Raw genomic sequence first — 70,155 nt, 5'->3', positions numbered from 1 at the left:
CAATTGAGTAGAGTTGTTGTAACAATAAGTAATAAGTTACACCAAACAATCATCCAGCAGCGATTTGTATTCAGCAATTTAATGTGTCTGTGCCCTTTCTGTGTGGAGTTTGCATGTTTTCACCATGTTTGTGTGGGTTTCAGTTTCCTCCCACAGACCAGAGACATGCAAGTCAGGTGGATTGGGAAATCTAAATTGTCCATAGGTATGAATGTGAGATGATTGTCTATCTGTGTTAACCCTGTGATGGACTGTGTTTCCCTGCCTCCTGCTCAATGCATGCTGGGATAGGCTCCAGCCCCCTGTAACCATGAACAGGAATAAGCAAAATGAATAACTGAATACATGAGGGAATGAATGTCTCTGTGGCAGAACTCACAGTTGACGTAGATGAGCATGTACTTGGTGGAGCTCTGCCTCAGGTTTCCCAGGCTCGCCACGCAGTACAAGGCTCCGGCGTGATGAGGCCGGGGCCGGTGGATAGTGAAGCCCCGCCTGACGTTAAAGGAGATCTCTGCCCCGTCCACCGCCACCTCCGACGGGGGGAACTCGCGGTGCAGCGTCACCTTGGCCTCGGGTGACGTCACCTGGCAGGGGAGGAGCGTCGGCCAGTTGGTTCGCAGCTGAATCACCTCGTAGTAGTCGGATGACGGCACAAACAGCTCTTGTGGGTCTAGTTAGTACAGGGAGCAGATACGGCAAATCAATGATAAGATAACATGACTTCCTGTCTGGTGGTGGTAAAATAAAGCAGAGGCCTGCAGTTCTGAGAAGTGCGTATTCAAGCTGCAATAAAGATCATTTATTGTACCAGGAAAGAAGACAAAGACTTTGACAGCTTTGTCATACTCCTTCCTGCAGTCGGTGTCTTCACAGTACATAGGGTAACAAGTGTACTCCCCTGTGTCTGCACCCGTACTGTTGACTAATGTCAGAACTCCATATCTCTCATGTTGGACAATTCTGTGGAAAATATGAAACAGTCAAACAACATACTGATTTTCCAACAGGCTTTGTCAGCAATCATACTGGGTAATCATGACTAATCATTCTCTGTAATTAATCATCCGGGGTAAGCATGAGTAATCAGTCTGGACGGTCACTGGTAATCATTCTGCGTGAGCCTTATCAACTGAAGAATAAATTGTACAGTGTGTACTGTGTAATAAATATTAACTAATGCATTGCCATAAAGCAATGCTGCCTACCTGAGCCTCCCATCATCATCCTCCTCCAGGTAAGAGGGAACGCCCCACTGGACAGGTTTGCCCTTGCACCTCAGCTCGAGGATGCTTCCTGCCTGCACACTCAGGGTCTCACCCAACTTCTTGAACTTACCCTTGTTCAGCACCTACATTTGTCAGATACAAGAACATACATAAAAGTTACTTACACAGACAGAATCATGTGTCTCAATAAATGGCTGTTTTATCTGAGAGTCAAAGTGGTTTAGCATCCTTCTTTTGAAAATACATAAAAGTTATTCCGGTCACTCTTTGATACATGTAAACTATCAGAAATTATTTTGTACTGGAAGTTGAAACATGCTGCACCTGTGTGAGTAAGGTCTGTCCCTTGGCTGCAGGTGTAGCTTTGACCTTGGGTTTAGCTGTTACAGCTCTGGGCCCTTTGTTTGTTGCTTTCCCTAGTTTGGGTTTAGTGGGCTTGGGCTTCCTCCCTGGAGTGGTCCTGTGTTCTTGAGCATCTTTTTGACAATACCCTGCAGAGTAAAGTACATAATACAGCATCAAAATATCACAAATGCAGATACACTCACAAGATGAGTCATATGAACTGAGCAATAACCACTCACTATGCTTACAAAGATGAATATGGCAAGACTGCTATATATGGCATTGGTGAGGCTTATCATTTCAGTAAAATTTCTCTATCAGATCCCAACTTCTACAGTAAGCCGTATCTTGTATTAGGCCGGCGGAAATCTACCTCCCTTTGTACCTCTAGGAATGCATGTTCAAAGAACCGCTCAGCAAGTCACTTACCTAACTCGAGGATTAGAGCACAAATGAAGAGAGCGCTCAATACCAGCCTCCACTTCGCCCCAAATAATTTCACCAAAAGCATGACCGATCTATGGATTATTATGGCGGTCTGTGGATTATTAGTTCATGTAGTTCAACACAGTTCACAAGAGAACGCACGGCAGAAACCAGAAGAAGAGGGAAAGGGGAGAGAGAAGGCGAGAGAGGAGTGAAGGAGAGAGAGAGAGAGAGAGAGAGAGAGGAGGAGGAGGGCAGCGCTCGCAAAGTGAGGTCAGCTGTTTAACGGAATCACACAAATTCCTCCTCCTGAGAGTGGCATTAGTACCCCAAATTCCTCCTGACTGGCTCAATGGAGCCTTTCAAGCTTGTCCGGACCAATGAGGGCCCAGAGACAGAGGCCCCTCCGTGTGGAATAGCACAGCCTGTTTGCTTAGCTGCTGGACTGGAAGTGCGCTGGCCCTCCAAAGCACACCACATACCCCAGAAAGGGACTGCAGCAGGGCTTTTAAAAAACATTTGGTGGCCAACAAATCAAGTATCCTTCAAATATTAATTGTCTCTTGACAGGTAAAACAAACAGAAGACTACACTTCATCTAGACTCATCAACACAAAACTGATCTTGTAAGCTTTTGGGATTGTCATTTTAAATTATATTATATGAATCTGTTTTGTGAAGCATACAACTCTTTCTTTTGATGTCTTTTTGCAATACATCATATATTAAGGATGCTGTGAAACACTCTCTGACATCCCAACATTCTTGTTCATTGACTGTGAAAAGAAGAGTTCATGGAGTTGGATCGGGTCTGTTATTTCACTTTGGCGCTACTCAAATGTTGCTCTCAAGTGTGCAATGTCTCTACTCACGAATTAACACCAATGAAAGCGTGTTTTTCAAAACAAAAAAGCAAAGAAAATAATGTTTGAAGAGATCCATGACATACTGTACCTCTGGGAGAGACACTGTGGGATGAACAATCCAGACCTTTTCCTTTTGAATGGCTAACTGAGCCATGATTATGAACATGACACAGGTAAGCTCATGTGAAAGGTGCTATTGTTCTCTGTGAACGCTGGGTAGTCAGCAGTTTCTGGGTCTTTATACTGGATCAGGAACTGGGCATTATTATCAAATTGTCAATGGAAAAATGTGTTCCAGACCATCTTGAGAACTTGATTATTTATTTTTAATCAAGAGATACATTTACAAAATATCATTCATGAACATTTGTACATTTTCCATATTTACACTTTAAAACAATAAACCATTAATTAAGCAAATCTCCAAACAGGCTAAAAACAAATAATACAACATTCCACAAAAGGCATTCTCTATCTACATTTTACATCTATATACTGTAAATGTACCTCTGTATTTTGATATGTAAAAAACTAATTCTCATTTCATTTGTAAATCATAATTAGATCTGAATATTTTTTACATTTGTTATGAAAAATGTAAACTTTCTTTTTTATCAAACTGTAATAAAATGCTAATTATCCATAGAAAAGTGCTCAAGCCCTTTTTACACATATTTTTGCTTTGTTGTGAAAAATATCATCATTCCCTGTTCTTTGCTTTACATCTTGAACTTATGTTACACAGTGAAATGTGAAATAACACTTAAGTGAGTTTCTTTTTGTAACTACCAGAGAAAGAAAATGTTTATATATACAATCACAAACTGTATCACCATGTAATACAGTGGCAATGTGGAATAAAAGGCGTCAGGTCGGCCCATCTGTCCATTTGTCTGCACATCAACACATCATGCTGACACTCTCTGAAAACAGCAGAAACCAGAGGTGTGACCAGGTCAACTTTGCTCCAGACCAAAGTCAGTCTGAAGTCTTGAGGCACAAGTCTCAAGTCAAGTCCCAAGTCATTAATGTCAAGTCTTAAGTCAAGTTTCAAATCTAAACGTAGAATGCCAAATCAAGTCAGAACAAATCAAAATATCTAGGACTTTTCAATATCATTTTAATAGTATAAAAACGTGTTAAGTGCTTCATGAGTTTGATTTCTATAATCACTTTCAACTTCAATAAATTCAATAGTTCCATACAAATTCAAAAAACAGAATTTAAATTCAGTCTGGTGGAACAAATCTCATCACTTTCAATCTAAGTCATTTGCACAAACACAAGATCTTTTGTCAAGATTTTAGAAATCTTTTCAAGTCATCAAAGTACAAGTCAAAGTCAAGTCCTAAGTCACCAGAACCCAAGTCAAGTCAAGTCTCAAGTCTTCTCTTCATGCATCAAGTCAAGTCTCAAGCAATTAAAATTATGACTCAGTCTGACTGTAGTCCAAGTCATGTGACTCGAGTCCCCACCTCTGGCAGACACAGATCAGCACCAAGGCCAAGCAGAACAGTAGTTACGCACTTACAGTAGGTTCTTGCTGTAACATCTCAATCTATTTCCCTCCTTTCTGCCCAAGCTCAGAATTTCTCTTCTTTGATGATTTCTTTGTCTGTTTTGCCACTGATGGTTTCGATCTGCATCTGGCTGGACAGGAGACGCTGCTTTTGAACACTGTGACGGATCCCATAGCCAAAATAGATGAGGAACCCTGCAGAGAGAGGTGAAGGGTCATTACAATTCAGAATCAATCCTCTGAACTCTATGTTCTTTCATCTATGACTGCAAATGCATGCAGACTGACTCCAAGGTCTTACCCACTAACATCCAGACAGCGTATCGTAGCCATGTGTCTCCTCCTAACTGGACCATCAGGTAGACATTAATAAATAAACACACTCACTACAGGCAGGGCAGGAAGAAACGGCACCTATGAACAGAGAAAAGGGGGATATTAAAGGCTTTTCCAGTTGATGCTCATAACAAATAACACACTAGATTTCAGTCTGATCGCACAGATTTACACTTAAGATGTGCTCACCATGAAAGAAGCCCTGGTGGCATTCTGTGGGTTTCTCCACATAAAGAAAATGTTGACCACCACAATGAAGGCTAAGATGGCGACGCACACCAGACTCCACACTTCCTTCTGGGACAGAGCGTCTATGGCTTGGGTCAGGATGACACAAAGGGCAATCACACAAGCAACTGGAGAGAGAGAGACAGAGAGAGAGAGAGAGAGAGAGAGAGAGAGAGAGAGAGAGAGAGAGAGAGAGAGAGAGATGAAAAAGATTCATTAGGGATATCTGAATGAGAGAGATTTGTGGACCAGAAAGAAAGGCCAAGAGAGAGAGATTAAGAAACAAATGAGAAGCCATGGATGTGTTGGTATTTCCGCTTCACTTACTAGAGAATACAGTCAAGCTTGTGACTGTTCTTGAGGTGTCTGTAGTGGGAGATGAAGGAGGCTTTAGGCAGCCAAACTTGGTGTTTGATTCTCTGATCTGCAGTTCATCGTCTTCATTTGGACCCACTTGGTACCTTGATTGCAAAGATGAGAAAAATAACATGGGATATGTTCCTTTTGCTTGATCAATATTCAGGGTAAAAGGCCGAAAGTGTGTGAGAAAGAGTCATAAGTACCTCAGTATTAGAATGCATATGGCCACAAGTGTGTAAGCAAACAGAGTTCCAATGGACATCATGTCCACCAAGGCTTTCAGGTCAAACAGCAGAGCCATGATGGCTGAACACAAGAAAGAGGGAATACAGAGTTACTTCAAGGCCATAAACGTCAGCATGCGTGTAAGCTCATGAGTCATGAACCGCTGGAAATGTTAATTCAAGCTAGAGAAATCCTCCAGCAAGACAGCCGTACCTGCCACGATTCCAGATGACAGTGTGGCGATGACAGGACTCCCCCTGGTGCTGACTCTGCTCAGGGGTTTGAAAAGCAGACCGTCTCTCGCCATGGCGAACAGCACGCGGGGCATCGGGAACATGGAGCCCAGCAGACTGCAGGGACAAACACAATCTTTTTATAAACACCAGCACAACTGCTTTTTATTTCAGGAACACAAATGAACAGACAGATAGGCATATGAGCCACAACCAGCAGCTAGTATGGGTTGGTCTGTTGGTCCGGCCCAAAAAAATAAAAAAAGTTGTGCTGGTTTTCATCATCTGTGTCTTTTGACCCTAAACTTGTTGGACTTGGGGGAGAGTTTCCTATTAATTGGTTATGTCACTTAAGCCCCCCTCTTTCCTGATTGGATGTATTGATCCTGAAGTTGCACTGAGATACGTGATATTGCCTGTATTTGTTGACCCAAAAGTCACATTTACATGAGTGACAGCTCAGGAGAGCAATCCCAAAGCTGCCTAGCCAAAGCCTTGAGAGAGTGTCCTATTGATTGGTCATGTCATTTAAGCCCCTCCCCCTTTCCTGATTGGCTGTTCTTTCGATCATCTATATCTATTTATTCTAAAGTTGCATTGAGATTGGCGATGACTCTGACTAAGGAGACAGTTTCCTATTGATTGGTGATGTCATTAATGACCACCCCTGTTTCCTGAATGGCTGTGTTTCATTGTCTCTATTGATCACAAAATTGCATTAATGATAACTATGTTGAACTCAATTTGCAGGACTCAACTGATAAATGTATCCTCACACTGTATATACAAATTTAGAGAGAACACTTATGTGATGGAAATAGGATGCATTGTCTTGAGTAACCAATAAGCTGTATTAGGCTTTCGTATTTGGTTTCATAAAGACAAATCGCTTATCACAAATTACATGCTTGTATTAATATTTTACACCAATCAAACCCCATGACCCCAACTGTAGGAGTTCCTCACCTGGTAGAAAGGGCACACAACGATCCCACAGCCACTGCGTATTTGGCGGGACCCCAGCCAATGTATTCAAAAGCCACTGGCAGGGGGCTTTGGACATTGAGCAAGTAGTAGGGCATCATCAGGGTGAGAGCAGCAGACACAGCAAAGTAGGCCAGGAAACAGATGAGCAGCGAGGCCACGATGCCCAGGGGAATTGACTTTTGGGGGTTCTTCACCTCCTCACCTAGGAAGAAGGATGCACAGAAGTCAGTGATACTTTTAATGTTAATCCCCCTTTGGCGTGGAGTAGAGGTTTGGGTGTTTCCTGAAAAAAAGGCCCTGCCAAGACCCAGCATTAGTTTGACACTTAGCTTGGAGAATAACACAACATTCTCTGTTTAAACACAGCTTTTACATTTTCACACGTGAGGCACAAATAAGATCAGGGTTTATGGTTTTATATAATTATTGCTTAGAGTAATTAAATGACTACATTTCAACCCATTTAGTGGGACATTTTATTACATTTTTACAAGTTATTACATTATCCAGTAGATATTACATTACCATAGCTGTGTAATTGTTTCTTTATCTTATTTTTATTTTGTAGAAAATACTTATGGCTAAAAGCCTACTTAAATCTAATAACCATATACAAGCTAACTGATACTGCATGAAGTCTTTTCCTCTCACTTGTTGTGGCAATGCAATCAAATCCAACGAAGGCATAGAAACACGTTGCAGCTCCGGCCAGAGTGCCATCCATGCCATAGGGGAAGAATCCACCAACTCCATACTCGCTTGTAAGATTGGCTGTAGAGCTCAGGTTTCTGCATGGGAGTGAGCATTATCAGGTTTATTTAAGACAACCATGTCATGTATGGCAGGGCAATACAAACTAGGATTGAGAGGATCCTGCACACACCTAAACACAGATAGGATTATATTGCTGTTAGACATTACTTGAGTTCTGCTGTTGCGTTCAGCACAGCCTCTGTGCTGATCTGCCAGTTGGCGATGTCTCCCTTGATGAAGCCAGAAATGATGACGAACAGCAGCACCAGGATGTTGATTGCGGTGAAGACCTTGTTGACTGTTGTTGACTCTTTCACTCCAAACGCTAGCAGGCCTTCATGGAAAACAAGGTGAATGTTGTTGTTTTTTTTACCTCTTTCCTTTATGGTCACCATGTTCTGTTCTACTGTTCTGTTGCCAGAACTGTCAATAAAGTGACATTACCTGCCAGCAGCATGATGAGACCAGCAGCAAAGAAGTCTGGGTAGGGTGCCAGGCCGGGGAGGCCCATGGCGGTGTGTTTTCCAAAGAACGCAGCCATGACGCCCCCGATGAGGTCATCAAAGGTGCCACTCCATGCCCGTGCAACACTAGATGTCCCTGAGGAGATAATGAGAGAAAGATGCAATAAACTACTCAACCTGAGTCACCATTTAATTATAGTCATAAATAGAAAGACAGTGATGGTGACATTTCTGTACCCGAGTCATTTAAACTTTACAGCTTATGTAATTTTGAACAGCGCTCTTGGTTTCAGGCTTATAACATGGCAGCAATGAATTTAACAAGCTGTGTAACAGCACTGTAAGTGGCAACTGCTAAACTTTCTCTGTTGTGAGAACCATTACAAATCTGCTTTTACAGCAGGTGAAAGGTTACAGGATGTATTAAAGTCTCGTGTTTATGGTTGATCATTTATGGGCCTCAGTGTTCTCAGCGAGCCAAACATGTTACACAAGAGAATCAGTATAGATCAAGTTCAAATCACATCCTATGCAATTTTGGCATTTACAGTCAAAGGCATTAAGATAACCATTTAACACTTTTCAATTAACTTTTGATAAGGAACTACTAAAATCAGATTTGTTCTCTGAAACTGAGATTTATAACCCATTGAATAATTAACTGCTACTTGATAATGTAATAATATGTGCAAGCAATACCCCAGTCTGTGTATCAAAACAAAATCCTGTGTATCATACTTGCCTATGACGTAGGAGAGCAACAGATTCCATCCAGTGATGAATGCCAGCAGCTCTCCGACAGTCACATAGCTGTACAGGTACGCCGAGCCTGTTTTGGGAACCCGAGACCCAAACTCTGCGTAGCACAGCCCGGCAAATATGGAGGCCAGGGCCGCGATGAAGAAGGAGATGATGATGCTGGGTCCGGCGGTGGCTCGGGCCACCTCTCCGGACAGGACGTACACCCCGGCCCCCAGGGTGCTGCCCACCCCCAGGGCCACCAGGTCCAGGGTGGTGAGGCATCGGTTAAACGTGGACTGCTCTCCCTCGGGCTCCAGGGGCTTCCTCCGAGACAGGCTGAACAAAAACGACTTGAAGGCTCCGCACGGCATGCTTGCAGGGTTCACGCAGTGGGACTGGCTGAAAGATGAGGGAATTAAAGAGGAAGCCACAGGTGGGAGTGCAGCGAGCGAGAGAGAGTAAGTGGGAGTGAGAGTGAGGGGAGTGGAGGTGGGTAGGAAGGACGGATCAGCAAACATGTCAGTGAATAATTCACTGGTATGTCAGGTCATCTCCAGTGTAAAGCATTTCCTGTTTACAGCAACATTATTCTCTAATTCTATTTGAATAAGTGAACAGTGCACAAACAAGTGTTTTTACTTAACACTGATTCAAACTCTTATCTTAAAGGAGACCACTAACAAAGAGGCTGGAAAAAAATCATTAAATTTATCAGTTTTGCATATACATAATGGAGTTCACAAGATAAACAGAAACCATGAGCTCTTTTATGGACCACCATATCAGTGCCCCTAGTTCTAATAACAACCCAATAACCTTGAACCTTTTCTCATAACCGATGTTTCTTCACATCTAAACTGAGCACAGAATGGGAATTCATTCACTTACCTGTTCTATGTTATTCCCTGACTCGGAGGTGTGCTTAGGAGAAGACAATTATTCCACTAAACCCCTTATTCTTTTATATGTGCCCTTCTTTATCACCCCTCTGATATGATAGTGCTGATGCCTGTCGTTTTCCTTGACGCCCACAGCACAACACCAACGCCCTGCACCAGGACTGCACTTTACTCAACCTGCAATTACTTAGCACTTACTTAGCAATGACTTAACAATGACTTAACAATCATTCAACCTAATACACTTATTCTTAATTTGAAATATGTTTAGAACGTCCTCATTCCTATTGATAATATTATTCAGTTACAGGATGTGTTCTCACCTCACCACAGAGATATCATGTTCTCATGAGGAGACACTCCTGCCTCTCTGCTTCAGATCTACTTTGAATCACTGCAAGGGAAAAAAAGATACAAAGGAGACCAATTTATCACCGTGGAAAAGATTTTGTCCTTTGCATGAAAGCTCCACATGAATGCCCAGTGTTAAAATATGTTATGCTCTGATTAATATTTCCTTTAAACAGAAAACCGGGAAATGTGTGTTTACATTAACTGTGCTGAGCTACCTGTTTTACATAAACATTATTTTTGCTTTAGGTGTTTGTAGATCTCACCTTAGAAACATGTCAACACATGAACACAAGACAAAATTAATTTGACTCAACATCTGGCACAGCAGGGATCACAGAAACAAAAGGCAACTATTGAGGAAATGGAAGAGGGGCCAATTTTATGTTTGCTTGTTTTCTTTTGTTCATCTGTTGTTTTTTTGTCTCATTCGGTTTTATGATTTTCTGTGTGAAAACATGAAAATAGGTGTTGTTACTTGTTAGGATTACATGCTTTAAATGTTTTGTAAGCACAATGTGAGAGCAATGGCTTTGGTAATCTTTTTTATGATTATGCCTTTAAGATAAACCAAGGAGCAAACTTTGAGGGACACATACCGCTGTGACTTTGGAGTTGTCCTTCACAAAAAGGATTAGAAACCAACAAGTGGAGCATATAGCAACAGTGAAAATTGAGAAAAATAAAATATTCCTCTTTCTGTCAACCAAAGGACCCAAAACCCATGAATGATCATGCTCAATTATTGCAGTTACATAAAGTGCACACATAATGCTGTTGCCTTCAAGACTTTATGCCATATCAAAAAGACCATATTTTAACAGAAAGTTAGACTAAACTAAACCCGCTGCCAGACATGTGTTACTTGTAAACAAGACTGTGAGTAAGAGTTCATTCAGCTGTGACCTTATCACTGGAGTTGGAGTTTGTGTGCTGGCCAATGCCTGCCTGCATTATCGTTGCCCTGTCCTCATCTCTATCTGGAGGTGTGAGCCGGCCAGCCTAATGGCCCTATGAGTTAATGAATCAGAGGAGGACAAAGCAGCTTTCATGGCTTATGCGTGCAGCAGGCTGCACACTTACTCTTTGTGAGGTAGCTTTCCCCTTCTCATCTCCCATCAGGGGATTTCAGCTCACCTAATCCCTCCTGGCATCTACTTCAGCAGGCGGGCAAGTAGGGAGGCAGCCTGTGTGGATGGCCCAAGTACCTTTGACCAAATTTAAAGCTCAGGCTTTCTATCTACAGATCTCAACACCTGAGATACGGTTTCCAGAAAGGCAATGTTGGTAATGCTAAACCAAACAACAGCTACTACACACATGAGGAGCAGCTTTATGACCAGTGAGATAAAGAGGGTCTGACTCACACAGTGGCTCAGTTAATGTCCATGCATGCATGCTGTTACTTGGCTTTTACAGAGACAGTTGAGATGAAACACTGTACAGCAGCACTGTGCACCATGACATTTCACACCTACAAATTCAAGCAAAAAGACATGGATTTGACTTCTTGGTAATGTTATTCAGTAGATACATAAGTTCTTTACCTTCCAGTCCCACGAGGAGTCCGGCTGTGTGTTGTCAAGAGAAGGGAATGTGGCAAATATATCCGCTATGTTTACTCTGATGGAGCAAAAGTGATTTTTACTGCGATATATACAAGACTGGCCTGTGTGACCCTCCCACTCAATGGGATTAGTTACAAAGTAGCCTTTCTCACTCCCGACCAGTTTGGATCATAATGCGCTCATTATGGCATGGAAGGCACAGGGTGAGAATTGTGAACAGCAAATCTCATTCTGAATGTCAGAAATGCTTTTGTGCTCCACTTTTTTTTTGTTTTGTTTTGTTGAGAAGTTGTTGTACAATTTCTGACTTTGTGGGATAGATAAATTGATTTGGAATATAACCCATATTCAGGGTTGGACAGCAATGGAATACATGAAGTAGAATTACAGTAATTGTAATCTGTTACAATTTCCAAGAAAACAAAGTTATAAGTTATTATTGATAAAATAGGTAATTACTTGTTGGATTACTTAGACATTTGTTTATAAGGAAAATACATTTTATGCTGTGAAATCATGGATACAATCATCTTTTTTATTCTTCTTAAAATATTTTTTGATAACAGTAGATGGTGATGACAGTACACAATTTACAGTCTGTAAATTACAATAAATTGTTTAATGTCATAGTCTATGGATTTTGGTGGCATGGTAATAACAAATATAACCAAAAGAACTAATAATTTGAATGATTACATTACTGATACAGACAGGTAATCAGTTTCCTGTAACAGATTACATTTTTGAAGCAACTTTCCCACCCCTGTCTGTATCATCTGACTCAAGGTCTTGTGTTCAAGGTGCAGTGCAATTTCAAGACAGAAGAGGTCAGTATAAAAGTGTTCAGTGTCTCTGCTGGTCCCTCCCTCCTCTGCCTGTGTATACCTCATATGGCCTCTTGCTCTGAACACCAGTGGATGGAAAAATGAAAGGGGTTTCTATTTTCAGGAAAACATGAAGAAAGACAGAAAAAAAAATATCAAACAACTATTTTTTTTCTTTGATTGGACTGGAGCCAATTTTACAGGTTTCTTAGCGCAGTGACTGGAAGTCAGGTGATCTCAGGGAGGCTTTGATAGTATCCAGTAGAGGATGAGTCACACACAGCAAAACTAAAGGCAGGAAGAGCAGGCGTTCAGCTGGAGGCCAACTGGAGTCATGCCTCTGCTATGAGGTGAGGGACTGGACTGTGTGTCAGGCTGCCTGGAAGCCCGCCTTACCATCAGTGGTGGAAGAAGTATTGAGATCTTCTACTTAAGCAAAAGTAGCAATAGAACAATGTAAAGATACTCCATTACAAGTACAAGTCCTGCATTCAAAATCTTACTTAAGTAAAAGTACATAAGTACTGGCAGCAAAATGTACTTAGAGTATCAAAGTAAATGTACTCATTATGCAAAGTGTCCCCATTTAGAGAGTTATATTTTTCATAAATTATTGGAATATTAATACTGATTTATTGACATACATGTACATGTAAGCAGCATTTTAAAGTTGTCAACGTGAAGCTAATCTTAACAATTTAGCTATACTTTTGGGTAGTCTAATCTATAACAATGCTATTTTATAGTTATTTTATAAAGATGATCAAATGTTGTAAATATAAAATATTGATCTGAAGAGTAACTAGTAACTATAGTTGTGAAATAAATGTAATGGAGTAAAAAGTACAATATTTCCCTCTAAAATGTAGTGGAGTATAAGTACAAAGTAGCATAAAATGGAAATACTCAAGTAAAATACAGGTACCTCAAAATTGTACTTAAGTACAGTACTTGAGTAAATGTACTTAGTTACTTTCCACCACTGCTTACCATGCTATTATGGTATTGCTGTAGCTGTCACTCCTTACACATCCCTATCTGTCACAATCATATTAATACATACATAGGTTCATAGGTTCCCCTCCTCTCTATCTCTCTCTCTCTCAAATTCAAATTCAAAAATGAGCTTTATTGGCACGAATCGAACAGAAACAAGTGTTGCCAAAGCACATTGTGATCTATCACATATATGAATAAATTAATTGTTAAAATACATACCACTTACATTGTTACAATGCCAACATGACTGAATGCAGTTGTTACAGAAACGCATTGCATACAAAAGATACTTTATAAAACTTTTCTATGCACTATGTTCAGTAAGTACAAGACAGAAATTCATAGTGGAAAAATAATGCATGATGAATAATAAAATAATGTAGCTAAATATTATTTCTGAGGCCGTAACAAGAATGAATGTATTCGGCAGCATGTAGCAATGTTTGCTCCTCTTCTTCAAGTACCAGTGGGAGTTTAGAGGAATTTGGGAGGTTGGAAACATTTGGAATTGTAGCCTACTTTGGGTGGGAGATTTCTCTAACTTTCCATATTTTGGACATTCAAAGGTTGGTTTCTACCTCCTGCAGTTCACAGTGCGCTCTCTCTCTCTCTCTCTCTCTCTCTCTCTCTCTCTCTCTCTCTCTCTCTCTCTCTCTCTCTCTCTCTCTCTCTCTCTCTCTCTCTCTCTCTCTCTCTCTCTCTCTCTCTCTCAGCTAATGCTAGTCTTACATTCCTCACCCTCTTACAGGAATGGGCGTCTGGTGGGACAGAAATAGAACAGTCACTATCTCGTCGCAGTGCCAGCATGCTTCCCTCCGGTAAAATCACATTTGAACTCTCATGTCATGTGACCGAGTTCAGCACAAGAGGGCATCAATTACCTAAAACATCCAGCTGATAGGCTACAATAACACATAGGCTCTCTCCATGCATGACTAATAACTACGGAGAGGTGTGTGTATTATTGACGCTCCAGGCTTTTAAAAGGCTGTTTCGACGTGACAGCGGTAAATACATGCTGGATGTAAGCAGCCCACAATACGGTTTCAGCTTGTGTCTGCGTTTTCCACATGTGCAGGAGCTGCAGAAAAAATATATTTGTGCGTAAAAATTCTGCGTAATTCAGGTCTGCAGCTTGCTGTGCGTGTCGGATTTCAGTAAGAAGTGAACGCTACACAGACAAGACCATATGTTTTCTTTACTGTGAGACCCTGCCCTGCCAGATTCAGGCTCTCACATACACTTTGGACACGCTGCGCGAGAGAGCGCCGCAGTCGTTGCGTCACAGCAGGGGGACACACAACGGGACGGTCCGAGTCTGACAGGCTGAGACGCACCGGGCATAGTGGGGACAGAGGACAGGCAGCAGGGCCACTCTCACAGAAGACTGCTAAATCCAGTAATTCGTGCAAAAAAAGGTAAGCTGATCTCATTTTGGAGGCTGCTTCGCCTCGAGCTCAGTCGGAATAGTTTAAAGGAGAGATGACATTAGAAATAGATTACATTGAAGTTTCATGATGCGTCATTATTTGATGTGCCAGTGAATTGCACCAGACACCCAAGAGGGACATATAAAATTTAGGTAAGTGAATAGCCTAAGTAAAGAAGAAGAAGAAAATAGTTTCTCTAAACCTTCTTAGTTATTATAGTAGAGGCAATAGTTGTTTCAGAAAACCCTATAGGAGAGAATATGGTTAAGTATAAGTTGGGTTACAGGAGTTCATTATGCAATATGTGGTACAGATATGGGTGTGGCTCTGTAGATATAGGCTCACTCCCCCAGACCTTGTATCTGTCATTAAAGTAAACTATGCTATTTTGGGAGAGCTCCTCTTCTATCTTAACCAAACAAGATAGCCTTTAAAACATTGCAGGATTTTTTTTCTCTTTTCTCCTCTCTCCTCTGTGGAAAATTTCAATGGCCAAAGTCTACATTTGTCACAAACATTTAACCTTTTAATTTGATCTTATCTGGGTACTTTAATTTAGTGTAATTCTGCTTTGTAGTAAAAGAGAAATTTGACAGAGTTAAAGTTGAAGTTAGAAAATTGTCTCTATTAGTTGTGCGTGCATATGCTGTGCCTGTCTGAATAGCTTTATTGTAAGCTAGAAGCGACTTGCCAACCATTTCAGGAAGGTTAAACTGCCACTAGGCCTACAGCCAACATTACCCACCTACATGTCATTTTTGGGTGAATTTGAGGTCAAGTGGTTTAATGCAAAATGGTCTCCTTGTTCCCTCTGTCATTTACTGTGCAATGTTGCTCAGAATTAAGCTTCAAGAATACACAATAAGCAGTGATCACTTCAGTAATGATGGCAGTCATGTATAATTATGGTATAATGTGAAGTACACTGAACAGACCAGCTCATTAATGTCACCCTGGAAATATAGGATGCAGTCTCATCATGAATATTGTCTCCTGGTCAGATGCTTGACTGGAAAGTGCAGGAGAGTGACACGTCGACAGGACAGGGATGTTTTGTAATCTTACCCAATCTGACCTCAGCAATTCTCTCCCTTTAGGGTTGAAACTATTGATTCCTGCACAGTGTTGATACAGAAGACCAAATAAGGGAATGGTAAGTGGCCTCTCTCGTCTTACATTACATAAGTCTAATGTGCATTATATGAAATTGGGAATAATGCTGAACGGAGTCTCAAACAGACTGTTTGTCATTGGGGCATGAAATTGTTTTGTGCACCAGTGAATGAGGTGTGGACAGAGTCGAGGTCCTGAACCTCTGAGCCATGTGTTTCCTCCCTATTATAAAGGCAGTAGTGTAGGGTGTCATTGCTATGTTGCTATATGTTGCTGATAGACACACATGACAGCTTGTATCTAAAGATAATGGCTTTGTACAATAGCTATTAAAGGCTTATGGCAGACATCCAGCTTTCTGTCACAGCTGTAACTCTTTGTGCTGTAATTCTGGTCTTATTTCAAGTGAAACACACACTTGGTCTTAATTATACCGAACAACTTTGTGGTTGCACTTTGTTTGACAAAGGCAACTTGGCTACAGCAGAAACCCGCAGAAGGATGAGGAAGCACAAACTTGGTTGATAACATTAAATAAAGATTAGGACTATAATCATCCCGCTGCAAGAAATGTGATTAGTTAGAAATGTCTTCTTTACAGCTTGTTTAGTGAAAGTCTGTTGCTAGGGGTCTGTATTTGTGGCCCTGTTGCTACGTGGGTGAAGCTCTCCAGCTGTCGTGAAGAGTGATGGCCACTGTGGTAATGCTGAAGCGGAGGATCTGAGCATGTGCAGTGGCCCCCTCAGCCGGGCGGGGAGCTCATATTGGCCCACTGCCTCAATGCAGCAGGAATCTCTAAGGCAGCAGCTGCAGTTCGAGCTTTTAACATGTAGGCCAAGTTCTCTTATTTCCCCCCATGAATGAGCTTATAACCTTACAACTTCATAGTGTCAAAATGGTAGAGGGCTCTTTAACTGTAGTTATTATTATCAAATGGGCGTGGGCAGTTAGTTGGATTTTTCTCAACAGTGTTCTTCTGCAGAGTTTAATTTTACATTACATACCCAGCGTTATTAGTTGGTAAAGCCTGTCGTTTGTGAGAGTGTTTGAAGCATTGTGTGTTGGACCCCTGCAAAGGGAGCAGGTCTTTGTGTGTAAACTGACTCCCTGTTGCTCGTACACACCCACCATCCCACCCCTACACACACACACACACACACACACACACACACACACACACACATCCATACCCACACACACAGAGAGCACGTTTCTGCTAATCTGTTGGGGGTCAGACAGGTGCCAATTGTCAGTCAGCTGCTGCCATGTCCCTTCATGTGGCCTTACACAGCCCCTACTCCCCTCCTGTAAGGAACCTTTGGTCAAGTCAGTACTCCAATTTGTAACTTTTCACCTTGAGGCAGCAAAGTGTATTGCGAGTCCCGCCCTGCTCCCCCTCAGCTGGGCAAGTTGACGTCCCAAAACCTGTCACTCATCTTGATGAGCTGTCTGCCTTGAAACAGCATCTAGAACTGAGGCTGAGGTAACCGACATCCATAAAGCCCACAGCAGGCGTTTAAGAAGCAAACACAGGCAATTTTCAATCTGCATTTTTCAATCTGCATGTTTCACTTCACTGTACTTTGTTTTCTCACTACTATCTGCCATTGTCTTTGTTGCTGTGACTTCCCTGCACTGTGACTGCTAGACTCCCCTTCACAGCCACAATACAGTTCACTGATGGCTGCTCCTACAGAAAATGGTATACGTCCCATCATCATTGAAAAGCCAATTTCAGACAAAAAGCGGATTTAGGCATGAACACACAAGGTCACAGACAATACCCTATTCATTTATCGTTTTAATGTGAAAAAAGGTGCATCTTTAAGTATTGCAGCTGAGCTCTAAACATCCTGAGCATCACTGAGCACCTTTTCCCTCCTTGAATCAACACACCTGAAATTGTTTCACCTCAGAAATTAAAGTAAACATGTTTTTTTCTTACAGGGGTTCAGAGGCACAGTAACAGATGCTCCAGACTTTGATGCCAGCACAGATGCTGAGACTCTTTACAATGCTATGAAAGGCATTGGTGAGTGTTTCATTGCTTCATGATATGTTGGCCAGGGAAACTAAAGGTCATCTCATCCATTCATCCTCTCCCCCTGTCTGCTGAATGATCACAGAAAGAACTACAGTCACAATAGTAATACACTTAGAGATCAGTGACTTATCTGTGACTGTGATGGTTATTGTTGAACATTTTGCTCTGTGCTCCTCAGGCAGTGATAAAGAGGCCATCTTGGATCTGGTCACCGCTAGAAGCAATGCACAGAGGCAGGAGATCATCGCAGCATACAAATCCAGCTTTGGAAAGGTAAGAATACATATCATCATCTCATCTATTAGTGACAGTGTTTGCTAAATTAGAAGCCTATTTTTCAGAAATGGACCTGGCTTAAAGATCATGTGATGAGTGACTATATCTTTACATTCATGCATATATGACACTAGGATTACTCAGTAGGGCACAGTTGTAAATTAAATGTCATTTCACATTCCAGGACCTGATTGATGATCTGAAGTATGAGCTGACGGGCAAATTTGAGCGTCTCATTGTCAGTCTGATGAGAACCTCAGCCTACCACGATGCCAAAGAAATCCACGATGCCTTGAAAGTATGGTATTCACCTAATGCTCAGATCTTTCTCATTATTCAGTTACATCAAATGAAGCGGCAGCTATTTTTAATTCTACATTTATGTTTAATTTCATGCTCTGTTTCAAGGGAGCTGGAACAAATGAGAGATGCCTGATTGAAGTCCTGGCATCGAGAAACAACCGTCAGATTCATGAGATGGTTGCAGCGTACAAGGATGGTGAGGCTTGTTTTTTTTTATTATATTAACTTATACAAAATGAACTGGGTATCGTTTCAAATAAACAGACAATGTGTGTTTGTTTAACTCTCTATACATTTACATACATCTGTTTGCATCCATTTCTGTGGCTGTCTCCAGCATATGGCAGTGACATGGAGGAGGACGTGGTTGGGGACACTTCAGGACACTTTAAGAAGATGCTGGTTGTTTTACTTCAGGTCAGTTCACTGAAGAGTCAACTTGATTAACAGCCAGGTATCCAGTTAACAGCACCTTTAGGTGCTGACTTGTGAGCAGCCTGTTGTTTTGGTGGGTTGGTGACTGTGTGCTCGTGGTTCCAGGGGACCAGAGACGAGTCAGGAGTGGTGGACGGAGACCTGGTGGAGCAGGACGCACAAGTGAGAGTTTGATCATCATGTCTAATAGAGAAGATGTTCAGCACCACACAACTGGGCTTATACACTGCACACAATATCCATTTAAAACAGTGATTTAATCAGTCTTAAAAGCCTATCTTTTAGAATCCAAGTGAAAAAAAAAACATCCAATGGGTTGAGATAGTTTAAATTTTTTCCAGCATAAATGGACTTTATACAATATTGGTAACTTTCTTCTCATTGCATTGTGCTTTCTCACCGCTGTTCAGGACCTGTTTGCAGCAGGGGAAGAGCAGTGGGGGACTGATGAGGCCAAATTCATCATGATACTGGGAAGCCGCAGTGTGACCCACCTGCAGATGGGTGAGCACGGCTGTGGGGGAGATTAGCATGGGAGTGTGGCATCCAGACACTGTAACCTTCAGTCCCTCAGGAGTTCATGTCATATATAAAGTCACAGCAAAGTATAATTACGGGATGATAAGTTGTAGCGAAATACTACACAATAATGTACTCAGATACCACTGTCCCTTCACTGTTTACTTAATTAACTAGCAATTGCATCAACACATTAAGATACTTTGAGTATGATGAGATAGAAAACTTCACATAATTCACAGAAATGTCCTGTTTTCTTGTTTGTTTAGTTTTTGATGCGTATGGGAAGATTGCAGAGACGTCCATAGAGGACAGCATAAAGAGTGAACTGTCTGGGGACTTTGAGAGGCTGATGCTGGCTGTTGGTATGAATCACACAACTTTTTACCCTCTATATTCACCTCCAGTCAAATTAAGCTATTTTTGCTGTGTTTGAACCAATTTTTGATGTGATAGGGAATGTCAAGTTGCCAATTAACGCAGGGTTTTCTGCTTGGTCTCTCCCACAGTTCAGTGCATCCGAAGTGTTCCCATGTTCTTTGCCAAGCGCCTTTACAAGTCAATGAAGGTGAATACACTCAGGCTCTGTGTAGAAATAGCTGCTCAGTCTTGCAGCTGTTTGCAGGCAGCAACAGTAAATAAACCACAGGAACAGTTTCCTCTTTACTGGCAGACTAAGAAATGATACAATGTAATTTGTACTGACAGTCAATCTGATTCTTAAAAGTGCTTAGTGTATTTCCTGTTCCCACACTGTCCTGTCCCTCAGCTGCTGTCCTTTTCTCCATTTGCAGGGTCTTGGTACAGCTGACAACACCCTGATCAGGATCATGATCTGTCGTTCTGAATTAGACATGTTGGACATTCGAGAGTGTTTCCGTCTCAGTTACGAGAAATCACTCTATAACATGATTAAGGTTGGGGAAAAACGAATAAAGTTTTAAAATTTTACTTACAGTTAAATAGCATCAGAGGCTGCTACGCCTGTCACCAAATTCAATGTGTCTTTTACCATTCAGGATGACACATCAGGGGATTACAAGAGGACTCTGCTCAATCTGTGTGGAGGAGATGATGAGTAAGTTATGGCTGTGTGCAGCAGCAACCAGATGGTGGCAATAGAGCTCCACCTGTAGGGAGTTACTGTTTCCTGAGAAAATTTCACTCCAAGAAATTGACATTAAGCTGTTTGAAACACAGCAGAAGTATATCGTTATCGTATAGGAACAGGCCACTGCTGAAACATATACAAAGACAGGCCGGCCTGCAGATGGGACATGAAAGCAGGGTTACTCTGTGATGTCGTACTTTGAAAATAAGCAGATTATCTCAAAGTAAAGGAAACTTGTGTAATGTTGAGTGTATTTCATAATAGATGCCTGATCTAAGAAGTTCTCCCACTCTGTCCTCCTTGATGTGTGTTAGCTGTTCTGAGTGTGCTGTGTTGTGCCTCTTGTTGTCACACTGGTCGTTACAGTTTAGCTGGAGAGTTCTTCCCTGAAGCGGCTCAGATAGCCTACAAGATGTGGGAATTAAGTTCCATGTCCAAAGTCCAGGTTTGGCCCCGTCTGCTCCCACTTTAGATGTGTCATTGCATGTTTGGCTTGGCAATGGCATGCATCTTAATTGTCTGCTGGCTCTGCAACGATCTGTTTCTTGCAGAGCCCCAAACTTGCTGATAACACTGCCATGCGTGCACAGCAAAGGCTTTGTCTAACCGTGATAGCATCAGAATGCTGTTCATTTTACAAATCGGAGAACTGAAATACAGGCAGTTCTTGTTACAGTGCTCGATCCAAATTGTGCCCGAGTGGCCAGCGAATGTCACAAAGGTCTCAGCATTTTGGGCAACAAAAGGCTTTCTCACTAACTCTTTATCTGATTGAGTTGTTTTTCAGGCCACCCACCCTCTGCCTAACGGTGGTGTCACGGCTTCTAACCCCAACAGGCCACACTCCCCCTCAAATGTCAAGGGAATATTATCATAAAGCTTTATATCCTATTTCAAAATGCCAAGAATTATGAGCTCAGCTGAGTAAAGCTTTCAGTGACATTTATCTCTTGCATGTTTTGCAGACCTCTGCATGTTTATTGCTGTAACCCTCCAGATCTGGTGTATTGAATTCCAGGAACATGGAGTGTGTATTTGAAAACTGCTTCGCTTTGCTGCTCCACATTGTGCGTCTGTGTGAATATTGAATCTCAATCCTCCCATTTTGTCATTCTTCTACCTTAGCTTAGACCAACAATCCGCCCTGCAGGCAATTTTGACCCTTCTGCTGATGCACAAGCTCTGAGGAAAGCAATGAAAGGATTTGGTATGCAACCCCACTTTGTAAAATAAAGCCCATTTACTACTACTACTACTCTGTGATAGGTTTTAAATGTTATTATCCCTTTCCTGGCTACAGGAACAGACGAAGATGCCATCATTGACATCGTTGCACAGAGAAGCAATGCCCAGAGGCAAGAGATCAGACAGGCCTTCAAATCCTTATTGGGAAGGGTGAGAGACAAGTATAATTGAAAATTAAAGAAAAATGCATGATGATGCCATTTTATATGTTGGAACATGTACTTCTTACCTCTTATTTGTTTTTTGATACACACCTACACATCAACCGTTGGATGTAAACGCAGAAACAGTTCAACTTCTTATTGGTTCTTTGCTTCAAAATGTTTCCTGCAAGACAGTAACAGATTCCATTAATGACATGTCAACCTATGCCGCTGTGTTTGATCTGTTCTCAGGATCTGATGAAGGACCTGAAGTCTGAGCTGTCAAAGAACTTAGAGAGGCTTATCATCGGGCTCATGCTGACCCCAGCTGAGTTTGACGCCAAAATGATGAGGAAGGCAATGGAGGTATTGTGGGAGTTGATCCCGATCACAACAAGATCTGAGATCTTTTGTTTTAGAAGTGGGTCGCTTGACAGTGGGCAGCCTACAGGTTCATTCTTGAGATGGCTGATTGATGTGTTTGCTAGATATGCTAGTCTACACTGCAAAAGAAGAGCTCAATGACTAAATTTACCCCCCCACAAGAGATATTTTGGTCCTCCAAGTGGTTCTAAAGCAGACCTAAAGACAAGAAGTGTTTGCACACACTGTACTATTTATGGTTTGTTGTATTGCAAGTCAGATGGGTGGGGTTTGCCCCATAGCGGTGCAGTTGGTGTTAGAATGTGATGACAATCACACGGAAAGTATTTGGAAGTCAAATAACTTTACCTTTGAGGTATTTATAACTTCTAAAACACTGTCTGAACTGTCCTGATGTGGCAACCCCCCCCAACTTTTACTCTGAGCAGAAAATGATCTGCTCAATAGTCTGTCCCAAGGATTGATAGGAAATTCTGTTTGATCAATTTTGATGCAATGGAATTATTTGACATAATTTGCTTATTACAAGGCATACTGACAAACGACATACCGATATAAGACCTAAGTAGACATTTCTAAATTATAAATATCCACTAGCATTGTTATGGCCCTCAGCCCACCACACATGTGATGTTTAGGCTTGGCAAAAAGTCAAGGCACTCACTGTTTCAAGGGCATGAGGTGCTCAACACAGTGCTGGGGAGGTGGGTCATTAAAATACATATAAACATTATGCATAAAAACACAAAAGTAGCAATATATAGATTTCGTCAGTGCATATAAATAGAGACACGCACTCTCTTCTCCATCTAGCTGTGTGACCTGATTCTCGCGAACAAATTGGAACAAATTTTCTTGTTGTTGTGAAGCTCCACTGCCTTTTTGTGCTGTAAAACCTCTCTGTTTTGACAGGGTGCCGGGACAGATGAACATGCTCTGATTGAAATCCTGGTCACCAGGAGCAATGAGGAGATCCTTGCCATGAACGCTGCCTACCAGGATGGTGAGTTAGATTTCGGCAGCCAATCTGGGACACCAACAACGGCCTTAAAATCACTGTATAGGGCTCACGTTTCTGTTATATATACTTGTTACATGCAGTATATATCAAATCATCATGAACCGTTGTTTTGTAGGCTATAAGAAGTCTCTGGAGGAAGCCATTCAGTCAGACACATCAGGCCACTTCTGCCACATCCTTGTTTCTCTGGTGCAGGTACTGTTCATCCTTATGAGAACCTATCATGAATTTTATTTCCACACCCACTCACCGGTTGCAGTCTAGTGGCTGTAGCAGAGACTGAAAAGGTCAATTATAATCACATTCACAGTTTTCATAATATCTTGCATTCCATATCATAGAAGTAGTAATACGCTGATGTGAAACCTCCTATAGCTCAAAGTTAAGGCCCAAGTATTAACCGAACATGCTTTAATCTATTCAGGGTGCAAGAGAGGAGGGTCCAGCAGATGTGGAAAGAGCTCATGCAGATGCTCAGGTGAGTTTATAATGCGGGTTGCTTACTATTGATGTATGCTTTGATTCTGTTATTAAGTATATATAAGTACTGACATGGAGAAAATGGTCATTGCTTTTGTTTTTGCTGAACCTCACAGGAACTTGCCAATGCATGCAATGCAGACTCTGATGACATGGAGATGAAGTTCATGAGTATTCTGTGCACCAGGAGCTTCCCTCATCTCAGGAGAGGTAAGGGTCAAGACAGAGGAGTCATAGTAATAGATGAATTACAGATCTAAATCTGTATGTGCATTCAAATTTCAATTATGTAACAAAATGTTTTGGTCCACGATAACTGAGCACCCTTTACTCTTTACAGTATTCCAGGAATTTGTCAGATACTCCAATAAGGACATCGAACAGATTATCAAGAAGGAGATGTCTGGAGATGTGAAAAATGCCTTTTATGCAATAGGTAAAGACTGAGCTTGACCTTTGACCATATGAGTGATGTCCATTTTCTGTTGGTAACAAATAGTCTGTGGCTCCTCCTCAGCCCTTTCTGGCTCTCTCTTTCTTTTGCAGTTCGCAGTGTGAAGAACCAGCCCTCTTACTTTGCCGACCGTTTGTACAAAGCCATGAAGGTAAATCTATTTGTGCAGAAAGCCCCTGATGGCCTTGCCTAATTTAAACTCCAGGCCTGCTAAGGCTACAAGTAGTCAGGGGCTGTTGGTGTCAGCTAAAGCTAGTGAAAGGGTTACTTTGTGGGTGCATGGATTATATTTAGGTTGTTGTATCATTTTCTGTATTCTGTAGCTCTCTCGAAGAGTAGCTGCTACTGTAATCAGAATAAACAGAGCATCTGTTGATCTCCACTGTAGGGCCTTGGCACCGACGACAGAGCATTGATCCGCATCATGGTCTCCCGCAGTGAGGTTGACCTTTTCAATATTCGCAAAGAGTTCAAGGAAACACATGATGTCTCCCTCCATGAATTCATCCAGGTAGAAACCATGGTTGTAAGTTAAACTTTTTGTCTATTAACACTCTTGGTTGGTTTGTAGTGTTCACTTCTGTTTGTCCTACATCTCTGTAGAGTGTTTGTCTGGTTTCTGTTGTGCCAGTCTGTAACTACGTGTGTGTTGCACATCCTTCTTTTGGTGTTGTGGTGGGGTGGTGGGGTACGGTAATCTATAGCTTCCTGTGGTGGACTATGGGTCTGCGGCTACTGCACAGCTGTTTAGGAATTTCCCTTGCCTGTTTGACTTCCTCTCTACATCCTGAGTGTGATTGGCTAACAGCCTCAGAGGCAGGAAGTGCCCAATAGCAGTTCTATATTAACTTACAGATGAAATCGCCGTGACACCAATACAAATTGCCAGAAATATTATCAGATTATGCAACAGCAAGTGAAATTTCAAAATTGCAAACATCTTTTGTAGATCTTTTTTTAATTGAATCAGGTCTGATCCTTACCAAGACAACGCCTTTGACAGCATATTTTTAAGTTGTCAATTTAAGTAATGAAATGGATTTTGATCTGAGCCTACTGACTCTCTTTTCAACCTATATATGTGTTACTAACCTTGTGTGTGTGTAAGTGTGTGTGTGTGTGTGTTTGATGAGTGAGCGATTTCTGCCATTTTCCAGCCCAGGTGTTGCTCATCCTTTGACTTCCCAGAGCAGAGACATCTTCATTTGATTCAAATGACATTTAATGTGTTTATACAATTGTTGGTTATGATCAAGATAGATATCTGTGTCAGTGAGCGTGTGCTGACTTAAAGGCTAATTCCAGTTTTAGTGATAGCCAATTAGCCATTAATTCCAGTTTTAATAATGATTCCTGAAACAAAGTATTGTTGATTTCTGGTGATTTGACCAAGACTAATAAAACATGTCAAGATTACCCCCATTACTCATTTCAACATCAGTGATGAATAAAGTCAATTTTGCTAATGTTTGAGAGCCAAACCATGCACTCCAGTTTCAACTGACAATGCCTCGGACCAAAAATCAACAGAATATCATGCGAAAAATCTATAATTTTCCATTAATTCAAGTTCCTATCAATCTGTATTTTTCCTCAGGGTGATACCTCAGGAGACTACCGTAAAACCCTGCTGGTGCTCTGTGGAGGAGAAGATTAAACCTGCCTGGTCTCTGAAGCTTCGCACACAGACTTCAGTGACAAACAGCAGGAGACGAGAGTGCGTTAGCGCTTACAGAACGGAGCTGTGGGTGTTAAAGTCAGTAGCTATTGTGAATGTCCCTAACTGCTGCCACTCCTCAGCCAAACCAAATGACCTATGACCTCCCAGCCTTCCAAGCAAGTTTTCTGCTGTCACGTCTGTCTTCCTGTCAGTCAGGATGTTTTTCCTCTTTCTTTCTCTCTGTTTTTTTACAGTCACATGTAGTATGGAGATGTTCAATTTAGAGTAGAAAAGTGCTTGACTACATGTCTAACACATTGGAAACTTGTAAGTGATTGAGGAGTGCCTTCAAACTGTAGTCCATCCAATACTGTGATTTTCAGGTATCATATATACCTGAATTAAATGAATAAAAATCAAATATATTGTTGATCTTTTCTTTGTGCTACACTGTTGGATAATGATTGAAGACATTTTGAATGTTCACATGAGGTTCATGGTCAGTGGGTGTCACAGTTTGGCTACTTTTCTCTTTATACTGTGTGTGTTGTGGGAGGGGTGCATTGGTTTGTATGGGTAGCTAGCAGGGGCAGGTCAATGATTAACTTTGTTGATACTGGCAGTAGCATTGGGCAGAGCAGAATGGGAAATAGAAGATTTAACATCAGGAAACTCCCCGTTCTAATTCACTGCCTCTTCTTCTGAACAAACTACATGTGAAGCTTCACTGGTCATGACAAATTGAATCTGTTGTGGCCCTCCTCCTCCATAAATTACTTTTGCCCCTACAGCTGTTTGATGCTAGTTTATAGACTACATAAAAAATGGCTGATGTTCTTAGTGCAGGGTTTTTTTTAACTATTGTATAACAGTTAGCGGCTAAGATGGTAGAACCTTAATTTAAACAAATTAGGCATTTGTTGGCCCACCCAACCACACTTCTACTTTCCATCCAACAACATTGTAGATCTGTGACTTCCTGGCTACCTCACTACCCACCATGACTAGGCAGATAACCACACCGACACACATTTGGATGAGCAAAGAGGATATAATGTTGTGCCACTTACATTTTATTCTGATAGAAGCTGTGCCCATTTGTTCCTCATTTCATGCGTCTTGGTTGGACTTATATACTTGTTCAGGCACAGTGGTAGGAGACAGCTGTCAACTGACACTGGAGCAACACTTTCTCTGTTCTAGTCAATGTCTCAGTTCACTGCATATGTGTGAGTGCAGCTGTTGTCAGGCCATCTTTGAGTTAAAAGAGGAAAGAAGAAAAAAGCCGTACGCGGCGAGGAAATCCCCTGCAGTAGGCCAAAATCCAAGGCAACAAATACAGTCTGCAGCAGTCAAACTCGTTTTAATGGCACACACAACCTCAAATTGCTCCATTTGATGTTGATTATCAGAGATAAAGAGATTAAATTCAATGGCACATTGTTATAATGCAATCCATGTCAAAATATACAGTGCTCTTTGAATCTCCCTTTTGATTGCTGGGAAACTTTTTACTGTGCTGTTGTTCACAGCAGTTCATACAGTATGAATTAAAAAAAAAAAGAAAATAGTGATTTACATATTTCAAAGCTATCATGCCCTTAGAGGAAGTCATGGGGGTTTCTGAAGCCTTTTATTTTTTTTGTTACTATGGTGGCCTGATCTTGAGCAAACAAACCATAATCTTGTACTATATACACAAGTCAGTATATGAAACATCTGGACATTTTTCTCTAGTGCTGCTCTTGGTTATGTCAAGAGTTAGGTGTTTTTTTTTTATTGTGGCCTCTTCACTCCGCTCAGCTTTGTTGTGATGCATTAAAATGTGCATCTTGGTGGTCGTGCTGCATACTAGCACACAAAGGTTAATTAAATGCATTTTTTTTTTTCACTTGTCATCTCCCTCACTAAAGTCAGGCCACGCAGTTGGACACATACCAGGTTCTGTTCAGGCTGAGCGTACAGTATCAGGCCCTACTGGGTTATGTGGGAATTCCCCAAGTCTCACAGTGAAATTGCTTCCCCCCTATTCACCAGTTTCCTTAAAAAGTGCCTCTCCGACACAAGCAGAATGTGTGGGTGAGTTGTTCATTTGTTTTATCATCTGATATATAGTAACAGAACATTTTGTATGTCATTATCTATGGCATATCTGTTTTTGTCAGGGTGAATGGATGTGGACAGAGATGATTTCATGTTTTCACTGGAATGAGTGCTGTCCTTATTTTCGGTAGGTAACATGGATGGTGAATTTAACAGAGTGAAAAGTTTGATTTCATTTTAATTGTACTTCCTATTTTAACCATGGACTATTCTTTAAGATAGAGAGAACGCTAGAGAGAATGCTATCTATAATTTTACTAAATAAATAGATTTTCAAATTTTAATCCTAACCCTAACCCTAACTCAATGCTCTAAAAACATAGTAATATTATGTGTCAATTTTGTCCTGATCCTTAAGGAGGAGTAATCTTGTAATTCCTGATACATCACACAATGTGGATATGTTGCCAAATTAGTTAGTTAGAAATAAAGCAACAACACTTCTGTTGTTTTATGTTAAGACAAAATATAACAGCTTGAAACAAACTGAATGATAAACCTGAGAGAAATATAATGGACTATGTGGCAAAATGGTTTCTTTGTCTTAGTTAGTTTTAATCTGCGGTAGACTTGAGTTGATAAAGATATCAAAGAGGGCTTTTAAGAGTTAACACCATGGAAAGAGATTAGTGTATTTGAATTGCGTGAATTTGAATTTGTCATGCTCTCATTGAACTGCTGAATTCAGTGACAAATTCAAATTTATGCAATTCAAATACAATCTCTGCTGGCACTAATCTCTTTCCATGTAACATTCCTGGCAGCATCTCCTCCTTTGGTTGAAAAATTCTATTCTATTCTATTCTATTCTATTCTATTCTATTCCATTCTAACATAACATTCATGCTACATCTATATCTCTGAATAGACAGCATATCTGAAACAAGGTGCCAGTCCATATCTGTTCCAAATTGTTGCTTTGCGACGGATACTCAGCAGCAAGAGTGACGCTGGTTTAAGGCCTAAAGAGGACAACCGGAGTTTTACCACCAGACAGTTAACAAAAGGACATTCATGTGTTATGCTGCACAGAGCTAATGACTATCAGCTGCTGATTTCTGCTGGGAGACCGGACCGTCCTTGTGTCTCAGCGGGCCGAGCTCCATACTCTAACATGTACTTGTGATACTGTGAGCTCCAATCTGGCTGCTACCCTTTGTCACATTTCATGCTCTCTCTCTCTCTCCTGTCTTTATTGTAATAATTAAAAAAGGAATGTGCACCTTCAAAAAATGCCTTGAAAATAATCTTTAAAAAAACAAAACACCAGAGGAGAAAAGAGAATGTACAATTTGTTGCCCAGCAGGCCCGCGTGACGGGTGACATTTCCTGTAACCTCAGACCTTTGTTTGCTATGCTGCATACTGAAGGCTTTTCTTCACAAGCCTTTTATTCATCTCAGTGCTTCACAGCAGCATGAGATGTTAACCTAATACTTCGCTGAATTAATCGGATGCAAAAAACGGAGAAGGTGTTTGTTGAGAGGCGTCTGGGGTGTTCAGTGGCAGGCGCAGGATTGGGAAGAATCCAAAAAGTGTGTCCCATATAAACTGTTTATAACCTCTGAGAAACACAATCACTAATAGTGTTGGTCAACATAAATATTTTATAGGCTAGTTGTACTTTGTAGAGCAGCCAACAATTAGACAGTATCACCCACTCTCTCTCTCTACTCCCTCTGTCTCTTCCTCTCTCTCTCTCTCTCTCTCTCTCTCTCTCTCTCTCTCTCTCTCTCACTCATTCACTCACCCTCTTTTCTGCAGTATGTATTTCATTGTTTCCTCAAAGTAGATGAATCAATCAGAGACAAATGAGTGGTATTGTGTTTTTGAAAGCTGAAATCCTAATCTAAATGCTCATCTGTGAAGGGTGCTACGCAGGGAAGATGTGAATTTCCATGAAAGGTGTTACTGTACCGGCTAGCCTAAATTACAGCAGCTAGGTGTAAGTGTTAGCCTGCTGAGAAACCAAACCTCAGATGATACAGGCAGCAGATAAGGGAGTGTTGTTAAAGTCAACATGATTTCAGATGCTTACATCTGTTTCCCCTGTCCCACGATCTGCGCCCTGGATAGCTATCCACCAAAATATACTCATGCAGGGTGTAGCACTTAGGGCTCATCCTTATCTATTGGAATTCAGGCTTGGTGTAATAGTTGTGTCCATTAAACAAATGGAAGGAGATGAATGTTGACTTGTGTTGCTGGTCTACTTAGAGTCAATATGCTCTCAGTAAATGAGTTCCTGGTCTGTCCAGTCTGTCTTTTTGCATTACAGGAAATAATAATTATCTTGTTTTTCCCATCTCTGGGGTAAATTCCAATCATTCAACAGATACCTACGAAGAACAAAATGTGGTCCTGATTGGTTTAGGTCGAACATGGACTTGGTGTTTCTGATGTTAACATGGCAGGACTACTCCACAAGAAAGACTTACGCAACTGATGCTCTGAATGGCTGCTAAATTCATAGTGGAAGGTGTTTATTTTGGCATTTGTTTACTTTTGATTTATATAATGTTTTGTTGTAACTAAATTACCACAGTGTCACATTATAGAATTAAAGCAAAACACAATAACCAGTGGGAACCATCTCAGATAATTTTGGTTGGCAAGTGCTCTGGTGTATGGAGTCCAGTAGGTTCAGTCACATTTTGGTGACTCGGTGAAAGCTGAATTGAATTGGAAGTAATTAGTCAGTTTACCTCCAGTACATTGTGGAATGGGGTGCTGTATAGACTTTGCAAGGGACCTGAGCAAGAAATATGACTAGGGAGTTGTTAATCCCCACAAGATGTCACCATTGCTCTAAAGAATTCTTCATCTTTAGCCAGTAATGACCTGCAATTATTAAATTCTGGCAATTTGGTCAAAATGAGTTACTCATGTAATGTTCCTTTACATGTGGCTGAAACTACATTTTTGAAAATGTTTAAGTGGGTACAAATCCAAATAAAAACAGGCTGTATTTGTTCTTACCACAGCCTGTGTGATGTGACTAAGGAACACTTAATAGCTCAGTACCTTTGAGTGATGGTAACTCATAAAGCCACGCAGTGTGTCTGGTCTGTAAAAACACACATGAACTCATACTATGTGGAATTATTTATTTATTATGTATTTATTTAAATTTAACATGGTACACATTTGTAGAGTCTTTTAGTGTATTTTGAGTATAATGGTAGTGCATATTTTAAAAAGAAGATCCCGAATATATCTTTAAAACCTAAAACCTGTATCATGTAGAGTTGAATAGGTCATTGTAACTAGGATGAATAGTCTAGTCTAGTAATAGTTCAGAGGAAATATCTGATGCAATCGCAGATTTTTTTTCCCCCTCATAAAAATTTATCAATGAAGAAAGAGCTCTTTAGTGAAGAAGGGGGTCAGAGTGGGTGGGATGCTTGAAGGAGTTTTAAGAAGAATGAAAAGTAGGAAGTTTAGCTAATCAATTATATGAACCATTATTTTCTATATGTAGAGTTTCGTATATATTTGAGGGTCCGTGGTCTAGTGGAAGCTTTAACATGAAATATGACTGACAATATGTCAAGCATATTTCTCCAATGTTTACATAGGGTTAATGCCCGCTGTTGGTGGCCCACTGATGAAAAGCTCTGCCGTCATTGGTCCGCCAGGCTGTCAATCAGTGCTGTTTACATCAAACGTCTAGCGAGGTGGAATTTCCCAGGTTACAGCGTTACAGCACAGACCACTTCCGCAATAGATGTCTGGGCAGGAGACGAGAGGCCACTCAAGCTGAAAGGTAGCTAGCAAAAGACACCTCTTTGTTCTTTGGTTTGTCGTTTACCTATACTGTCGAACTAACTGCTTCTGCTATTGCTTCGAAAAAAGTAATTGTAGGGTTTTACAGGAATAGCTAGCGACTCACTGTCCCGCACTGTCATTTAACGTTAGCTAACCCCTAGCTAACGATGTTGCTAGCAATTTGCATGACAACAGCGAAAACTAATATTAGCCCTCTTTAGCCAGTGAAGATAGCTAACATTAGCTAGTTTGTGTTGTATCTGACACTCGTTTATTGTACAGGTATTTGTTTGCAGAATTCACATAACATTTGGTCATTTTTACTTTGCATTTGCCTCATTTTTCCTCTTGATATTAACGTAGCTGCCCAATCTAGCTAACCTAAACGTTAGCTCATTTTTGCCAGATGTTGCAAGCTGGCAGGCTAACATGGCAATCGTATCGCTGCTCCTTTGGACGCGACTCGCGAAAGGAGAATAGGGATGTGATGCTGTTGTTGCCGGCCTACTTGTCATTATTGTCATCTCTAACCTGTCAATCGGTCCTTGTTCTCTTCGCCGGACTGGATACTTTAGACTCGCCGTTCTATGAATTATGAACGAAGAGAGAAAAAGAGGTCGAAAAGACTCCAAGGGGGTACAGTAATACTTTACACAGGATATCTGGGTGCATGATATTTCAACCATCATCACAAGAAGTGACAGGAACATCAGCTGTTATATTTCTCAGTTGTTGTAACATTGGTACTGCATAAGTCATAGTTAAAGTGGAGATCTAGTCCTGTGAGAACTTGACGGTAATGTGATTTCACCTCATACTGCACAGTGCTTCTGTTGAATGTGTGGCCTTATGATGCATGATCATTGGCTCTGTCTGGGTGTCGACATTTGACGTTCATTGCTTTTACAGCTTGTCATACATACTTTACAACATGATTGTGTACATTCAAATTGTTTCCATGAATAGGTTTTTGCAGAAGTACCCCTTTCATCGTGGCATTTAAATGTGAGCCTTTGCATTGTAAATGGCAAAGGGTGGAGAACCATAATAGACACATTATGTAATCAATGCTCTATGTTCAGGGCCTCTCCTCCTAAAGCTGTGTTTGTTTTTGTAAAGGGCAAATGCTCCTGCATTGTTCCATCTGTTTGTTTTTCCCATATCTTACGCAGACTAGTTTCCAGTATCTTGTACATGGTAATAAAATTTACACTGTTTGTCTGTCTTGTTTCCATAGTTCAGAGCACCATGTCTAGTAAGTGAAACAGTGGCGATGGAAGGGAAAGGCCCATACCGCATCTATGACCCAGGTGGGAGTGAGGTCAAGGCCAGAGAGGAGGCCGGAGGGGGAAGCAGCTACCGACAGCTACTGGAGGAGAACAGCATACTGAGGGAGAGGATGAAGGGACTAAAGAGCTTAGGTAGGTGGCGCCCAAAACAGCATGGTTACCTCATGGCTGTGGAGTGAGGGCTATAATGCCAGCTGCTCTCTGCCATTGCATGCCAGGCGTCCTGTTGTGTGTCCTACAGTAACATCTGATGATTTTATGTTTGCAGATTTGGAAATATATGTGGGGATGCCCTGAGTTTCTGTTTTGTAGCCCATTCCTAAAGTCTTAGTACAGAAAATTGTGTTCAGTTCTGTTTATTTTTAACTTACGGCACCCATCACAACACAGGTCTTTCGATTTCTTCTGCAGCAGATTAGACAACTAAGCATGCCAATCAAAATGCACATACAGTCGCAGGAGTTCCATTGTCCTGTGGCACAAAAGGAGGAATGCAAAGAAACCTGATTACCTTCATCGGTACTGTGCTGAAATACTTGTCAGTGAGCCTGTCTTCAGTTAATGTGCCTTAAGGGTCTGATTGCTCCTTTTGTGACTCACCAAAGGAATGTTAGTTGCAACATGTATAATTTCTTATGAAGTTTCTATGCCACACACATTTGATGACTACTCATGTGACTGTTTTCCCAGTCTCTTTTGTGATGTTGGCCGTATGAGGTCAATCTATGTTGAAAATATGAAGCCAGATTAACTGGAATAAGGGTTGGGCAGGGGGGTGATCTTTGAACAGTCTTAGAACAGTCTCGTGGTGATGTGATTTATAGGTGACCTGCTGGAGGAGTCTCAGTCAGAGGCATCAAGGCTTCGTCAGAGAGTGGAGGAGCTGGTCAGAGACAACGAGGCTCTCAAGTCCTCCAGCTTTGCCACCAGTCTATGTATGGGAGGGCCTGTTCAGACTGAGACACAAAGTATGTCTCACAGACTTGCTGGTAAGAGTTTCACCTGGCAGCCACTTTTGTTCATATTTGCAGATTGTTGTTGTAGTAACAACTTGAGTAGCTGTTTTATTTTACTGAAACTTGGGTTAACCTTGGTATTAATCATGGTCTCTTTCAGGTCAAGGTAAGCCCCATGGGCTTTCCAGTACAGACCAGAAGGAGGAGCAGCCCAGCTCTTCAGGGAAGGCCCTCCAGCCTGAGAAGCCCAATGTAAGTAATGTGTATGGTGTACTAAAGTGTGGACAATGTTACTATAATTTTAAGTGTACTGAGAGTTTTGGGTGTAGGCAGAAGGTTGTGATGATTGTAGGACCATAAATAACATCAGGTATTCCTTTTAGTTTTGTATTGCTTCAGCTATTGTGAAGCTCTTCAATGTGCCATCTGGCCAACTCTAAACTGAAAGGTGTCTACTTTAATTCTTAAAGGTTCACTAAAGCAGATGTGGACACAGCTTGTACCATGCTGTTACTTAACTCTTTGGTGTTTACAGGAGGCCTTATCGGAGTTTAAGGTGGTGAATATGGAGGAGAAGGCTTCAGATGCCCAGACTGTAAGTACCAGACTTTGTGTGGCACAGTAAGATGAATAACTTTTGAACTATTACAGCTCTGTGGATGCTGTTGTATTCCTGTCACAGGGAATTGAAATCCCTGGAAATGTATAACAATTATTTCTGGTTCCAAAGTAAGTTTTATTTTAATGAGCCATTCAACTCGTTTAGAATATCATCTTGCTCTTGATAGTAACCCTGATAAATAGTAGTTTCATGGAATTTCTTCAAGCTAAATTCAGCCTCTCTTCTCTATTGTCATTTCTCAGATATCAGGAACTATCCTTGGTGTGGTGACTCACCAACACACTCAATACTGGTAGCTCCAGCCTGAGTCAGCCAGGGGAAAGTCCAGGATTATTAGTGACTAGAATTACACTACTGATTCACACACACTAGGCTACATCCCAGGGAATGGCTTAATAGGACACTATCTTTGTCAGAATATTTCAGGCATATAGGCGTAGAATCTCTTTTCATGTGATTGCCTAGACAGTCACATATTCTTAAATTCTGTAGAATAATTTATTGTAATTGCCAAACTGGAACAGAATAATATTGATAATAGTATAACAACAATTATTCCCTTTGATGTAGTTTATTTTTGACTTTGGTCTACAGACTTAACTTTAAACTGACAGGACTAACTGGTTTGACTTTACAGACAAATGTGCCGCAGCTATTCATTGAAATAGCAAGAGGATGACTACTTGTATGTTGATCTCTGAATCTTGTGACCCATTGCTGGTTGAAATTTGCCCATTGAGTCAGCAGGAGAGGAAGGACTGACTCTTCTGTTTAACTGTGCGTTCATCTCCAGGCGGGGTCAGCGGCGGGAGCAGGAGTAATCCCCCTCCTGCCTCAGGAGAACATGGAGCTAGCTAGCCAGCTGCAGAGACTGGAGAGCTCCTTCAGCATCTTTGCAGAGGAGTCCAACCCAAACCAGCTGTTGGCTCACCTTGGCCGCATGGCTGTGGAGTTCCACCATTTGTCCTCTAAGGTCCAGAAGAATGAGCAGAGGACATCCCTCCTACAGGTGAGTGGCATACAGATAGCCTTAGAAATGATAGAAAATACAAGTAAGAGCATGGGCAGTAAAATTAAGAGATTTTGTCATGATTCTTCTTTCGACCATCACTCTCTCAATTGCATCTAATTCTCCCGAGATGGCTCTTAAGAATTTGCTTTTAATCAGCAGTCTATTTAATACATAAAATGGTATAAATATACATATATGTGTAAAAGGAAGAATAATCCATTTGTCTACTGAAGACCATTCCCAGGCTGTTGCGTTATGTTTAGTGTTTCATCGTGACTTTTGTGACATGCTAGATCAGTACGCAACTCTGGCAGTGTAGATGACCAGATGGCCAGATCTGTGTTTAGATTGAAAGCTCTTGCGTAACGGCACTGGGTGTCAGAGACCTTTCTTCTTTGGTCTGTACTGGTTCACATGTTACAGTAGTAGTGTATTCCCATGAAGAGCAGGGTGAATGCGTAGCCAGTAGTGGTGGGAATGTGGGTCTTCTCCAACACGTCAGGGGCTGAATTTTCATAGGAAAAAGCATACCAGTATACGTGTTTGCAGTGTCTGGGTCATCTTCACCATATTTTTTTTTTTTTCCTATTTTTATAAAAAAAAAATCTAATTTTATGTGGGTAGTCAATGGGGAAATAAGACGCAAAAACACCACTGAAACTTTTTTTTTTTCACAAAGTAGCGGGAGAGATATACATGTTTTTTCTTTTGATCCTCAGAAATGCCATGACTCATATGCCCTAAGTGAAACACACATTCCATGCTACAGTATATTCATATAGTGTTATAATATAATATATATTTATAATATATTTAATATTTGCTGATGACACCATTTAGACCACTTACAAAGAGTGTGTATAATTCTGCACAGTCTTCTTTCATTTGTATTTTATACCTTTACATTATTTTTTTTTTCTTCTATTTGCATTGCAAATATCTGTTGCAATGTACCTAGTTTTGAAAAGTCATTGCCTCAGTTTGAGCCATGATACAGATATATGAAGAAACAAAAAAAAAAGGTGATGTCGTCATACTTGAATGATGTTTGTGATAATGTTGATTTTTTAAAATTTTTTATAGACTCTTTGTGAGCAGCTCAGACAGGAGAACAATGAGCTTCGAAAGAAAATGGAAGAAGATCATCAGTTCAGGAATCGAGACTTGGAACAGCTAAGGTGATGTTTTTCTTCTTTTTAACACTGGCTGGGATTCATGTCGCTTCTGTAGGGGCAGAACTTTATTGTTAATAAGGTCAAAAACAAAATGTGAGTTGTCAAGTAGTGATATGTCCTGTTACACTGAACAGACTCACTTCTCATATACTCATTCCACTAATCTTTTCTTTTTTAGTCGTGGCACGTTTGTATGTTTCTCAGAACCCTTGAATGTAGTGTGAATCCTATGTTTACTATTATTCTTCCATGAACAAAAACCCCATAAAGTTTGCACTGCGTCAGGGTTGTTCACAGTTGGCCATGCTTTCACTTTTGACAGTGGAATAATCCAGTGCTTTCTTTTACTGTTAGTGCACCCCACGGGTATTGTAGGGTCTTCCCAAAGGACATCCTGATGCTGTACTGTGCCAAGACCTCACCAAACTCTGGAAAGGCAGCTTTGTTCACAAATACTCTCGTTTTTGCTTTCTGGCTGATTCAGGCAGGAGAATCAGAAACTAAAGGAGCTGGTCACAGGAGGAGCAGCAGCGGCATCAGCAGCGGCATCGGTAGCGCCAGCGGACACCGAACCTGCAGAGGCCAAAGAGGAGCCGGTGAAAGAGGAATCTGCCACCGTGAGATCCAAGATGGAGGTCACCACACCGCAGAAGGTAGTTAAATTAAATGGCGTGTCTAATTTCTTTTAAGTGCCTTTATTTTGTACAGGCATGCATTAGAGGTCTATGGGTACTTTTCAAAAGACCAAAAAGAAAAAAGCACTACAGTGGTTACTCACAAAAATGAAGGTGCTCTTTGGTTGTATGTTCAAGAAAAATACCAAGGCAACTCTTCTTGTGATTAATTATTAAAAAGCCTTTATTCACTTGCTAGTCCATTTTAGGACAAAAGCCAATATGTTTCATGTTTCCGCTACCACGCCTTTATTTTTCTTGAATGTACATGTACTGTTTATTTGTTTATTACCTTTTATTTTATCAAATTAACTTTATTTTTTATGCTCACCCTTTTAGAAGTACATAAGCAAGTTTTCTCAACACATTTGTGACTTAAAGCTTCCCCACTTCATGTTAACTGTAATGCTGTGGTGTCAGCATGTCAGCATGAGGGTTGTAATGGCATGACTGAGAGAATGGAAGAATGTAGGGGATTTAGGAATGTTTCATATCCCCCCAGAGTGGAAAAGCTGCAGAGAAAACCCCGACAAAGCCTTGTGACCTAGAGGTGTATGAAAAGAAGATCAAGCTTTTGGAGAAGCAGAGAAAGGATGTGAGTCTCTTTTTGCCTTCGCCGCTTGTCCTCTTTTGCCATAGGGGAAAGTCTGTGTGTGTGTTTTGTTTCCTATATGTTCGATGTCATTTGTTTCACTTTCTGTTGCCTCTTACAGGTACTGGAGGTGAACAAGCAGTGGGACATTCAGTGGAACTCCATGAAGTCACAGTTTGAACAGAAGGTACAGTAATGACTATGGCTGTTTTGGGTGTGGGAAGACGCTGCTGTGTCCTTTACTGATTTAGGGCAGTTAAAGGAGAAATAAAGATTAGATTTTAAGTCCCACTTCTAAAATGTCAAAGATATTTTGTTCAGTCGTATGAAGTCAGGTCAGCTCGATCTGATACACTTCCTTCATCCTCCAAGATTTGTTGTCCCATTCTTTGTCTTGTTCTCTGGGAACATTCTTCACTCTGACCCGTGTCAAATTGCAAAGGCTCTGCTCCCACACCACAACAAAGATTTTTTACTTCTAAAACAAAGCCCTTATATAAAGCATAGCAAAGTATCTGTGTTTACTTAACATTTTCCATAACTCTGTCCTTCATAACTTAAGTAATTTCATATATGCAGAATAGACTGTTCTATATCTGTTCCTTTGGGTTCAAAGTGAATGTATTGAGTGATGGTGTTTTCCACTGTACTCATTTCAGCCTCTGCAGATGTTATGTTTACTGACCATGTGACCTGTTTCCTAAAGGGTCAGATATTGCTATTAATAAATAGGCGTCACTTCAGTACAGGAATTACTATTGCTAGTATTATCAATTTTACCACAGTTACTAAATGATTGTTCATTTTTTTTTTCCAAGTGTCTGTATTAACTGGGCTGTAAAATAGGACAGTATTACTCAACATTACACAAAGAGGAAAATGACGTTATCTGGCCAGCAGCCTGTGAACTTTAGTTTTACCATCGTGACTCCACCACTCATATTTCTTATTTGAAACACATTAACATAGTTTTGGATGCCAATGGAATGGCGTAATCACTGTTTTTCTACCATTCAAATTGACATGTTCAAATAAGTCAAGTTGGACTTTTCAGGCAAGGGTTTTGCAATTTGGAATTACCTAAAGGAACTTGGGCCTCAATCTATTGTTTATATGTGTCGCTTGGCAATGGAGCAGCTGTGTGTTATTTCTGTGTGTTTGTCCAGTGGAAAAGGTGCAGTCTTGCAATAGCACACTATCTGAGCATGGTTACCACAAGGCCTGTCACACTTGAGTAAGAATTCCCCTCACCTCTCTGGTACCCGCTGACTTCCTGTTGTAGTGCAGTCAGAGGCCAGCAAAGACACACATACACGCACTCAGGCTCACACACCTTTACATGTGCACACCCACAGACATGCACAAATCTACACACACTTTGCTCAGATGGGGAGACCATGCAGCCTCAAGTTTAAACCGCAGAACACTTGATATATCCATTTGCGTCATTAAGTTCGGTCTATATTTTACACAGAACAAAACTGTGTGTGCTTGCATATATGTGTTCGTTGCTGTTGCTTAATATATATTTTTTTTATACAAGTTTTCACACACTGAAGCAGTATATTATCAGTACATGCAGTTTTATTCTCAGGCAATATTCAACTTTACCAGAGTTGTGAATCTGTGTGTGATTATGAGAATTGTGTATTACCACTGTGATTGGTGGACTTGGTGAATGCTCTCCTAGAGTAAATGGCTTATATGCCCTTTCAGATCACAGACCTCAGACAACGGCTTGCTGACTCCCAGAAGGCCGTGCTAGAGCTGGAGGCAGAGCGAGAGCAGAGGCAGAGGGACTACGACAAGAAGCTGCTGCTGGCCAAGTCCAAGATCGAGAATGTACAGGTGAGGATACAGGACACGCTGTGACCTGAGAAGACACAGGTGAACAAAGTCCAAACATTCAAAACCAGGACCAAACACAGGGGGGAAAAAAAGTTTGAAGGATGCTTCAAGTAAGGTTTCTTGGACCGTTTTGGGTGTGTGTTTCAGGGGGAGAAGGAGTGTCTGAACTCTGAGACCACTGAGCTGAAGCAGAAGGTTCGCTACCTGCAGGACCAGCTGCTGCCCCTCAGCAAACAGAGAGAGTACCAGGAGAAGGAGATCCAACGCCTCAACAGGGTAAGAGAGAGAGAGAGAGAGAGAGAGAGAGAGACAGACGAAGGACAGAGAGATTTCTATATTTCTGTGCCTAACACTTCCTTTCTCTCATTGCCAGGCTTTAGAGGAGGCCCTGAACCTGCACTCCCCTTCGTCCTCTCAACAGCCACCTGGCCAGGGTAACCATGGCGATGCAGCCAGCAACCTGAAGAAGCAGGAATTGCTCACTCAAATTGCAGTACTAAAGGAGCAGGTCAGACATGAAAACATACGGACAGACACGGGCAGGACACACACCTACTGCAATCATGCCTTCACTTGCTTAACTGCTTTCAATCTCCGTTTTGCACTCCAGGTGAAGATCTTTGAAGAGGACTTCAGAAAAGAGAGGAGTGACAGGGAGCGAATGAATGAGGAAAAAGAAGACTTGAGGCGGCAGGTTGAGAGACTGCAGGGTCAGATGACTAATTTGACCAATCAGGTAAGCTTTCTTTGTTTTCTTAAATTTGGCTTTATTGTGAATACATCAATTCATGTATCCTGCTTTAAACAATCTTAGCTGGACTGCTTTCTGATGTAGCATTTCTTTTTCTTTTTCTTTTGTGTGTGTGTGTGTGTGTGTGTCAGCTTCATCAGGCGCAGAATGAGTGTCAGAGAGAACGTACAGAGAGATGTAAGCTGGAGAGACTGCAGATGCAGCACCACAAACAGGTACTGGCTGCAGCCTACGGCCGAGCCTGGTGCCCATGTGTAAAATGGGAGCTCAGTCCTGCCACTAAATATAAAAAAAAAATTGTGAATTTATGCCATCAGCCTGCACAAGTGATTTGTTGTATAGAAATTTGGTCATTTTGGCCATGCTTTTAAGTAGATTTCATTAGGGCCAAAGGATTTATTGAAAATTGTACTTCAAGTCCTTGGAATTTATATCATAGCAGATAGTTTCTGGTAAACGTAGCACACCAGCGCCCCATAGTGACAGAAAGCAGTCACTTACATGTTCACTGTAATAAGTGCATATTGGACAGATCAATACTCCAGGATAAGAGTCTCACTCCAGTTAGGTTGTTTGTTAGCGCTTTTTGGGACAGCAAGTGGAACATTTACATTCCTCTGTGGGAGGCAGTGCCAGTAGGGTTAAAGTTCAGCAGCAGCCCATACATAACAGGGGCACTGTGCTCTGTGAGCGTAGCAGCCGTGCACTGATTGGGGATCACGTGTGTACTTGTGATCCCTCGTAGGGGCAGCAGCAGGAAAGACGTACCTCAGACCCCACGTCAGGCTCAGTGAACGGCCCGCTGAGCCCTCCCTACTGTGGTCCCTTTGTGCAGGTGGGACCGCAGGGCCTGGAGGGCTGGCCCGTACACTTCCCTCCTCGGATGCCCAACGCAGCAGGCGCCACAGCCGCCGCCGCCGCCGCCGCCGCAGCAGCAGCACCGCCTCCTGGACGAGACTTCCAGCCTGTCACACCGGTAAGGATTCCTCTAAGCCCCCTTTCTGTCTCTGAAGTGACTCTGGTTCACTGAGGAAACAAGACTCTTCCTAGCCTCTAGTTGGCAGGAACATGGCAGATGTAATTACTTACTGCTGCAGCTCCACCTAGCCACCTACCGAACAGTGAGTTTGAGTTTGAAGAGGTTTACATTCATATTGATTGTTAAGTCAGGGTGAAGGCTTTAGGTCTTGTGGGCTGCTGGTTGCGATGAGTGAAGATATTAAGTGATTTGAAGTACAGTTGTGTCTTCTCTGTGGTCAGGGTTTTCCCTGGCAGTCATCATTCCCACAACCCAGAGGGGCCAGAGCAGCGGGGGAGGGTTCAAGACCACCACCAGAGAATGCAGGTAATGCACAACCAGCCAAGTACATATTTTATCTGTCTTTGTTTTGTTTATATGTTGTATTTTTGTACATTTTGTTTTATTTCTTAATGCAAAGCATCATAGATTTGTGTAGAGAATATATACAGTATATAGAGACAGAATCATGAGATTACCCCACCCAGTGGCTAAACTTCCTGAAATAAAAACTTCCCAATGATTGTGGAGCAGCAAGGTTTGTGATATTGTAATGATGTAATGGAGAATTGTTCCCTTTATGTATCTGTAGATCAATCCACAGCAACAGGATTTGGTAAAAGGGAGCGACAGAACATTGACCCTGGAAAGCACTAAAAGCATCACCGTTCCCACCTAATGGAACTTGGGTAGTAGCATGAATCAGTTTGTTTTGAGTTGACAAGGTGTGATTTGATCTATAATTTTCCTACTGAACTGTAGATATCCTATTGTAATGTTGTTTATACTTGCGTTTTATAAGCCTATTTGTGAAACACTTCGCTATTCTGAATATATACATGAAATATTATTTAGATTTTTTTATCTATTATTTTTGAGACTCAATCTGCTTCATATGATTCTATGCAGGAACTGAAGTCATTTGTTAAATAGGTTGGAATAATCAACATTGTTTTTTTTTCCAGACAATATACCTATGTGATTGTCTCTCTGCAAATATGTAACAACTTGACATACTTAGTTTGTTACTTGTAGGGTTAAAGGAAGCCATTCCCCAATATGAATAAAACTATATATATTCATTCCAACAATGAATGATTATATAGGTACATTGAATCATAGAAATTATAATGTGAATGTTAATTCATTTATGAAGATTTCTTCAGTACCATCGATGTTATAGAACTGTCCCATATGTGTAACTGTTCAAAAGTGGTTGTTGAAATACTAAAATTTTGGGAAATGAATTTTGATGGTATCATGCCAAAAACATGATTGTGATTATTGATAATTTATTTATAATCTACTGTTTTGATAGTTGCATTGACTAAGTGTAAATCATTGTCTTTAGTAATGCTGTTCTTTCTATGTTGTTAGTGTAATCCCAATATATTGTAGCTATTGACATTGTATGTTTGTATCAGACACAAAACACAACGCACAGTACATACACACAACCTATTTTTTTCACTATGATGGACCTAATCTCATTAAACACAACACGTTTACTTGACCACAATTGATTTGATGATTTGATCGCTCATTCCAATATTCATACTCATCTTACAGTATCCTGTACTAATGCCCACAATTAAGCCCCAACATATCCAGAGGTTCGAGTTCAGTCTTGAACTGCAGCACCAAAACCTTGACGCAACAGCGATGACTAGCTTCCTCTTCATCTTAAAGGCCTGTTACTTCATGTTAAATGGCATAATTAGTGGATTGTAACTATTACAACTAGTTCTGAAACATTCACAGTCAGAGAAGAGGAAGCTTTTCATAAATATTCAGAGCCCTTAGACCCAGTGTTGCAGCAGTACTGCCACCCCTCAGAGAAAACCTCTGCCAGGATGTCTGGCTTTGCTTTCTATCCACCTCAACGACCAGCAACCCATGCCTTGCCGACTGACCTGTGAACTGCTGTAACACAAAGTCAAGAGCCCGCGTAGCCTCAGACAAGAGATCCACCCCCTGAGATAATGTGTGAGACTATTTTGATGGTAGACTCACTATTTATCTCCTTTGAATCAAGCCACTGTTTAACTGGATACCCATGAAGATTTCCTTAATATGTGTATTTCAGACGATCAGATGGAGGGCTTCACAATGTGCGCAGATGAATTTGAACAAGCCTCCATTTGAACCAACAAGTTATCAAGTTACAGGGAACAAAATCCTGATTGGTGAGAGCTGAAATGAGACATTAGCTGAATTGCACTTTGAAAGGTATGCTGTAATTACTGGCAGTTGTATTTTCTTGGTTTGTAGCCTAGTTATGTTTTTCTTTTTTGCTATAGGCAAAAGCACATCTTATGTGAGACTTTTTGTATTTGACTGGCTTAATAAATCTATTCTAAATGTCTATTAGCATCTTACCCTGGTTGTTCATGTTAATATTCTCTTTAACCATTCCTGAGTTTTTTTTGCTGCACAAGAGAAACAACGACCGAGAAACACACTGTTTCTGTTATTCATGATTTATTGAAAGTAATTAACATGTAGGCTGTAGTGTCTAACAGGCCCTGTTTGGGGAGATGACATGACGCTGTGGGATTGCAGAGCGGCCTGAATGCACTGAAGAGCCGGCCTGGACCCCAGACTCCGAGGAGGCACCACAGAGTTACTGTTTTCAAGCCTCCCCTTCATTCAACATGCCATCTCCATGTATCAGGAACTGTTACATACCATTACTGTAACACTTGATGTTACTAAATCTCTTTCGCGTTCTACCTAAGTTCTATTATCCTGTTTATCTCACTACAATTTTGCATTATATGGAAAATCTAGCCGGAATCTAGGTAATACACAATATGATGAAGCAAAAATCCTAATTAAAAATCTGTTGAGCGTAGAGTTGGCTGAAGTATTTGCGAATGTCGGCCCGGACCTCAGAAACATTGACCCTGGGGTACCACCTCTTCACCGGCTTCCCGTCTGGCCCCACCAGGAACTTCTCAAAGTTCCACTTGATGTCAGTGATCCTCAGAGGATCCCAGAAGAGCCGGCCAGTGGGGTTTCCGAAGCTGTCTCCGACCGGCGGGCAGGAGTTCTGCATGGCAGGAGGCACAAGACTAGTGAGAGACATGAAAACTGGCATGCACAAAGTGATTAATCCAGGGGTTCAAAATGGTATTTTCTAGGCCTGGGGATGTTATGAAATGTAAAAAGGAGAAAGGTTTTGGAAAAGTCATGAAATTCGATTTGTGATTTTTTTTCTTGAATACTGTCTATTGACACAAAAAGCTGTGGCTGGATCTGGAACAGTCTAGACCTCCCTGCAGGAGGAAAATATTGTTCTTTTTTTATGACGGAGTTAAACTAATATAACAAACTAATGCTTAAAATTAGTATAGTTGATGGTTACTCTTTAATTCAGTCAAATTTGGTCATGGAAATTTGGAAAGGTGTCATGGAAAAGTTTTGCAATTTCATGAGTAAGAAAGGTGTGGGAACCCTGTAAACCTCCACCTGACAGATTTACATGAGCACGAGACCAATTTGGATTTGCAACACATCCAGAGAAAATGAGAAATTCCATCGAAGACTAGAAATTTATATAAAGGTTAAATTGTTTATATATTTTTTACAAATGTAAAGGACAGGTGACAAACCTGATTAGGGAGAAATAAAGTTATTTTAATAGCTCCAGAATCAATAAGTTATTAGTGACTGTTAAATGCTTGCTACTGGATGTTTGTTTGGTAGTGCATATGCTTCTGTGCAGAGGTTTGTGTGCTTTTGGGTGCTACTGGATAAACATGAGCTGGCTGGGTGTGAAAGGAATACAAATGCACCTGTTACATGCTTTATTCTGATAATGTGAACTGATCCTTGTACACAGGTCACAGTTGAAAAAGAGTCTGTTTTCTCTAATGTGTCTGCACTGGCTGGGAGGCCCTGGACCAACCTAGAGCAATACGGCCAAAGGTGACTGAGCAAGCAGCCTGTGCAGCCATGTTGAATAAAGAGACTGACATGCATGCTTCTAATAAAGAGTTTGTGCACAACTCAAGTGGAGAATAGGATTAGTATAACACCCTATTTGATTTAAACGCTACTATAATACATAGTCTATCTCTATTGATATATAAAATACATCTTTAAATGACACACAAGTTGTCAACATCTTAAGGGAAAACGTACCTTTAGGAAAGTGTAAACTCCTTGCTCATTTTCTCCATTCACATCACCGCGCTCAAACAGCAGGAAGTTTGGAACAAATCCATTGCCGGGCCTGACATGCCTGGAATCCAGGAAGAGGTCAGCTTATCAGTGGACGTGCCTCTAAGCACTTTGTGCAGCCAACGCTTCATGAGCTGCGGCTTGGCAGCTGCCCTAGATTCAGCTCACGTTGTGCAAAGCCACAATCTACTGCAAAGGCCTGGCTATGGATATGGGATGATTGATGGAATCTGAGCCATACATTCTATGCAGGTTAGGGTGAGGATATGAGGAGAAACTGATCTTCTTGCCAAAGGATGATTTCCCAGATTAAATGAAGCTTTGCTGATTGACAGAGGATTTGCCAATATTGCAAATTCCTCTCTACACTATGCAGGATCAAGATTATGTTACTCCACCTCATTAAAAAAAGATATAGCTATATACATTAAATTACAACTTTAATTTAATGTAATTTAATAGGAATTAATATCACTGTGAAAACCTTGTAACCCAATTTTTGGTGATTTTCATTATTTTTACTCATGTTTAGGCTTGTGAAACCCTTTCAAAACTCATTGGATAATCTTAAAAATGTATTGTTATCAAGCTAGAAACAATGCTGGCTTTCTTCATTCCTGGAAAGTTCACATTTTGGAGATACAAAGTTTTCATTTTCTGTGCATGCAGTAGGTTGTGGCTGACTTGAGGCTAACTTGCACTGAAAAAAGAAAGATTTCTCACTTTAAAGTTGGTAGAATTTCATGATTTTTCCCTGGTTCTTGTTTCCCAAATTGATTGCAGGGAAATCCGAGAATGGTGAGTCCATACGGCTTCATCTCCTCATGTAGTGCATTCAACTCTGATTATAGGAAAGGAAAAAAAATACAATATGCTCAGGTAGGCTCGTTTATTATGCTGTTACACACCAAAGAATAAAGCCTGTGGTGGCATTTCTTACCCAGGTACTGGAAGGTGAGTCCTCAGTACGTGGCGACATTGACAAAGAGGACAGTCTTGCCTGCGTACTCACTGAGGGACACAGTGCGACTGCCATTTAGGGTCTTTGCCTTGTAACCGTAAATGGTGCCGTCAGTGGCTGAGTCACACAGCTGGGGACAAAAATATTGGTCACAACAGGTTATTATTGTTTTATCTGGCCAACAGCCAACACAGTGATTGATCCATTACTCCTCAGTGTAGTATTTTGGTCACAGCTGAAGCTTTTGTGGATAGACAAATGCATGCCAGTAAACCTCGCTTCCAAAATGACATGCATGGTATATTATCCAAAGAGATATGAAACTTTATTAGAGTTTACTTCAACACAACTTGTACTCTTGGCATCTATGATTTCACAATGGAGGTCAAAGCCAAAAGTGGGCCTTGACACAGAGTTGCCCTCTCTCGCTTGATTAGTCATGTTTGATCATGTGTGGGCTTTTTTTTTTTTTTAAAGATTTTTGCCAAACAGTCCTTTTAATGATATTTATTATTTTAATGTTACGTGAGTTATTTCCTGGCAAATTAGAAGAATGTGCATTACTCTTTGATAAACATTAACTAGAAAGGGTTAATTCTGTATACAAGTGCTTTCATTTCTTGGAGAGAAAAAGCATAAGAGAAAAAAATAACATTGACTGTTTGATTTATTATCCTATGATTAATAGTATGATTTTTTTTTTACTCGGCCAGTGAAACTCAAATTGATGAAAAAAGTTCATCTGGATGTCCAAAATGTATTTAATCTGAGGAAATGTGTTGATCAAGAGGATATACAATATTTCTTTCTGAATGAGAAGTTGTAAACAAGTGTTCATCTGGAAACCTCCCTCTGATCAAAATTGCAAACTACTGTGTAATCTTTAGAGGACAAGGTGAATAAGCTGGTGATTATCTTTGTCTGGTCTCCAATACAAACATCAGTTGTGTACTCAGTATACACAACAGTTCATTTACCAAATGGCTCCTGCAGAGTGTGTCTCAACACATTAACCAGAACCGGGAACAGATGTAACACTTTTTTTTTTTTACCTTTCCCCCCCCCATACCTCTGTTTTCATTTGACATCTGCCTGCTACAAACACAAACCTAATGTCAACAGAGTCAGAGAACATTGCTCTCAAAGCCAGAGAGGCACTTTGCTAGAATAAACCCACCGAGCCTGGGCTGGATCTGTTTGATTTATACCCATCCAGAAATAAAGCAGAGCAAACAATAAAATGATAATGATTATGTTATAGGCTAAAAGGGATTTGTACCGCAGCAGAACTAGGTGTACCAGTGTAGTGAGTATGTGTATGAGAGAGAAACACTGGTGTCCTATTGATTTGCATGTCTGCTTTGTATATTCGGATACGTTTGTACAAGCAGGAAAACCAATGGGCATTTGACGGTAAAAATAGAATCAAGATGCAATTTTCTCATATTATTTCTAATATTTTTTAAATCAGAGTTATGGTACATGTAACCTAGGCTACAATTGACTGCAGGCTTTGGAAATCACTTAAAATCATCCCCAAAATAACTTTTTGCAAATCCTGATGGTCTCAGATCATGCATCTTTGATAAGGCGTCATATAAATAATATGTAGCCTATATACACATATATATGATTCTAAAACACAAGCTACACCAATTAAAACAACCAAACAAATCAACCAGTTTGGGAACACGTCCCCAGTATCGCTACACGTACAGGTTAGTCACATCTCTCCCTTTTTTTTTTTTTAATGTTACAATCATCTCCCCTACCAATAGGCCCGTGTTATGTCATTCAACTGCTCAGTTTAGATAGCCTAGTGAATATAGAAAAATATCGTCATGACGTCACCCGTTTCTGTATAACGCTCCTTTAGGAGGTGAACGGACTTACCTGGGTGAGTGGGAATCCGCCCATGCCGGGTCGCAGCAGCCCCAGCAGGACCAGAGGTAAGACCCACATGCTGGGCGACACGGTGCAGGTTTATCACGCTCCTCTGCTCTGCTCCCCCGGGATAAAATAACTCATCTGGTCATTCTGTCACAGCTGGTCGAGGTGACGCCCTCTGGTGACGTACATACGCAACAAAAAAACTGACGCTCGGTTCGTTTGGTGCCAATCGGAAACCGGCGCACTGCCCATTTTCAGATGTTCTAGAAAGTTGTGCGTGTGTGTGTGTGTGTGTGTGTGTGTGTGTGTGTCTAGTACCATATTCATTCCTGGGTTAATGTTAGGTTAGGCAGAGTATTAGCCCTGAAAGTCCCAAGTTTGCATCTACATAAATTTGTAATTTAATTGTAATTTGTCTTAAATACATTTACAATTTACACACTGTCTCAGCTATCTGAGTTTTCCAGTGTACGTGCATTTTATGCTATTTTGCATTTTTAGAAACATGCAAATCCAATCCATGCAAAACCTGGTAGCCTACACACTATTGTTAGACTTGCCTGGCCACAAGGCTGCTATTTACCAAAGAACTTAAAAAAGGGGTGTGGTGGTCACAAAGTCAGATAAGGAACTATGTCTGTTTAAAACTGATCCATGGGGGAGCCACAAATACAAAAAAGTATCTGTTTATCTGCTCATCCCATTTCAGTACACATGCTCTTGGGTCAAGTTTTAGTCAAAATCAAATTTTTATGGACTTTCATACAGGCAGGAGGCTGCTTTAAACCAATACAACACTCCCTGTACACCAATGTACACAAATAACTCCAGTGACCCTTCAGTCAAGCTGCACAAGTCTGCGGACGACACACACACCTAAGTGGCCCTAATCAGAAACAAGTAGTCTGTCTACTGGCCACACTGGGGTCTTGAAGTGCCAACAACAACCTTGAACTTAATGCTGTCTAGACAGTGGAGATGAGGATGACTTCTGCAGGAGCCCACAGGCCTTTCTCCCCGCTGTAATCAATGCAGCGCTGTTCAGATGTCGAGAGACACCACTCTCCTCCCACTCTGTGTCGTTCAAACGGCAGAGAATGAAGTTAGCTGTCATCAAAAAGACACCAGAGCAAAGGAAATGACAAAGAACATTGTTGCTGACTCTGCCCACTGTTGCAACTGTTTGACACACTCTGGAGAACAGATCCAGTGAATAAATCCCTGCACAACCTGCCACTGCAACAGCTCCTTCCCAGTGGCAATCACCCCATGCCCCCATCCCCACCTCTCTCTCTCTCTCTCTCTCTCTCTCTCACACACACACACACCCACACACACACACACACACACACACACACGTCACACACGTCTGGAAAACTGATTGAACCCTGCTATCTGCACATGGACACTGATATAAGCTATTCCGGTTATCTTGTACTTCACATATCTATAACCGTTGTACTACACTGGGACAAATCTTCAGTTCTGAATGAAGGCTTGGAGTGTGTTTATTTTTAGTCCGCTGTCAGACAGTAGTCCTGCCTGCACTATATGTGAAGTCCCACTACGTTTTAGATCAGGTCAGCTCAGGTTAAATATCTTTTTTTGACCTGGCCAAAGCATGATCATGAAAAACATAAAAGTTTCAGACCAACAATATAGAACATAAAACAAACAAAATAAAAATCACATGAAAGGATAAGTGCAAAGTCAAAATTCATTCACTCAAACCTAATCAGCAAAATCCGGGGTAAACTCCTCACTGAATGTTCCTCAAAATCCTTCATAAACCAAGTGTGACCAGTTCTTTCAGTTTTAATTCAATTTGCCTTGGCTTGCATGTAGAAGGGAGCAAAAATACATAAAAGCTTTTATTGTCTCATTTAGTTCAGACCTTAACAGACAGCAAAAACAACATGCAGACTGCAGAATCTAATTTGGAGATGTAAGAGCACAAATAATGCGGAGGCAGAATGGCGTTATAGATAAAAGTCTACAAGTTAATGAGCCTATGAGGGGACGGGGCAGCTGAATGAAGTTGAGCATACAACATACACAGTGCTTACAGTCACTAATAAACCTCAAGGTCCCATGATACACACACACACACACAGTAAAACTGTCGCTTTTAATTTAACTCTGAAAGTGTAAAATCAACACTGGCACTGGCATAATATTAGCTGCATGAAATAAGAGAGTATCCACAAGGCTCTTTAAATAACACTCCATTCTAATATTCACATAAGGAACTAATTCTGGTTTATGATTGTGCATAAACAGTCAATGGGCTCCTTATGAGGCATTATATACCATTTTTTGTTGTTTATATAGTCCGTAGTTATACAGTTATATAGATCTAGCAGTTCGCCTTTATAACATCCACTTTCTTCAATAAAGGCTCTGATAAACTGCCAAAATATAAAGCCAAACAGTAAGTAGGTCTCTGTGTCTACTAGCCCATCTGTCACTGTAAGGATGCCTGGTGCCTAACCCACTTCACAAACATCATTCAGGACTTTCAGGAGAGACCCATAGGCTAATTCAAATGAAACGAGAAAAAAAAAAAAAAAAAGATTGCAGTGCTGGGACAAATCGATCTTGGCTGAATCTCGACATCACGACTGAATACGAGATGAGAAGCGTCATCTTTGCAGTATAGGAGAGAAAAAACTGTTGGTTTAATTTTTCATTCATGAATCATCTCGCGCATGGCTGTATTCAACTAGATTTCGCCTCGCTGGGATCAGCTGTTGCCATGGTGAGCTGTGACTCGGCCATTATGCCCCGTGGGTGGTAGACCTGTCTCTTTCAAGGCCCCTTTTATCCTCTCTCCATTTTTAGAGCACTTTATTTTTCCATATTTCACACAGTGTACGGGAACTTATTTCTCTGCATGTTCCTCTGAGAATCCAGTTTCACTAGCTGGTTTTCGGCTGGTCTGATGCTGGTTTGGTGATGGTCAAGCTGGTAATAAACTGGTTGGATTTGCAGGCCTGGTTGAGCTGGTGAATCAGCCTGGTTAAGTTACAGACCACCCTGCTCACAAAATCATAACCATAGAGACCTGGTTGATTGATGCCACTTGTTGATCATAAACCAACGCTGGCCTGGCTGCAGGCTGGCAGGCCTACAGTGCCGGTCAGTTATACATGCTGGATAACCAAATGTCTCACTTCCCTTTGATTTGGAACAAGTCTGAATACCAGGCGTGAAGAATAAATCAGTGACATCTTGGAACATTAGTGTGTAGGCTATATAACCAGTCACATGGGTCTAACAAATACAGTTGTATAAGAGTCAGCCCCCAGGATGAATGCTTTTTGCCTAACAACGCCTCTTAGTTACAGATATGGCACAACACTCTACTGAATGTTGAATGCGTGTAGTGTTGCCGTGTTGCATGCAGACATTTTCTATGTTCACCACTTGAGGTCGACATGGAGCAGATTATTATTTTTCCCAAAGACCAGACGACTAGCGACGACACCACGGCTAGCCTGAGCTTTCGGCTGCACTGACTGGACAGCGATGGCGTCCCTTTTGCAGCCAGATAGAGTTATCTATCTGGTTCGTGGGGAGAAAAAGATCAGATCCCCCTTATCTCAACTTTATTTCTGTCGTTACTGTAGTGAGCTGCGATCCCTGGAATGTGTGTCTCACGAGGTACGTAACGTTATTCTCTGCTGAGGGTTATGATAAGCTAGCGGTTAGCTACAGCTTCAGTTAGCTAGCTACTTTGTTGTTAGCCAATTAGCTAGTAGCTCAGTTGCTTGCTTTGACAGGTAGGTGGGATTTGTCACATAACCTCACCCACGGTGTGGCCAAGCCGCTTGTCAATCAGCATTTATTCAGCAGTCTTGCCATCTGATAGGCTGTACATGAGGTTTCCGTAGTCGTTACGTTAGGCCGAATATTCACAGCGCAAGTTAGCCTGCTAGCTAGCTGTTGCTACTATGTTAGCTTAACGTTAACTGATTCACGTTAGCTAATTTATTATGAATATTTGAATAAACGTCATGTCAGAAAAGCAAATAATAGTAATGTTAGGCCAAGCTAGCTAACGCTCTCTGTGTAAAAAATATAGCTTTTTAACAAGGTTCACAGCACAGACACCACACCCAGGCAGACTGAACAAAGATGTTGATTTGATAACTTAACGTTACTAGTCAGTGATTGTTTTTTGTAAAGTTGATGATGCAGTTGCTAACGTTGCATCAAAGTTGCTCCCTAAAGACATGTTGTCAAGTGAGGCTATGAATTCACTGGCCGGCTACTCTGTAATCATGCTACTGTCTCTGGTATTCAGGTGGACTCCCACTATTGCCCAAGCTGCTTGGAGAACATGCCTTCAGCAGAAGCCAAGCTTAAAAAGAACAGGTGAGGCCTTGACCAAGCTACATATTTATACACTAGACATGCAGTGCATTATTTAATTGTATTTGCATCTTTCCAATCCCCTTACTTCAGTGTCTTTATAGGTCATCCCATCTAACTTCCTACATTATCTGTGTGCTCTAGGTGTGCCAACTGTTTCGACTGCCCATGCTGCATGCACACCCTGTCCACTCGGGCCACCAACATCCCAGCTCCACTGCCCGATGATCCCACCAAGACAGCCATGAAGAAGGCCTACTACCTGGCCTGTGGCTTCTGCCGCTGGACCTCCAGGGATGTGGGCATGGCTGACAAATCTGTTGGTGAGTCTCAGTCTGTAAGGATGATAACACCTGCACTAATCTGATGTAATGTAGACATATTTATGTGGTCATCCAGTATTTCAGGGCTCTCCCCAAACTTTGCTACACTGATGCTGCACCACCTAGTATGTTTTCAGAGTCACCATGTGAAATTGTCAAACACTAAATCCAAATTTCATAACTTATGTAGAAGTAATAATAATAATAATAATAAGCTTTATTTATATAGCACTTTTCAAAAAACAGAGTTTACAAAGTGCTTCACAGAGAAAATAGAAACAGACAGAAAGACAGTACAATCAGTTAAAAGCCAAACCATAAAAATGTGTCTTGAGACATGATTTAAAAGTAGTAACGGATTCAGACAATCTTACAGTGGGAGGCAATAGCAACAGGGCCGAAACACAACAGCTGAGGTCAAGAAGAAATCTTTTATGGTTTGTATCTGTTCCTTATGATCGTCTAAGCCTCCTGTTTTGGTATATTTTGTTCTCTGCAGCGAGCGGTGGATGGCAGGAGCCGGAGAACGCTCATACTCAGCGGGTATGTTTTCCCCTGTGGTCATTCAAATCCTCTCATGACTTGTTCACATGTTTCCTGATCACGAGTTATGTGGGTTATGCTGCCTCAGAACACTGTAAATAAAGGATGTGTTACCCTCATTCTAGTTTGCTCTTGTTAAAAGATCATCATATGTGAACCATTGATAACTAGTCTCTGGATGGCATTTTTGTTCCCTACAGATCAACAAGCTGATAGAGTATTACCAGCAGCTGGCCCAGAGAGAGAGGCAGGAGAGAGACAGGAAGAAGCTGGCCAGGAGACGACAGTGCATGCCTCTGGCGTTCTCGGTACTCTGCACCCTCTGAGCCCGGCACTTACCTTGGCTGTTGATACTCAGCCTCTTACTCTATTGAAAATTGCACTCCTTGCTTTTTAACCTTTCTAAATGACAAACAGCTCTTTTCACACAGCATATTTGTAATTAACAAAATGTGTATGTGCTCTAAATTGGACACTATGCAGCGTGTCACATTTGGTGTTTAATGGTGCTAATAATAATGGTGGAAGATTCTGAAATTGGCAATATGTGATTCAGTAGACTGTAGTGTAATGCTTGTTGTCAAATGCAATGCTGAGTAATTTCAGACCCCTCTAATGCTTAAGAGTCAATCTCAGGTAAATAGAACTGTATTAGTCCCCTGGGGGTAGTTGTTTTCAGTCTCAGTGCAAAATATACAGTAGAAAGAAATGATAGCATAATGTAAAAGACAAACAAAAACAAATGGAACAAACACATAAGCAGGTATCAATGTTTAATGGATAGCTTCAGGCCCAAATGGATCTCGGTAGATAATTTGCAGACAGTTTGTTACAGCACAGATGGCATCCAAGAGCTAGTAGTTCAGCCTGCTGTCATCCAGGACTGCACCAGCTTTCTATGAATTGGAATGGCATTCAACAGTCAACAGTTCAGTCAAGATTTATGAACTTGTGCAGCCCTTTGTCTTTAGAAACCAGCAGACAAAGACTCTCATCTGTAATATAACTGAGATGCACAGCCTGGTGATGCTCCATCAACAGTAAATTGGAGAGGAACTTTGTGGAATATTCATTTGCACTTGAAAGAGGTTTAGAAATTGTACCCAAATCCCAATAACATCACCCAGGGTGCTCTCAAAGTAATGTTTGCTTCTTTCCCCTGTTCATTTTCTATGGCAGTGGTCCTCCCTCATGTGCCATTGAGGCCAGAGTGTGAGTAGCACACATTAGACCAGGGAGGGAGGGAATAATTGGCTGTAGTGTTGCTAGGAATGAAAACCTGCACCCTCTTGGGCCTTGATGGCACATGGTTGAGAACTATTGCACTATACTTCTGTTTAGGGGGTCAAACAAACTTTTTTCCTCTGGGTTCTGCTACTGTTACATTCATTAATGTTCAATAATGCAAACTAAGCTGTCCTCTGTTGTGGGAATATCACATTTAAATACTTAAATTTAGCTGTGATGTCCCGCGATCATTTTCCATCACTGATGCATTTCTGTTGCTGTTGCATGTCACCAGTTGCCACTAATGTTTGCTTAATCACTTTGTTTTCACCTGGTTCTTTATTCTCTCCTTTTTTCTTTGCTTATGCACACTGATATTTTGGTTTTACCCCCCCAGCAACACACTATTCATGTGGTGGTGAGTTGTATTTTTCACAACTTGGGTAGTCTAATCGTGTACAGTAGCACTGTCTTCTCCTTTTCTCTGTCCTTGTTTAATCTGTTACTGAGTGACCTCCCAGATCACATGAATGTCTCCTTGGGTAAATGATATTGATCCACACAATAGGAGCCTTTATGTCGGGTAGGGGGAGAGAAGGAATAGGACACTTTCTGTTGAAGTATGTAGTCAGTTCCAAATATTTGTTAATACTGATGAAGCCCTGAAGACTCAGTCTGTCAGACAGTTGACCCTCTCCCACTATCCTGGTCAATTCTGTTTTGTCTCTTATCACAAGACAAACAAAATTATCTGTTTTTGGCTTGTTCTGTTGTTTATTTAAAATGCCAAATGACATTTCTTCCTTTTTATGTTTAAAAGTTGTCATAAATTACCTTTGGGGCTAAGACCTAGTGTTAAAAGTAGTCTGTAGAACACTAGCTTTAGAGTAAGCAACTTTATAAATTGTATTGCCTCATAAGTATACAAAAGGCAGAAAGCCCTGACCCATGTTTTTTTTTCCAACTCGCTCAGGAAAAGTATGGCCTCGGAACCAGACTGCAGAGGCAGAGGTCTGGAGCTCCCATATCAAGTCTGGCTGGACTCTCGTGAGTGCCTTTTGTCTCTGGGAAATGATGGGAAATGATGTTGTATTTGACTTGACATTTGAAACATTTTGTTTCCTAGTCAGATTTACTGCAATTTAAATGATGTTGTGCCGTAAATGTGATGTGTTTTTTGAGGCCAGTTACTGTAAATGAGTATTGCTACAAGCCTCAGTATGCTTTACACCTTCAGTTTACATTCATTGCCATTCATTCATTCATTCATTCATTCATTAAAAGGTATTCATTAAAAGGTATATGATGAGTTTGTTGATAGCAATATATGTGTACTCCTCTAGCCTCAAAGAGGGTGAGGACCAGAAGGAGATCAACATTGAGCCTGCCCAGGCCCTTGATGAGGTGGAGCCCCTGCCTGAAGATTGCTACACCAGGCCCATCAGCTTACCGGAGGGTAAGAGCTTGTCCAGAACTTATTATGCAATGCAATGTAAATGTGCTGTTTGGTTTGGAAATGCTCAGCTTCATGAGTTTAACTATTTTTAGCACATTTGACAAGCCCCATCACATGATGCTGTGTAATGCCAGTGGTTCATAGGTTCTCGTTATGTTCATTGACTTTGTACTGGAATGATGTTGTAATATATTATAGATCTTATAAGACTCTTTTCTAATTGATGTTGAGTTGAATTGAAGTTTTGTGCTGTCCTCCTAGTGACCACACTGCGCCAGCGGCTCCTGCAGCCTGACTTCCAGCCAGCGGGGGCGTCTCAGCTCCACCCCAAACACAAACACCTCCTGATGAAGCGCTCACTGCGCTGCAGGGTCAGTACTACTTCAGGGCTTTATATTCCTGTGCTAATCAAAGGCTAATCAATATGTTTTATAGATAAAATTTACACTGAAATGTTTCTTTTGTTTTCCTCCCACAGAAATGTGAGCACAATTTGAGCAAGCCAGAATTCAACCCTACTTCAATAAAGTTCAAAATTCAGCTGGTGGCTGTGTGAGTATTGGTCAACAAATTCTTAGTTTTTATTATATCATTTAACCTTTGCTTTCATTTTTAATCAGGTGTGGAAGAAGCACTGGAGTAGTTTAATTAAATTAAGATCCTTGTAACTTAAGTTGAATTTTACTCCAGTACGAGCATAAACATGTTTAGGAGATTACTCAAGCAAATGTAGTTCAATAAATTACTTAAATTAAATACTTAGTTTTTTGAATGAAAATCATTAAGATTTTGTACATGTTCCAAAATTGTCACTCCCACATTAACTGGTCACTCATTTTGGCACTGTCCATAGAAATAGTGTAGTGGTTCATTATCAGTCCACAGATTGTGAATGGTCTCTTTTAAATCATATCAGCAAAGATCAATTATGGAAGGTTAAGTCCAGAATGACTGTTTTTTACTGTAAATTTCAGTTCTCATTGTACTCACTATGTAAGTAAACAGAGTAAAATTTACTCCGGTAGAAGTAAAGGCATATACCGAACTATAAACTAGTGTTACACAAAATATGTACAGTAGATTGTTGTTGTTTTGATAATTTTTTTTTGTTTCTGTTTTAAATAATATGTTTGGATGCTGTCTTGATTGAATCAATCAGTATGTTGAAATGTTGGGTCACAGTGTATTGATTGGCTTGCTGCCTGTTCTTCCCACAGGAGCTATATCCCTGAAGTGAGAATTATGTCCATTCCAAATCTCCGGTACATGAAGGTCAGTATCCTCACTGGTTCTGGCACGCTGGCTAATATGAATATATAATTTTCATGTTAATTAATCTTAACCTCAATGTTTGAATCTATAATATGCTTTTCAAACAAAGTATTCAGCATCGTAGTGCCCTCAAGGACTGTATTGGACTTTTAGAAACCTAGTGGACTGATCAATAACTAAGCCTTTTTGAGGTTAGGGTTATTTACAATGCTTTCACACTGGTGCTCTTTGTTTTTGTGATATTGGCAATAGTTGCCATTAGCAGTGGTAGGAGTGGTCAATAGGGATTGAAACATTGCTCTTTAAAACCTCATGCAGTTCCTTTCAATCTAAACTCATTATTACTCCAGCGAGGAGACATAAATCGAATGGCTTGCATATACAATTTAGAGAGAAATCACCTCAATATCCATTAATATGCACTACCTATATACTAACAAGTGCTAACAGGAGGCTGCTACTTATTTCTCAATAAAAATCAGTGGTGAAAACATTTGATAAGGGTGTAAAATGAAATAGACTTAAAAAAAACCAAAAAACAATCTGTAACTGGCACTTTAAGCCCTGCGTTGCCTTGTTAGTGAGGTATTCAGCCAGCCAAAAGGTAATTTCGGTTAAACAATGTTATTTTTTCCACATCCTGTCTATTCAGGAGAGCCAAGTGCTGCTGACCCTGACCAACCCAGTGGAGAACATTACCCACGTCACGCTGGTCGGCTGCGAGGAGGGGGACCCAGATGACGTCAGCAGCACTGCCAAGGTTGTTAACTCTAGTTGTATTTGTCCTAATGGGCAATTGTTTTTGCAGAAAGTATTTAAAACAACATTATATAAAAACAACAAAACAAAAATGTCACCTTTTTGTTTTTCACCTCTTGTATGTTCTGTATGATGCCCGTCATGAGAGCAGACATTGTAAAGTTTGCTGATGACTCTAATAGTCTAATTCAGACTGATGCAACTTGCCATGGTCCTGTTGCTGGTTTTATTGTGTGACAGTGATTTTCTACAGCTGAATATTTCCAAAACTAAACAACTGAATACAGATAAGTCTGAAGTTGTTATTATTGAGCTATTATTGATGCTAGTGCTCAAATCCATAACTATATTGGCCCACTCTCTACTAATGTATCATCAAACTGTAGGAATCCTGGGAGTAATTTTTCACTCCAATCTAGGCCTAGAGAAATATTTTAAGACAGTTACATTTCATACAACTCTGGAGACTTGTCTTAACAAGGTATAGCAGCATAGCTGAACTCAGAGCCACGTCAACAGATACTTCAGCTCTCTTTGAAAACATCTTCACCTTTTTCCAAAACACATTAATCTACATGCTAGCAGCTGAAAGGCATATTAGGTTGCAAATCTGGCTCTATGAGCTGTACTGTCAACACATCCTGTAGTCTGAAACCAATGAATGTTGAATAGTTTCTTTTTATTTTTGTAGGTAATGGTACCCACCAAGGAGCTGGTCTTGGCAGGAAAGGATGCTGCCGCTGAGTACGACGAGCTGGCCGAACCTCAGGACTTCCAGGATGACCCAGAGTAAGTAACAGCACAAACACACACACACACCCACACACACACACGAATGAATACGGTTTGTGTAGTAACGCTTAACCTGATCTCTTTCCCCCCTGCAGTGTTGTTGCCTTCAGGAAATCCAACAAGATTGGTTTCTTCATCAAGGTGATCCCTCAGAAGGAGGAGGATGCGGATGTCACTGTGTCCTTTAAGATCCGCCATGACTTCCGCAACCTGGCGGCTCCCATCAGGTCGAGCGAGGAGACCAGTGACGTCGCTACTGAGGCCATCTGGCTCACACACCATGTAGAGCTGAGCCTGGGACCGCTCGCTCCCTGAGAACAGGAACATACAGTTTCACAGCTTATTTTCAAACAGTCCCAGAGTCTGAGGGTTGGGTTCTTTGAACTCATTTCTTTAAACTGTGGGATTGATTTACTATAAAAATGACTTCTGATTCTGCTTATTGATACCTAGGAACATAGTTCAGATACACCATTTATACAGCTTGTCTAGAAATGTTTTGTTGAGTTCAAGTGGCATCATCAGTTACATTGCACAACATACAATGGTTACCTAGCCTAGCTGTGTGTGCTGCTCAAGTTCTGAAACTAGATGAAACCATGGCTGACTGCAATCCAACTGACAAGCACCCTAAAGTTTAACTTGGCTTCAAGATATGTTGCTACATGCAGAACATCAAACAAGATGAAGCATTTGCGTCAGCATGGTCTAAAAATGTTGCTGTTGCTGTCTCCCAGTCCTAATATTATGCCAGAACACATCTCGTCTGCAACTAACAGCTTTGACACACAACACCAGCTATCAGTGAAAAATCCCACGCATTTGCTGCTGCTAGCATGTAAATCAATAAGTATTAATTAAGTTATCCTACTGATACATAGTTTCTTACATGGCTAGGCAATGACAACAAAACAAGAAGTACAGACTATTCCTTGAGGGGTGGCAAGGTCTCGTAAAGGCTATATGCCTTCTCCACAGTTGACTTCTTTTGTTTGGCAAAGTGCAATGTTGTGGTCTTTTTATTGTTTTGTGCAATATCAGTTGTGGACTTTAACCTAGATCGATGGCTTTCATCCAAATACAAAAGCATCACAAACAGTTGTCATTATTATTCACTGTGTGTAGTAAATAGCAGTTTCTGTTAAAATATAGTAGAGTGTGAGAGTAGCTCTTACAGACCTATATATAACAACACTATATGGATTACAAGAAACTGTAGAGAATAAATAAGGAGTCAAGAGATGAGCAGAATCAGAAATCAGAATGGACAAAATCCAAATTCCCTACAGTCCCCCCCTCACCCCCCCGCTTCTAGCTTATGCATCTTCATCGTCATTTTCCAGTGATGACAGTATTTACTCGCATGCTACAACTATAGTAAATATCTCCTACTTTAGACAATGTCATTCTACAGTTACTGATGCTGTACTGTATTCTGTTCAACAGGGTTGTTCTCTGGGCCGAAGGCGGGGTCTGCCCAGACATTTAGGATTGTTATTTTATTATTGTCTCAAGTCACACAGTAACTTTATTGGCAGTATGGGAAGTATGTAGTAAGAAGCTCTGTAAATTATATTAATTACAAGGTGATCATCAGTTTGATGTCTGTAAACACTATCATCTAATTCTAATAAAAAATATGTTCTGATGGTTTGAAGATTTCACTGACTTCAGTGTCAGTGGGTTTCTTACACTGCTGTCATATTTTTGGTCTGTGTGTGTGTGTGTGTGTGTGTAAACTTTGGATTTCACTCTTTGGTTTGTAGTAAGACAGAGCCTTACAACACAGTTCATCTTCTTTACTGGCTAATAAAATAATGTGATACTGTAACAGTTTTCTTTGGTCATTTATTTGTCCAGAATTGACATGACTTTCAAAGTAGACTTCCTTTGAAAAAACCATGTGTATTTTTCTTCATTTATTATTTCTGAATCACACTGCGGCTATCTGGTGCATGCGTCTGTTTTTTGTGCTGTAATCACTTTCACCACTTGATGGAGCTATAGGCAAACTTTAGGGAGTAGGGAAGCCTTGAGTTAATAGAACAAGACACTGAGCTAAGCTAGGACAGATGTGGGTGGAGACTCATTCTACAGACTGATCAATAAATCTGAACCTGTGAAGTGTGGCTTAATAGGTATTTAGAGTACAACTTTATTGTCCAACCAGGGCTGGACAATTGTCTTTGGTCTCACCTCATAACATCAATTAAAAATACACAAAAATACACAGGTGGAACACAACGCAGGAAACAATGTGAGCACAATTTGACCTTGCTATTGTGTGTCTTGTGCTTTGGTTTGCTTCCATGTGTGACATCATTCTGTTCTGTGATTGATTGTTGATCAGTTAGATTTAGTTAGGCTCATTCTTTGTCCTTTGAGACATGCTTGTGACAGAGAGCTATATAAATAAATGAACTTGACTCCAAGCACAAGACAGTGGCAAACCAATTAACACAGTGGTTGATTTCACAGACTAGGCAGGATGAACTCCTATCCCGATATAAACATTTTGAAGGGAATCCAAGCCTCAAAGCTGTGTGCTTTGAGGATGGACTGTCTACTTTGGACTGTCAATATTAGCAGCAGTGGAATCTGTTTTTCTAGAGGTTACCATTTGTATTCAGTACTTATCAGGCCATTGCTACTGTACAAAGATGATACATGCATATGGGATAGTTTATTGCCTCAGAGAAGGCAAATCAGATACCTGATGCAGGCCTGTTGCAGTTCCCCAGTGAGGCCGTCTGCTGTGTAAACAGTCCCACACAACCCAAGTAATAAAGCCGGGATTTTCTTTTATCTTGGGCAGATATAAACAGCTCAGAAGAGGGGCCTGTGTGAGAGTCATAAATCACCTCTGAAGATGAGGTAATAAAAAACACATGGGGGGAGCCCATACCACTGAAGCTCGACCCAGGCTCCCACTTCAGGCAGAACTGATAGCAGCAGTAGCTGACTTGTAGAGCATAGCAGCAGTAGGCCTGCACTTGTGTTGGAGTGCTGCAGAACTAATGGGAATATGGTATTCTTGGCTTGAAAAAGATGAACAGTTGCTATGCAAGGGACCATTTATTATGCTAGACCTGGATATGTGTTGCTATTAATAGCCTTACTGACACTCTTAATATCTTAGACACGTTCATGATTGGAATGACTGAAATGTGGCATATGGCTTGAGAGATTTGTGTTATAACCTCATCACTGACCCATGAACAGACCTTGAATGGTCCCAAAAACACACTGGAAAAAAACAATCCGGATACTTCTTGTCAAGATATTATTTTTTCTGGATCAAGGCTAGAATTCTTTCATGCTCAATGTGTTCTCCTCTGTAGATACTGTAAACAAAAATCTGACCCACGAATCATTATGGGGATTATAAATGAGTGTTAGAGTGTTTCATCAGTTCTGAGTAAATAGCTACGTTACTAGACCTTTCCTTTCCTTTCCTTTCCTTTCCTTTCCTTTCCTTTCCTTTCCTTTCCTCTCCTTTCCTTTTCTTTCCTTTCCTCTCCTTTCCTTTTCTTTCTTTTCCTTTCCTTTCCTTTCTTTTCCTCCTCCATTTTACTTTCCTTTGAGGACTAACATCTTTATTTATAAAGACAGCCCGGCCAGCCTTGACCAGATGAAAAATTCCTCACTGAATTACAAGTTTGACTGCACCCAGGACCTTTCCACAATTACGTCATCCCCCAAACCGCCAGTAACTCACCCTCAGACGATGCATGACACAGGAAAGAAAAAAGGGAAAAAGCTACACCTCAACAGAGGCAGTAAATTCCCTCCATCTAATAAAAGATGGGACCTAGAGGCCTGCAGAGTATATGAGGACTATCATTTCTCTGCTGTGTTGATTCACTCATCTCACGAATGAACTGCACAGCATGTACAGTATATGAGTGGGGATAAAGATATGTTTTCTCCATTAATGTAACTCATCAGGTGAGATGCTGGATATTGCCAATGTAATCCTCAGAGCAGTCTAAATTTTCACTTGTTTGTGGGCCATGGTGGTTTGGATATGCAATATATTAAAGGTGCTGGGTCTGGGCAGAGGAAGGGAAACACAAAATGCTCAAGTGCACTTTTTGCTCACATCCCCCTCAGGTTGAGCAGTGGTGCTGGAGGTGCTGTGAGTGATTAATCGCCTCCTTCATTTTCTGCTCACCGGACCATCATCTGGTTAATTAGAGGTAATTGATGATGTCTGCCTAGATGAATAACTGTAGGTATGCGGGCCTCCGGAGCAGGGAAAGCCAAACCTGTGAAACCTTAGATTTTGGGGTGGAGGGGGGTGGAAATCTCTTTCTCTTTCTGTCGTTCTCTCTCCCTCCATTTCCTTCTCCCTTTCACTCTCTGACTGCATCCTGATGGCTGTAGGTCGGCTGGAATGTTGACTTTGGAGGCCGGAGTGAAAAGGATCACTCTGAGAAAGCAGCTGACCCCCCCACACCCCCTCTGAGCCCCCTGTCCGCCTCGACCGACGCGGACCGAGACTGCAGCCCGCTCTGTGTTTTCATTTATTATTTGCTCAATTGCTCACCGGGTGCATTACATGTGTAAAGGCACAACTGTGTCAGCAGACTGAGCTGGGGCCAGCGCCGCAGATAGGGGCCTCGTGGGAGCCATCGGAGCCACTGGAGGGTTGAGAGTCTGCGTCTTTTGTACTTGAATACAATCGCCCGAGGACTGTGTCAATGGAAAGAGTAGAGCAGACCAGAGAAGTGTCAGGAGCAGTCTGACTGAAGGAAGGAATACTCTGGAATGTCTTAATAAGGTGTGATTTTCACTGGCATGTATACCAGTGTGGGCTGGGTGTCAAGGTGGATCTGTTTGTGTTTCTCCCTGGAAGATCACCTTGAGCAGTACACTGCAAAAAACGTTAGCCTCATTTAGTCTCATATTCAGCCTTCAAGGCTTATTTTTCTTAAACCAAGAGAAAAACCAAGAGTTAACTTGTTTCCAATGCAATTTCATTTCGTTCAGGATTTTATTTTAGAAAATAGTCAGAATAAGGCAGATCACTGCACTACTATCAAGAAAATGACACTTGATTCTACAAAATTCTTGAAACAAATTGATTTGCATTGGAAACAAGTGAAATTATCTCACCCCACTGGCAGATTTTTTCACTTATTCACAGAAAATTACAATTTCAGGACTCAATAACAGACAAGATGACTTGTTAAGATGGAGATTTTTTGCAGTGTAACGCTCCCAATATCCAGACACACCCAAACAGACACATAATTCCAGTCATTTTCTTTATCATTTTCCCTTGGAACAAGTGACACTATGCGTTTAGCCCCGTATCAGCAAACAGAGCAGAGAGTTTGAATTTCCCTGACCTATTTACAAGAGCAGCTAATGCGTCTCTGAACCTGCCACACTGAGATCTTCCTTAACTGATGCCCAGCACAAGATAATCCTCTCTGAGGTCTGCGTGTATCCACCCAAACAAGATTCATTAAGTGACAAACTGAACTACATGCCCCAGAGAAATTCAGCCACACTCCAGCAATAATGCAAGTTCGATAAATAGAGGATTTCAATTAGGTTGACACTTGTTATAGAAGTAGTATTGTTGTTCTGCTGTAGATGGTGGAGCCAGGAGCTTCTCAGGCAGCCAAGCCCCATTAGGCCTTGCTGAAAGGGGGCTGGCCGCTGCGAACGTGTAGAAGGATGCCGAAGACAGAGCCGGCTGGTTTCCGCCGCGTGGCCGTCCCGAGGCACGCAGCCAAAACCCACCGCAGCCCAGCCCAGCATGGCCCACCACTGCACCGCAATCGCACATATATCCCCGTCCAGAACACATACACAGCTTCCCTTTACTCAGCAGCGCTGTATTTCACCCAGGAGAGACTAAAGCTGAAGCGATGTGGGAATCAGTGAAAGCTTCGCTGGATTTAGAGGGATATGAAATTATTTAGATGCAGATTTGGTGTAGACTCCATCAGCAGCATGTTTCATGGTGAGGAGAGCACCTTGAGAAGCTACAGGACACTGAAAGTCCACCATGTTGATGACAGATGGAGGCTGAAGGAGCACACAGCAACAGAAACGACAACAACGGAGACAAGAAGACGGCTGCACACTGTCTACATGAGTGCAGAGTAATTAAATGATTGGTTCCTGGAAAAGCATGAGAATCTCAGCCTTATACTGGTTGGTTAAATGTAATACAATAATGCCCCTAAAAAAGGGTCTGTGAGAGAAATAAGTTACAGATGGATTGCTAAAGCTAGACCAAGCCAATTTTGAGTGTGAGGATTAACTCATTTTCCCAATTCCCAATGAATCACTGAAGCAGCAACAGATGTAGACTTTCTGTGTTTTGATTCAGTGTTGATCACCTTCACAAGACCAAAGGAGTCTTGATTGCTGCTTGCACACAACATTCTCTAAACCTATGCCCTTGGAGTTAAAGAGAACATCCTTATTTAGTAGTTGCCAGTAAGAGTGGGTTATAGATACTGCCAGCAACAGCAATTAGCTGTGGAGACGGAGTCAGACACAAAAAGAGCCCACAGGGACTGTCGGCAGAGAATAAAAGGCATAAGTTAGAAATCTCAGTCATGCCCAAAGAATTTTTGGGTATGACGTTGCACGGATGTTGTTCATCTAAAAGAAAGAAATGACAAGGAAGTGGAAATTATATCACCACGGCACCATGCATTTTGTTTGATTGAGGAGAGTTAATTGCAGTTGAACTGAGCCTGTTTGTCGTGATGTAGACAATAATCACTGAGGATAGAAGAGAATTTCTGGTGTTTTTCGTGCATACTTGTTCCTCTGATTATCAATATGTTGGGTGTATTCATATGTCACTGTTAACCATAAAGCAGCCACTTCAAAGCTACACTATTTTCTCCAACTTTTCACTCAAACCAGATATTCTAGCATCATTTCAACTCTATACAATCAATGTTTTACTCTTATGGGTGTTGAAAGAAAGTTCTATGTATTACAGCAGACGGCCCATCTGGACTATGATGGACAGCTGTGGTCTGACATCTTGTTTACCAGTGTACCGACAAGGCTCTGACACAACGTTGGAAATTGAATTGGATTTTCTCAGCGGGATGTAAACAACTCGTTGGCTGGTGAGCCAAAACTCCATCTATTTCCTGCTAATATAAAAACTGGAAGGCATTATTTGCTGAGAATGTTTTCAAAAAACAAAAGGAGGGATGTAAACAACATGAGCCCTGATAAGCCTGACAAGAGGAGGGAGACTTGCAGTTCCCTAGTGTTTGAAGTGGAAACATTTCCAAATGTATTATTTACTTACAGTATATCTGGTGTTTGAGCGCTCTGGCTACTCTTTATCTGCAGGCTGGACGGGCCTCAGGAGTGTTTCACTGTGCGGACGTCCTAAAGTGTTGCCAGGCCTGGGAGAATCGGGGTAGGCTGGGGTTTGTGGGCTTATGTCTAAACCATGTTGTTCTCTTTAATTTCCTGTTGAGGTGGCTCACAGATTTGATTTCCTGCCTGGGCGGGAAAGACGATCTTGTCGTCAATCCACCGTCCAGGGTGGAGAATTTCACTCCAGCGAGCCAGGACCACTATATCTAAGAGAGAGAGAGAGTGTAGAGAGAGAGAAAGTCTGGGTATACTATTATGTCATTCAATTGTTCATTCAGGATTGAAATAATAATCTGTACTGGAATTTATAATAACAATAAGACTAAAAAAGATCCGCTTTATCCAGTGTGCACTGCTGATAAGTGTAACCATAATGCATTGCAGTAGATGACTAAGTGGCTTGGCTTGATCCCTGGATGGAAAGAAGGTCAGAGGGAAAGAGGAGGGATGATGAAGACGGAGGACAGGGAGGGAGGGAGGGGGGGGAGTAGGGGGAAGAAAATATGTCTTCAGTGTTTTGGTCTGGGACCAATTTGAGACGTCTGGCACCCCTTTCCTGTGCAACATCCTCTCCTAGCGGGTGAGGCGTAATCATAATGACTCTTGGTATCTTCAAATTTAGACGTATCTAAATTTATACGTAAATGTATATCTTTCCATGTGGCGCGGCTGTAAACTATCATTGTGTTAAATGTATGATAATGGTATTCAGTGGGTAATACCGGATCTACAGCAGTGTCAGCGCTCAAAGGCCGACTAAATGGAAAGACATGACTCACTTCTAACACACAGCAATTCACCCGCAGCTCGGGGAGAAAGGGTGCTGCAGACACGGAGAGTGCTCACCAGGCCTTGCAGTAGTAATACATCCCTGACATCTTTCCATTTACCAGTGGATGGATGAGCTTGACCCTAAGCACTTGACCTTGGTCACCCTGCAGCAAGAACAAGACATTCCCCCGCTGGAGCTCCGTCCCTCTGCTCGTTCCTCCGGGGCACATTAGCCAGCGTGCTTCGAGTCTTACAAAACTTTCAATTTGTCGAGTGCTGAAAGAGCGCCCACCTTTGATGAGAGGCAGTTTCTTGTCATCTTACCAGAGATGTTCCTTAAAAGTGGAGAGAATAAGAGCAACAAGGGAGCTGAATGTGGATTTCTGTGTGGGTGTAAGCCTGAGGATTAGATTGACTTCATGTTTCTGGTGTAGCTTGCACAACATTGTTAATAGGAACTTATGCCAGCAAATGTCCAACATGCTCTGTTATTAAGGGCCTTTTCTTCCCCACTCCGCTGAGTTCATAAATATTTTAATGCCGAGGGTTATCATAACATAACCTTATGAAAAGCTAAACAAAGCATTCCTTCTCCTTAGGCACAGAATACAAATCTCCCACATCTCCAGCTTTCTCACTTGGCTTTCTCTCCCCATCCAAACCCCCGCCACCTTTCCATTTTTTTCCTCCTCTCTTGCACTGCTTTTACTGCCATCTCTCTTTTCACTTTCTTTTCTCTATTTCTACGGCTCTCTTTCCCATCTGTCCATCCCTCTCTCTCTCTCTCTCTCTCTCTCTCTGTCTCTCCTCTCGGTCCACCACCCGGTCCCCTAATTAGAGGGGAGTAAAAATAAGAGTGGAGTTGCTAAGCTTGTGAGTTTGGCAGACCGGGAGCGGAGCAAACCAGGTTGGCTGCCAGACGAGAACCTCTCCGGCACGTTTGCCAACACGTAGCCTTTAAGTGGGTCACGAAACTGAAACCCAGGCTCGACTTTGTAGCCCCTTAAAACAGGCCCAGAACCCAACCATCGGGGGTCACATATACCCCTCAGCCGGGACCCCGAAAAACCCAGACACCTCGGGGGCCGCGGCGCTGAATCCATTAGCAGCGCTTTGACGCTGGCTTGATCACCTGTGGGTTGGAGCAGGACTTGAACGTGGTTTTCTCAAGTCAGCCTGAGCAGGAACTCGGTACTGCCAGCTATTTATTTTCTCATTTTCTTATTCAGCGCTGTAACTGGATAGGCCCAGATGGCGGCCGCTGGCTAGATTGGCAGGCATTTATTTCAGGCTGTTTATATTTGGGTGCGTCTCCAGGGATACTCTCATAACTGACATAGCTGTTCTATCAATACCCAGTGTGTTTACAAATATCATGGCGCTGGCTATGATGTTACATCAAGTTATTCTTTTTTTGAAGTTACATAATTCGCGAATATGACAGTATTTTGATTTTCTTTAGAGTTTCAGTTTTCACTATTCAGAACATCCTGTGCCTCCATGTTTCTTTCTACCTGACTGTCCAGTATTTTCTAGTCATCTCTGCTCAACCTTGCATCCTGGTGTGAGGCCCTTTCTGGTGAGAAAGAAAACACAGCAGAGTTTACGATATCACGCACAGCTACAACTCACAGTATCGTGACCCGGTATGATTTCAGCTTTGTCGTCACACAACCTGAGCTGAACTCATTTTCTTTGCACTTGTGGTATTTTCGACAGCGTGGAATGTTTCCTTCGAGCTTCCTAACCTCCACAACCTACCAGTGTGTGTGTGTGTGTGTATGTGTGTGTGTGTGTGTAGTCTCTAGAGAAAGAGATATTTGTCACATGCTTTTTTTTTTTTTCTGCTGATTTTAATGGGTTGTTTGGTCTTGCCTTACATTACTAAAGGTTTATGAGGGGAAATATCGTAGAACCCAAATTGTTAGTTAACTGTGGCTGTAGCCAGTAATTAGACTTGCCCTTGGAAAGCATACATAATGGTTACTGACTCAGATTTAGGAAGCAAAATGCTGGTTTGGATTTAATCCCAAACAAAATGTCCTATCCTTTGCTTTGATTCTACAGACAATAATAACATTGTTGTGTTGCGTTGGTATGGGCTTTCTGTCTTGTATTGACTTGATTGCTCACACTGCCTGCATTTAGTATGGTTTGTTTTTGTGTCAGTTGCGAAGCTCTGAAGGTCGTTGCACGAAAGAATATCTAAAAGCTTTCAAAGGAACAAGAACAGTTGCATGGTGCTGCTGTCACGTGAAAACTTGTAACTCCAATTTTGGTGATTTAACTTCAGTCGAAGGATCGCATGTTTCCCTAAGAAACCCTTTCAAGCCCCATGGGATAAAGCCAAAACTGTATGGCGGTCAAGTTAAAAACAAGGCTGTTTTCCCTAGTTCCTGAAAAGCTGGCATTTTCGAGATGCAAGGTTTTCACCCGACCGCAGCAATTTATTC

At 41.3% G+C, this 70,155-nt stretch overlaps 5 protein-coding genes and 1 pseudogene across 11 annotated transcripts in view; 3 read left to right on the top strand and 3 right to left on the bottom strand.

The window, feature by feature from the left end:
• LOC139652074 (platelet-derived growth factor receptor-like protein) overlaps positions 1 to 2,127 on the bottom strand; it is a 2,624-nt gene extending 497 nt beyond the window's left edge. Inside the window, exons 1-5 of the mRNA XM_071529022.1 lie at positions 2,004 to 2,127; positions 1,554 to 1,720; positions 1,209 to 1,351; positions 812 to 963; positions 380 to 673 (exon numbers count right to left, since the gene is read on the bottom strand). Of these exons, the coding sequence (XP_071385123.1) occupies positions 380 to 673; positions 812 to 963; positions 1,209 to 1,351; positions 1,554 to 1,720; positions 2,004 to 2,085 (838 nt within the window). The 5' untranslated portion in view covers positions 2,086 to 2,127. The remainder of the gene's footprint in view (positions 1 to 379; positions 674 to 811; positions 964 to 1,208; positions 1,352 to 1,553; positions 1,721 to 2,003) is intronic.
• Positions 2,128 to 4,449: 2,322 nt separating this feature from the next.
• Positions 4,450 to 9,086, bottom strand: LOC139652073 (cationic amino acid transporter 2-like; annotated as a pseudogene).
• A 5,587-nt stretch (positions 9,087 to 14,673) lies between these two features.
• On the top strand, positions 14,674 to 26,399 carry anxa6 (annexin A6). Of its 2 annotated transcripts, none has more exons than XM_071529021.1 (25): positions 14,674 to 14,771; positions 15,881 to 15,936; positions 17,844 to 17,928; positions 18,119 to 18,213; positions 18,401 to 18,514; positions 18,625 to 18,715; positions 18,857 to 18,936; positions 19,060 to 19,116; positions 19,365 to 19,458; positions 19,743 to 19,838; positions 19,983 to 20,041; positions 20,268 to 20,390; positions 20,493 to 20,551; positions 20,951 to 21,029; positions 21,710 to 21,791; positions 21,885 to 21,979; positions 22,225 to 22,338; positions 23,269 to 23,359; positions 23,493 to 23,572; positions 23,802 to 23,855; positions 23,974 to 24,067; positions 24,198 to 24,293; positions 24,404 to 24,462; positions 24,700 to 24,822; positions 25,909 to 26,399. In XM_071529021.1, exons 2-25 carry the CDS (start codon positions 15,934 to 15,936, stop codon positions 25,966 to 25,968), a joined length of 1,983 nt encoding a protein of 660 aa, XP_071385122.1. In that variant the 5' UTR covers positions 14,674 to 14,771; positions 15,881 to 15,933; the 3' UTR covers positions 25,969 to 26,399. The 2 variants fall into 2 exon arrangements, with proteins under 2 accessions (XP_071385122.1, XP_071385121.1); XM_071529020.1 differs by having other exon boundaries at positions 24,700 to 24,837.
• Positions 26,400 to 28,021: 1,622 nt separating this feature from the next.
• tnip1 (TNFAIP3 interacting protein 1) lies at positions 28,022 to 44,143 on the top strand. Of its 5 annotated transcripts, none has more exons than XM_071529013.1 (18): positions 28,022 to 28,050; positions 33,079 to 33,262; positions 33,955 to 34,119; positions 34,247 to 34,338; positions 34,622 to 34,681; positions 35,502 to 35,717; positions 36,804 to 36,898; positions 37,380 to 37,548; positions 38,072 to 38,164; positions 38,283 to 38,348; positions 39,878 to 40,009; positions 40,157 to 40,285; positions 40,383 to 40,517; positions 40,620 to 40,745; positions 40,892 to 40,975; positions 41,506 to 41,736; positions 42,021 to 42,105; positions 42,371 to 44,143. In XM_071529013.1, exons 2-18 carry the CDS (start codon positions 33,115 to 33,117, stop codon positions 42,433 to 42,435), a joined length of 2,091 nt encoding a protein of 696 aa, XP_071385114.1. In that variant the 5' UTR covers positions 28,022 to 28,050; positions 33,079 to 33,114; the 3' UTR covers positions 42,436 to 44,143. The 5 variants fall into 5 exon arrangements, with proteins under 5 accessions (XP_071385114.1, XP_071385115.1, XP_071385113.1 ...); XM_071529014.1 differs by lacking the exon at positions 28,022 to 28,050 and adding an exon at positions 28,097 to 28,201; XM_071529012.1 differs by lacking the exon at positions 28,022 to 28,050 and adding an exon at positions 31,779 to 31,839.
• A 94-nt stretch (positions 44,144 to 44,237) lies between these two features.
• gpx3 (glutathione peroxidase 3) lies at positions 44,238 to 48,948 on the bottom strand. Its single transcript, XM_071529017.1, has 5 exons — positions 48,818 to 48,948; positions 46,904 to 47,054; positions 46,687 to 46,804; positions 45,925 to 46,024; positions 44,238 to 44,830 (listed from the first exon to the last, which is right to left on the bottom strand). Exons 1-5 carry the CDS (start codon positions 48,884 to 48,886, stop codon positions 44,609 to 44,611), a joined length of 660 nt encoding a protein of 219 aa, XP_071385118.1. The 5' UTR covers positions 48,887 to 48,948; the 3' UTR covers positions 44,238 to 44,608.
• A 3,338-nt stretch (positions 48,949 to 52,286) lies between these two features.
• dctn4 (dynactin 4) lies at positions 52,287 to 61,383 on the top strand. Of its 2 annotated transcripts, XM_071529018.1 has the most exons (14): positions 52,287 to 52,477; positions 53,121 to 53,191; positions 53,333 to 53,511; positions 54,011 to 54,054; positions 54,255 to 54,362; positions 55,679 to 55,699; positions 56,255 to 56,328; positions 56,625 to 56,737; positions 56,999 to 57,108; positions 57,216 to 57,289; positions 57,955 to 58,009; positions 58,662 to 58,769; positions 59,460 to 59,557; positions 59,656 to 61,383. In XM_071529018.1, exons 1-14 carry the CDS (start codon positions 52,343 to 52,345, stop codon positions 59,873 to 59,875), a joined length of 1,410 nt encoding a protein of 469 aa, XP_071385119.1. In that variant the 5' UTR covers positions 52,287 to 52,342; the 3' UTR covers positions 59,876 to 61,383. The 2 variants fall into 2 exon arrangements, with proteins under 2 accessions (XP_071385119.1, XP_071385120.1); XM_071529019.1 differs by lacking the exon at positions 55,679 to 55,699.
• Positions 61,384 to 70,155: the final 8,772 nt, after the last annotated feature.

This window comes from Centroberyx affinis, unplaced genomic scaffold, assembly GCF_046629955.1.
Source record: "Centroberyx affinis isolate AG114_WGS23_722 - 3 ecotype Tasmania unplaced genomic scaffold, CSIRO-AGI_Caff_v1 ptg001754l_1, whole genome shotgun sequence".
In the NCBI taxonomy this organism is placed as follows: domain Eukaryota; kingdom Metazoa; phylum Chordata; class Actinopteri; order Beryciformes; family Berycidae; genus Centroberyx; species Centroberyx affinis.
The sequence above is the reverse complement of the archived record's forward strand: the minus strand, read 5'-3'. Positions and strand labels throughout refer to the sequence as shown.

What these genes read in the sequence shown, in the direction of transcription:
- dctn4 (XM_071529018.1), top strand. Translation starts at nt 52,343, where the DNA reads ATGGCGTCCCTTTTGCAGCCAGATAGAGTTATCTATCTGGTTCGTGGG. An exon ending in GCCCATCAGCTTACCGGAGG is followed by an intron (nt 56,738 to 56,998) that starts GTAAGAGCTTGT and finishes CTGTCCTCCTAG; the next exon opens with TGACCACACTGCGCCAGCGG. An exon ending in CAAATCTCCGGTACATGAAG is followed by an intron (nt 58,010 to 58,661) that starts GTCAGTATCCTC and finishes CTGTCTATTCAG; the next exon opens with GAGAGCCAAGTGCTGCTGAC.
- anxa6 (XM_071529020.1), top strand. An exon ending in CAATGCTATGAAAGGCATTG is followed by an intron (nt 17,929 to 18,118) that starts GTGAGTGTTTCA and finishes TGTGCTCCTCAG; the next exon opens with GCAGTGATAAAGAGGCCATC. An exon ending in TGGTGGAGCAGGACGCACAA is followed by an intron (nt 19,117 to 19,364) that starts GTGAGAGTTTGA and finishes ACCGCTGTTCAG; the next exon opens with GACCTGTTTGCAGCAGGGGA.
- tnip1 (XM_071529011.1), top strand. Translation starts at nt 32,436, where the DNA reads ATGAACGAAGAGAGAAAAAGAGGTCGAAAAGACTCCAAGGGG. An exon ending in AGGCTTCAGATGCCCAGACT is followed by an intron (nt 34,682 to 35,501) that starts GTAAGTACCAGA and finishes GTTCATCTCCAG; the next exon opens with GCGGGGTCAGCGGCGGGAGC. An exon ending in TTGCAGTACTAAAGGAGCAG is followed by an intron (nt 40,518 to 40,619) that starts GTCAGACATGAA and finishes TTTGCACTCCAG; the next exon opens with GTGAAGATCTTTGAAGAGGA.